The 65,071-nt window shown below is 43.4% G+C and overlaps 1 protein-coding gene across 1 annotated transcript; it reads right to left on the bottom strand.

Moving 5' to 3' along the window:
* Positions 1 to 10,350: 10,350 nt before the first annotated feature.
* LOC311105794 (olfactory receptor 8I2-like) lies at positions 10,351 to 40,044 on the bottom strand (the record flags this gene model as incomplete). The annotated part of the gene is made up of 2 exons (XM_084147994.1): positions 10,351 to 10,989; positions 39,751 to 40,044. 2 exons carry the CDS (start codon positions 40,042 to 40,044, stop codon positions 10,351 to 10,353), a joined length of 933 nt encoding a protein of 310 aa, XP_084004120.1.
* Positions 40,045 to 65,071: the final 25,027 nt, after the last annotated feature.

Here is a 65,071-nt window from a genome sequence, read left to right on the forward strand (position 1 = left end):
CTGAGGGTGCACCCCACTTTCCATGTGTCTAAGATTAAGCCCATCCATGAGAGTCCGCTGGTCCCTGCTGCGCCTGGTCCTCCTCCTCCACGGCTCGTCGATGGTGGTCTGGTTTACACCGTCCGCCGCCTGCTTCGGTCCAGACGGAGGGGTAGGGGTCTCCAGTACCTCATTGACTGGGAGGGCTATGGACCTGAGGAAAGGACCTGGGTGCCAGCTAGTCGGATTGTGGATAGGACTCTCATCACCGCTTTCCACCAACGGCATCCTGATCAACCTGCAATCCGTAGGGGCCGCCCCAGAGGGGTCCCTAACCGTCCGGCCCGCTCGGCTTCCTGTCCTGTGCCTGATCCTGTCTCGGGACCTGTCCCATCTCCCGACCACGGCCCTCCGGCTTCCTCCGAGGATGAGGACGTTCACTCGGACCGTTCGGAGGAGTTCTAGCCCTCCTCCGGCTCCCCTCCTCCCGCCCGGCGTGGTGTTGCTCTTGGGACTTCTGGGGCCGTCCCTTGGGGGGGGGGTTCTGTCATGGGCCTCTCACTCCACCGGGTTACCACCTTAATTTTCTTCCACTCTGCTCACCACTCTCTCTACTCAGCCTAACTAGCTCCACCTGTCCCTGCTCTGCTCTGCTCTAATTACTCTGCCAGCTGCGCTGCATTACCCACTACCTCTCCCAGTATTTAAGGCCCTGTCTTTCAGCTCTCCGGTGTCAGATCGTCTGCAAAGCTCACACCCGGAACCTGTTTGCTCGCGCTTCTGGCTCACCCTGGTTTTGTGACCCCGGACCTGCCTGTTTTTTGGATACTCTTCTGCCTCAGGAGATCCAGACCTGCTTCTGCCATTACGACTCCTGACTACTCTTCAATCCCGGTAACTCTGACCAGCCTTCTGCCTTGCTACTACGTATTTTGGATTTCCCTTGAACTGTACTGCTGCCTGGTTTCATTCCGCCCTGTTGTGTCTGTGTCTCCCCCCCCCAGGACTTCTGGACCACCCACCACCGGCTTCATAGGACGCATCGCTGCCACTGGGGGGGGCACAGACCCAGCGCATTGGACGGGATCCCTGTTACCCCTGGAGCCTTCATTCACTCCCTACTTCCCTTTTCCCTTAAGTTTAATAAACTTTCTGGTGTGACGCAATTGTGGTCCTCTGGTCGTCTGTCTGAACCGTGACAGCGGGGGCACCGACTAGTTGAGGTAGTTGAAGTAATATGTACATGTGGGTAGAGTTAAAGTGACTATGCATAAATAATTAACAGAGTAGCAGCAGCGTAAAAAGATGGGGTGGGGGAGCAGTGCAAATAGTCCGGGTAGCCATGATTAGCTGTTCAGGAATCTTATGGCTTGGGGGTAGAAGCTGTTGAGAAGTCTTTTGGACCTAGACTTGGCACTCCGGTACCGCTTGCCGTGCGGTAGCAGAGAGAACAGTCTATGACTAGGGTGGCTGGAGTCTTTGACAATTTTGAGGGCCTTCCTCTGACACCGTCTGGTATAGAGGTCCTGGATGGCAGGAAGCTTGGCCCCAGTGATGTATTGGGCCGTACGCACTACCCTCTGTAGTGCCTTGCGGTCGGAGGCCAAGCAATTGCCATACCAGGCGGTGATGCAAGCAGTCAGTATGCTCTCGACGGTGCAGCTGTATAACTTTTTGAGGATCTGAGGACCCATGCCAAATCTTTTCAATCTCCTGAGGGGGAATAGGCTTTGTTGTGCCCTCTTCACGACTGTCTTGGTGTGTTTGGACCATGATAGTTCGTTGGGGATGTGGACACCAAGGAACTTGAAGCTCTCAACCTGTTCCAATACAGCCCCGTCGATGAGAATGGCGGCGTGCTCAGTCCTCTTTTTTTTTTCCTGTAGTCCACAATCATCTCCTTTGTCTTGGTCACGTTGAGGGAGAGGTTGTTATCCTGGCACCACACGGCCAGGTCTCTGACCTCCTCCCTATAGGCTGTCTCATCGTTGTCGGTGATCAGGCCTACCACTGTTGTGTCGTCGGCAAACTTAATGATGGTGTTGGAGTCGTGTCTGGCCATGCAGTCATGGGTGAACAGGGAGTACAGGAGGGGACTGAGCACGCACCCCTGAGGGGCCCCCGTGTTGAGGATCAGTGTGGCAGATGTATTGTTATCTACCCTTACCACCTGGGGGCGGCCCGTCAGGAAGTCCAGGATACAGTTGCAGAGGGAGGTGTTTAGTCCCAGGGTCCTTAGCTTAGTGATGAGCTTTGAGGGCACTATGGTGTTGAATGCTGAGCTGTAGTCAATGAATAGCATTCTCACGTAGGTGTTCCTCTTGTCCAGGTGGGAAAGGGCAGTGTGGAGTGCATTCTGGGATAATGGTGTTGATGTGAGCCATGACCATTCTTTCAAAGCACTTCATGGCTACAGACGTCAGTGCTACGGGTCGGTAGTCATTTAGGCAGGTTATCTTAGAGTCCTTGGGAACGGGGACTATGGTGGTCTGCTTGAAACATGTTGGTATTACAGACTCAGTCAGGGACATGTTGAAAATGTCAGTGAAGACACTTGCCAGTTGGTCAGCACATGCTCGGAGTACACGTCCTGGTAATCCGTCTGGCCCTGCGGCCTTGTGAATGTTGACCTGCTTAAAAGTCTTACTCACATCGGCTACGGAGAGCGTGATCACATAGTCATCCGGAACAGCTGGTGCTATCATGCATGATTTTTCATCCACAGACTATGCTCTTTGCACTATCATCCCAGAACTGCATATTGCGCTTTGCACGCTGCACATCTCTTACATGCATAATTCTGCATATAACGTTTCTTTGCTTACAGTTCTATATGTACTGTTTAAGACATTTTTCTTTTTTATCTGTGACAATGTTGTTCTGCTCGCTCAAAGTCACACTTGCAAGCTCTCAAGTTTAATTTGCACTCTCGAATGGCACTCGTGGGACCCACCCTCTGCTCACTCGACCACATTTCTTCTCACTCGACTCAGTGTTTGCTCGTGCAATTATGTTTCATTTTGCTCGCACGAGCCATCTCGTGCGCGTTCAACTTTTGAATCGGATTTGACACCATAGATGACCATTCTTCATATTTTCAAGCATGGAGGTGGCTGCATTGTGTTATGAGTATGCTTGTCATCAGCAAGGACTAGGGTTTATTTAGGATGAAAATAAATGGAATAGAGCTAAGCACAGGCAAATTTCTGAACCTGGTTCAGTCTGCTTTCCAACAGAAACTGGGAAACAGATTCACCTTTCAGCAGGACAATAACCTAAAACACAAGGCCAAATATACACTGGAGTTGCTTACAAAGATTACATTAAATGTTCCTGAGTATCCTAGTTACAGTTTTTACTTAAATTGGCTTGAAAATCTATGGCAAAACTTGAAAATGGCTGTCTATCAATGATCAACAACGAACTAGACAGAATTTCAAAAACAATGTACAATCCAGGTGTGCAAAGCTCTTAGAGACTTACCCAGAAAGACTCACAGCTGTAATCGCTGCCAAAGGTGATTCTAACATGTATTGAATGCTTATGTAAATTAGATATTTATGTAGTTCATTTTCAATAATTTACATACATTTGAATTTTCAGAACATTAATATAGACCTTCCTTTTGTCAGAATATAAATATACACTGAGTATACAAAACATTAAGAACACCTGCTCTTTCCATTACATAGACTGACCAGGTCAATCCAGATGAAAGCTATGATCCCTCATTGATGTCACTTGTTAAATCCACTTCAAACAGTGTAGATGAAAGGGAGGAGACAGGTTAAAGAAGGAATTTTAAGCCTTGAGACAATTCAGAAATAGATTGTGTATGTGTGCAATTCAGACACAGCCTGCACTGGCACCCCTTATGCCATTATAAAGTAATGAAACAACATGACAATGAACTATTTATTACTAGAAACTGTGAAGTAATCCTGTCATATGTGGATGTGTTCCTTATCATGTTATTGGGTATGAATATGAAGATGATATGGCAAGAGGCATATAATAAATGTTAAATACAAACTGATCAACTTGAATGCAAAAGTTTAATAGTCTTTGAGCAACAGTGAAATTCCATTACCATTTGTACAGTCAGTGATTGCAACTATAAGTAAATAGCCACATAATTCAATAGCACAATTAAACAATCAGAGATTAACTTATATTTTAGGGTATAGACCTAGTATTTACAAGCCAGTCTTATTTTGGTCATCCTCACTCCATCTATAATTGGATTGAAAAGTGGCTGGAATATTAGAAAATAGTGAAGCATAGGTGGTACAGATGCAGAATCTTAATTTGACCTATATTGTCACAGTAAAATAATCCTGCAGTAATAGGATTTGAACTTTTAGTCCATAATGTTGCTTGATCGGTGATTAGGCTATTAGCTTGCCAAAAGTACAGGTTGACGTTTATTGTCATGAATCTTGCCCTGGAGGCAGAACTGAGTGTTTTCCGCTACATGAGTCAGCTGCAAAGTCAAAAGTGCCTATATCGTAAAAATTCATGAAAACAAACATTTGCTTTTTGGTCTTCATTTATGGTTACGGTTAGCAGTGTGGTTTAGGTTAGGGTTACGGTTACAGTTAAAATCAGATTTTATGACTTTGTGGCTGTGCCAGCTAGTGACCACTCTGAAGAGCTGCCTCCAGAGCAAGACTCATTACAATAAATGCTAACCTGCACCAAAGGTAGGCTACATGAAAAGTGCAATACAGTTAATATAACTGTGTGTTAGGGTGGGTTCTCAGTGAATTTATATAAATGACAAAGCTCATCTGCATTTCCTGCAGAGCAACAAAAGAGTGAACAAATTAAGATCCTATACAGCGGGGGGGGGGGGGGGGGGGGGGGGGTGTTTAGTCAGCCACCAATTGTGCAAGTTCTCCCACTTAAAAAGATGAGAGAGGCCTGTAATTTTCATCATAGGTACACGTCAACTATGACAGACAAAATTAGAAAAAAAATTCCAGAAAATCACATTGTAGGATTTTTTATGAATTTATTTGCAAATTATGGTGGAAAATAAGTATTTGGTCAATAACAAATGTTTCTCAATACTTTTGTAACACCCTGGCTCTGGGACTCTATATGTTGAGCCAGGGTGTGTTCTTTCTATGTGTTATATTTCTATGTTGGGAGTTCTAGTTGTGTTTATTTCTATTGTTGGCTAGAGTGACTCCCAATCAGAGGCAACGAGTGTCAGCTGGGGCTGGTTGTCTCTGATTGGGAGCCATATTTAAACTGTCTGTTTTCCCTTTGTGGTTGTGGGTTCTTGTTCCGTGTTGGTCTCTGTTACCTAGGACGTTACGAGTCGTTTGTTGTTTTGTTCATTGTCAGTATTTATCACTATAGATAAATAAACATGTTCGTTCATCACGCTGTGCCTTGGTCCTCCTCTCTTAACGACGATCGTGACAGAAGAACCCACCATACAAGGACCAAGCAGCGTGTCCAGGAGCAGGCAGACTGGACATGGGAGGAAGCGCCGGGAAAGGAGATGGAGAGGCTGGCGATGGCCTAGGTGGGCAAATCGTGGTCCTGGGAGGACATGCTCGGGGGCAAAGGGCCATGGGCTAGGATTAAGGCCCTGGCGAGAGAGGAGCAGCGGCGTCAGCAGTGTCATCGTCGGACGGACGAGATGCAACCCAAAAAATTTTTTAGGGGGGGGCACACGGCATGGGCGGCTGGGCAGCAGGAGGCTGCCACAGGGCGATTTGGAGAGGAGGCCACCGGGTTTTGGGGGCCAGAAGGCAGGTTGGCGGAGCCTGGATGGAGAGCAGAGCCAACTCCCCGTACTCAGGCATGGCAGCATGAGACTGGGCAGGTTCCGCGGTATGCGGAGCTGCGCACTGTGCCACGAGTGGTCCGGCATAGTCCGGTACGTCCTGTGCGAGCACCCCGCACGTGTTGTGCGAAGGTGGGCATGCAGCCAGGACGGAGTGTGCCGGCTCAGCGCTAGTGGCCTCCAGTGCCTCTCCTCGGTCCCGGATATCCTGCGCCAGTGTCACGTGCTGTTATGCCAGTACGGGTACACAGCCCTGTACGTCCTGTGCTGATGCATCACACAGAGTGTGTGAAGGTAGGCATTCAGCCAGGACGGGTTGTGGCAGCTCTTCACTCCAGGTCTCCTATCCGTCTCCACAGCCCGGTCCGGCCTGTCCCTGCTCCACGCACCAAGCCTACGGTGTGCGTCGCCAGCCCGGTCCGGCCTGTCCCTGCTCCTCGCACCAAGCCTACGGTGTGCGTCGCCAGCCCGGTCCGGCCTGTCCCTGCTCCTCGCACCAAGCCTACGGTGTGCGTCGCCAGCCCGGTCCGGCCTGTCCCTGCTCCTCGCACCAAGCCTACGGTGTGCGTCGCCAGCCCGGTCCGGCCTGTCCCTGCTCCTCGCACCAAGCCTACGGTGTGCGTCGCCAGCCCGGTCCGGCCTGTCCCTGCTCCTCGCACCAAGCCTACGGTGTGCGTCGCCAGCCCGGTCCGGCCTGTCCCTGCTCCTCGCACCAAGCCTACGGTGTGCGTCGCCAGTCCGGTCCGGCCTGTCCCTGCTCCACGCACCAGGCCAGGGGTGCGCATCGTCAGCCCGGTCCGGCCCGTTGCTGCTCCACGCACCAAGCCAGGGGTGCGCATCGTCAGCCCGGTCCGGCCCGTTCCTACTCCACGCACCAAGCCAGGGGTGCGCATCGTCAGCCCGGTCCGGCCCGTTCCTACTCCACGCACCAAGCCAGGGGTGCGCATCGTCAGCCCGGTCCGGCCCGTTCCTACTCCACGCACCAAGCCAGGGGTGCGCATCGTCAGCCCAGTCCGGCCCGTTCCTACACCACGCACCAAGCCAGGGGTGCGCGTCGTCAGTCCCGCACAACCCGTGCCTGGGTCACCGGTGCCTGGTAAGGTACCGATCAACTGCTCCACTATGGAGCTGAAGCTAACCGCTCCTGCTAAGTCCAGTTCAGCTCCAGCCAGCGGGGCCAGACCGGACCAGGGGCGCTATGGGGGGTTTATTGGAGGGTGGTGGGCAAGACCGGAGCCAGAACCGCCGCCGAGGAGGAATGCCCACCCAGCCCTCCCCTGTTTTGCTCTAGTTGAGGCGCGGTCGCAGTCCGCGCCTTTAGGGGGGGGTACTGTAACACCCTGGCTCTGGGACTCTATATGTTGAGCCAGGGTGTGTTCTTTCTATGTGTTATATTTCTATGTTGGGAGTTCTAGTTGTGTTTATTTCTATGTTGGCTAGAGTGACTCCCAATCAGAGGCAACGAGTGTCAGCTGGGGCTGGTTGTCTCTGATTGGGAGCCATATTTAAACTGTGTTTTCCCTTTGTGGTTGTGGGTTCTTGTTCCGTGTTGGTCTCTGTTACCTAGGACGTTACGAGTCGTTTGTTGTTTTGTTCATTGTCAGTATTTATCACTATAGATAAATAAACATGTTCGTTCATCACGCTGCGCCTTGGTCCTCCTCTCTTAACGACGATCGTGACAACTTTGTTATATACCCTTTGTTGGCAATGACACAGGTCAAACGTTTTCTGTAAGTCTTCACAAGGTTTACACACACTGTTGCTGGTATTTTGGCCCATTCCTCCATGCAGATCTCCTCTAGAGCAGTGATGTTTTGGGGCTGTCGCTGGGCAACACAGACTTTCAACTCCCTCCAAAGATTTTCTATGGGGTTGAGATCTGGAGACTGGCTAGGCCACTCCAGGACCTTGAAATGCTGCAAGCCAGGGGTGCGCATCGTCAGCCCGGTCCGGCCCGTTCCTACTCCACGCGTTGCCTGGGCGGTGTGTTTGGGATCATTGTCATGCTGAAAGACCCAGCCACGTTTCATCTTCAATGCCCTTGCTGATGGAAGGAGGTTTTCACTCAAAATGTCACGATACATGGCCCCATTCATTCTTTCCTTTACACAGATCAGTCGTCCTGGTCCCTTTGCAGAAAAACAGCCCCAAAGCATGATGTTTCCACCCCCATGCTTCACAGTAGGTATGGTGTTCTTTGGATGCAACTCAGCATTCTTTGTCCTCCAAACACGACGAGTTGAGATTTTACCAAAAAGTTATATTTTGGTTTCATCTGACCATAAGACATTCTCCCAATCCTCTTCTGGATCATCCAAATGCACTCTAGCAAACTTCAGACGGGCCTGGACATGTACTGGCTTAAGCAGGGGGACATGTCTGGCACTGCAGGATTTGAGTCCCTGGCGGCGTAGTGTGTTACTGATGGTAGGCTTTGTTACTTTGGTCCCAGCTCTCTGCAGGTCATTCACTAGGTCCCCCCGTGTGGTTCTGGGATTTTTGCTCACCGTTCTTGTGATCATTTTGATCTTGCATGGAGCCCCAGATCGAGGGAGATTATCAGTGGTCTTGTATGTCTTCCATTTCCTAATAATTGCTCCCACAGTTGATTTCTTCAAACCAAGCTGCTTACCTATTGCAGATTCAGTCTTCCCAGCCTGGTGCAGGTCTACAATTGTGTTTCTGGTGTCCTTTGACAGCTCTTTGGTCTTGGCCATAGTGGAGTTTGGAGTGTGACTGTTTGAGGTTGTGGACAGGTGTCTTTTATACTGATAACAAGTTCAAACAGGTGCCATTAATACAGGTAACGAGTGGAGGACAGAGGAGCCTCTTAAAGAAGAAGGTACAGGTCTGTGAGAGCCAGAAATCTTGCTTGTTTGTAGGTGACCAAATACTTATTTTCCACCATAATTTGCAAATAAATTCATTAAAAATCCTACAATGTGATTTTCTGGAATCTTTTTTCTCAATTTGTCTGTCATAGTTGACGTGGACCTATGATGAAAATTACAGGCCTCTCTCATCTTTTGAAGTGGGAAAACTTGCACAATTGGTGGCTGACTAAATACTTTTTCCCCCACTGTATCTATCATTAGTGCAAACAGGGAGGAGGACAAAGGATAGCTGTTTTTTTTTTTTGGGGGGGGGGGGATGATTAAGGACTAGATTCAATCAGATCAAGCGTTAAACGGTGGTAGCCGAAACCCACATAGCTTATGTTTTGGCAGTGTCGAAGGTGTAAGTGCTTTGGAGCTGTCAAATTGGTTAGCAGCTGCTCTTGATCATTGTCAAGAAGCCACACCCGTCCCACTAGCATTAGAAGTTTACAACGAGAAAGTGTTGGCTATATAGAAATAATGACACTCAAATTGAAAATCATTAAAGCTGAAATATGTAACTTTTTGGGGCGACTCAACCAAATTCACATAGAAATGTGAGTTATAGATCTGTCATTCTCATTGAAAGCAAGTCTAAGAAGCGGTAGATCTGTTCTATGCGCGCTATTTATATGCTTCCCTTTCTTAAGTTTTGTTTTTGCGTCTTTTACTAACTTTTTTTTGTACACCAGCTTCAAACAGCTGAAAACACAATATTTTTGGTTATGGAAAATATATTTCACAGCGGTTTAGATGGTACAATGATTCTCTACACTATACCTGCTTGTTTTGTCACATAAACTGAAACTATTAGAATTTTTGCAACCAGGAAATGGCAGAGCGATTTCTGCATAGTGTACCTTTAAAATAAATAATTAGGATTTCTATCAGCCTAATCGAGGTGTAGATTACATCTCACATTCCAGTCTTCGAACTTGTAAACAAGGCTGCATGAGATTTCTGTTAATGCGACTTCATGCAGCCAATGGCAATGTCCGGTTTAGGTATAATGCCAGAAGTCGCTTGTTGATTTGACAGCTCTAACGCAGTTCCAACTCCGACACCGCCAAAACAACCACTATGTGGATGTCGGCTAAAGCGGATCTGATTGAATAGAGCCCTAACGTGAATCAGTAGTAGGCCTAAGATAACAATTCACCACAGGAGTGGAAATGGCTTCTTAAGTCAAAGGGTTCTTCAGCTGTCCCCATAGGAGAACCCCTTTTGGTTCCAGGTAGAACTCTTTTGAGTTCCATGTAGAACCTTCTGTGGAAAGGGTTCATGCAGACTGTGGAATGGTTCTTTAAAGGGTTATTTCACGGGGAGAGCCGAAGAACCCTTTTAGGTTCTAGATAGCAACTTTTTTTCTAAAAGTGTAAGGGCAGGATATATAAAGCAGGCTATATACAGTTATTTTCAGTTAGTTGGTCAGGGTAACAAGATGACTCCATGAAGCCAAACACTTGAATCTCAGTCATTGACAACAAATAAAAGGGGAAAAGTTATTCCACATGACGTCCATGAAAAAGTACCAAGATTTTAAATGTGAGCGAGAGTTGCACCTATTCCTTCCTAATGTCCATGAAAAAGAACACATGAAAAGTGTCAATCTAGCTTTATGTAAAACATATTACACCTTTAGATCAACAAGAAAGTTATGCTGATACACACAAGTGCATCACCACAATACATTTAGCTTAGGGCAGCAACTTTCCGGTTGAACATCTGTAAAACTCTATTCCGAATCTGAGTGAGTTTCATCCCGTATATCATAGGGTTCACGAGAGGAGGCACAACTAGGAACTCCACCGCCATGATATTCCTCAGGGCCAGCAGGCTGGTGTTGCTGCCATAGCGAGCGTACATCACATCGAAGGTGAGGGATATGGTGAAGTTAGTCAGGGTGATCAGATGAGGCAGACAGGTCTGCATGAACTTCTTCCTCTCCATCCGGGAACGCAAAGATGCTTTGATGATGTTCATGTAGGAAATCAGGATGAGTATCGTTTGAGAAAAATGAGAAAACGTGAGAATGAAGCCATAGAGGTTGTTCAGAGTGGTGTCAACGCATGAGAGCTTCACGACGGCCCAGTTTGAGCAGTAGAGTTTATCGATGTCGAGGCCACAGAGGGGTAACCTAGCTGTTAGTCCCATCCCAATGCTACTTTCTAGCCATGAGAAAAGCCACATAAGAAGAAGCAGTGTCCACACTTTTCGAGTAGTCATGATAGAGTGGTATTGTAAAGGCTTGCAGATGGCAACATACCTGCCATATGCCATCACTGTCAAGCTGGTGAATTCACAGAAAACATAGGAGTAGATGGCTAATATCTGGGTCATGCACCCTATGCATGTTATCACATGAGATTCAAATAAAAGGTCATAAAGTATCTTTGGGTAGAAAGCTGAAGCGCCATAGATACCATTAATACACAGATTCCAGAGGAATAAATACATAGGGTCATGCAACATTTTCTCCAGAAAAATGGTAACGATCAGTGTCAGATTCACAAAAATAGAGAACGTTCAGTTTGTCCAAGTTTTGTTGGTTGGTCTATTTAAAAACAATTTGATGACACTTTAACATTAACTGCCAACCATATACAGTGGGGAAAAAAAGTATTTAGTCAGCCACCAATTGTGCAAGTTCTCCCACTTAAAAAGATGAGAGAGTCCTGTAATTTTCATCATAGGTACACGTCAACTATGACAGACAAAATGAGGAAAGAAATCCAGAAAATCACATTGTAGGATTTTTTATGAATTTATTTGCAAATTATGGTGGAAAATAAGTATTTGGTCAATAACAAAAGTTTCTCAATACTTTGTTATATACTCTTTCTTGGCAATGACACAGGTCAAATGTTTTCTGTAAGTCTTCACAAGGTTTTCACACACTGTTGCTGGTATTTTGGCCCATTCCTCCATGCAGATCTCCTCTAGAGCAGTGATATTTTTGGGCTGTCGCTGGGCAACACGGATTTCAACTCCCTCCAAAGATTTTCTATGGGGTTGAGATCTGGAGACTGGCTAGGCCACTCCAGGACCTTGAAATGCTTCTTACGAAGCCACTCCTTCGTTGCCCGGGCGGTGTGTTTGGGATCATTGTCATGCTGAAAGACCCAGCCATGTTTCATCTTCAATGCCCTTGCAGATGGAAGGAGGTTTTCACTTAAAATCTCACGATACATGGCACCATTCATTCCTTCCTTTACACGGATCAGTCGTCCTGGTCCCTTTGCAGAAAAACAGCCCCAAAGCATGATGTTTCCACCCCCATGCTTCACAGTAGGTATGGTGTTCTTTGGATGCAACTCAGCATTCTTTGTCCTCCAAACACGACGAGTTGAGTTTTTACCAAAAAGTTATATTTTGGTTTCATCTGACCATATGACATTCTCCCAATCCTCTTCTGGATCATCCAAATGCACTCTAGCAAACTTCAGACGGGACTGGACATGTACTGGCTTAAGCAGGGGGACACGTCTGGCACTGCAGGATTTTAGTCCCTGGCGGCGTAGTGTGTTACTGATGGTAGGCTTTGTTACTTTGGTCCCAGCTCTCTGCAGGTCATTCACTAGGTCCCCCCGTGTGGTTCTGGGATTTTTGCTCACCGTTCTTGTGATCATTTTGACCCCACGGGGTGAGATCTTGCGTGGAGCCCCAGATCGAGGGAGATTATCAGTGGACTTGTATGTCTTCCATTTCCTAATAATTGCTCCCACAGTTGATTTCTTCAAACCAAGCTGCTTACCTATTGCAGATTCAGTCTTCCCAGCCTGGTGCAGGTCTACAATTTTGTTTCTGGTGTCCTTTGACAGCTCTTTGGTCTTGGCCATAGTGGAGTTTGGAGTGTGACTGTTTGAGGTTGTGGACAGGTGTCTTTTATACTGATAACAAGTTCAAACAGGTGCCATTAACACAGGTAACGAGTGGAGGACAGAGAAACCTCTTAAAGAAGAAGTTACAGGTCTGTGAGAGCCAAAAATCTTGCTTGTTTGTAGGTGACCAAATACTTATTTTCCGCCATAATTTGCAAATAAATTCATTAAAAATCCTACAATGTGATTTTCTGGATTTTTTTTCCTCAATTCGACTGTCATAATTGATGTGTACCTATGATGAAAACTACAGGCCTCTCTCATCTTTTTAAGTGGGAGAACTTGCACAATTGGTAGCTGACTAAATACTTTTTTTCCCCACTGTAGCAGTCTGTCAGCCTCTCAACAATGATAGCTCTCCTTCAGGGTCGTTGGTATTCAGATGTCAAACATTATTTTGATTGCAGGACAAGTCAACCCAAAACCACCCAGCTTCAGCAGCCACCTACAGTACAATACAGTGAGCACACAGACCAGAATTTTAAAAAAAAGTTAGTAATTTCAAAGTTCTCCTTGAAGATGATCATTCGTACGTTCTGTGTATTTGTATGGTCTCTGTATCTCTGTACTGAAGGCCAGAGCAGTCCACCTCCACCTGCGCAGACCAGATCATACCTAGGTCTGACACTTCATCATTCTCCGCACCACTCCTTTATGGGGCAGTATCTGAGTGTCTCAACTGCCATAGCAACGTGTGAGATGTATGGAGTGACAGACAGATGAACCCCTCAGATACACACTGCTCACGCTGGAGGTTACCTTCCTAATGAGACCATGTCAATAAGACCGATTAGGAGATGTGATATGAGATAGATAGAACAAGATTTGGTTTATGTAGCAAGGTAATATTGTTGAAGTTCATATTCACGCTTTCCACAAAATACAAAGATCTCAGCAAAGTTTAGTTCACTTCTGTGCAATCTTTATATTTTCAAGTAATGTTGTTCAAGTTCAAGTTTTTTTGACACCTTGCTACATTTTGAACAGAACTTGTTTAAAGCATTGCCAAATTCCTAATTGGTATTTGGACCACAAGGGTACATTTTTCTTTGTCTCTAAAGACTTTCCACAAAATGTACAGATCTCAGTAAAGTTTATTTCACATCTGTGGAAATCTTTTTTTAACCCTGTTCATCTCCAGGAAGTGAATCAGAGGAGGGCTAGACTTTGGTAGTAGCTAGTTTCTGCAGGAATTAATGATACAAATGTATGTAATGAAAAAAACATCCTGCGCAAAATGCACTGTAAAATATTGTCTGAGCGTATAAAAACTTTGTACAAAGTCCTATAACCTTCATAAAGTTGATATTGAAGTAGTCCGTATCATCGATCTACTCCCAGCGGACTGTTCACAGGCGTCATGGCAGGGGCGGCAGACGGCTTAGTGGTTAAGAGCGTTGTGCCAGTAACCGAAAGGTCGCAGGTTCTAATCCCCGAGCTGACTAGGTGAAAAATAAATCTGTCAATGTGTCCGTGAGCAAGGCACTTAACCCTAATTGCTCCTGTAAGTCGCTCTGGATAAGAGCGTCTGCTAAATGACTAACAAGTAAAATGGCAGTTTAATTTTATTAATTTTTTTACCTTTATTTAACCAGGCAAGCCAGTTGAGAACAAGTTCTCATTTACAACTGCGACCTGGCCAAGATAAAGCAAAGCAGTGCGATAAAAACAACAACACAGAGTTACATATGGGGTAAACAAAACATAAAGTCAAAAATACAACAGAAAATATATATACAGTGTACAGAATGTAGTAAATTATGGAGGTAAGGCAATAAATAGGCCATAGTGCAAAATAGTTACAATTTCGTATTAACACTGGAATGATAGATGTGCAAAAGATGATGTGCAAATAGAGATACTGGGGTGCATATTAGCAAAATAAATAACAATATGGGGATGAGGTAGTTGGATGGGCTAATTACAGATGGGCTGTGTACAGGTGCAGTGATCGGTAAGCTGCTCTGACAACTGACGCTTAAAGTTAGTGAGGGAGATAAGAGTCTCCAGCTTCAGAGATTTTTGCAGTTCGTTCCAGTCATTGGCAGCAGAGAACTGGAAGGAATGGCGGCCAAAGGAGGTGTTGGCTTTGGGGATGACCAGTGAGATATACCTGCTGGAGCGCAGACTACGGGTGTGTGTTGCTATGGTGACCAGTGAGCTAAGATAAGACAGGGATTTGCCTAGAAGTGATTTATAGATGACCTGAAGCCAGTGGGTTTGGCGACGAATATGTAGTGAGGGCCAGCCAACAAGAGCGTACAGGTCCATATACTACCCACTATATGGGGCTTTGGTGACAAAACGGATGGCACTGTGATAGACTATATCCAATTTGCTGAGTAGAGTGTTGGAGGCTATTTTGTAAATGACATCGCCGAAGTCAAGGATCGTTAGGATAGTCAGTTTTACGAGGGCATGTTTGGCAGCATGAGTGAAGGAGGCTTTGTTGCGAAATAGGAAGCCAATTCTAGATCTAACTTTTGATTGGACATGCTTAATGTGAGTCTGGAAGGAGAGTTTACAGTCTAACCAGACACCTAGGTATTTGTAGTTGTCCACATACTCTAGGTCAGACCTACCGAGAGTAGTGATTCTAGTCGGGTGGGCGGGTGCAAGCAGCGTTCGGTTGAAAAGCATGCATTTAGTTTTACTAGTGTTTAAGAGCAGATGGAGGCTATGGAAGGAGTGTTGTATGGCGTTGAAGCTCGTTTGGAGGTTTGTTAACACAGTGTCCAATGAAGGGCCTGATGTATACAAAATGGTGTTGTCCGCATAGAGGTGGATCTGAGCATCACCAGCAGCAAGAGCAACATCATTGATATACACAGAGAATAGAGTCGGCCCGAGAATTGAACCCTGTGGCACCCCCATAGAGACTGCCAGAGGTCCAGACAACAGGACTTCCGATTTGACACATTGAACTCTATCTGAGAAGTAGTTGGTGAACCAGGCGAGGCAGTCATTTGAGAAACCAAGGCTATTTAGTCTGCCAATAAGAATGCAGTGGTTGACAGAGTCGAAAGCCTTGGCTAGGTCGATGAAGACGGCTGCGCAGTACTGTCTTTTATCGATCGCAGTTATAATAACGTTTAGGACCTTGAGCGTGGCTGAGGTGCACCCATGACCAGCTTGGAAACCAGATTGCATAGCGGAGAAGGTACGGTGGGATTCGAAATGGTCGGTGATCTGTTTGTTAACTTGGCTTTCAAAAACTTTCGAAAGGCAGGGCAGGATGGATATAGGTCTGTAACAGTTTGGATCTAGAGTGTCACCCCCTTTGAAGAGGGGGATGACCGCGGCAGCTTTCCAATCTCTGGGGATCTCAGACGTTACGAAAGAGAGGTTGAACAGGCTAGTAATAGGGGTTGCGACAATTTCGGCGGCTAATTTTAGAAAGGGTCCAGATTGTGTAGCCCAGCTGATTTGTAGGGGTCCAGATTTTTCAGCTCTTTCAGAACATCAGCTGTCTTAATTTGTGTAAAGGAGAAGCGGGGGGGGGCATGGGCAAGTTGCAGCGGAGGGTGCAGAGCTGGTGGCCGGGGTAGTGGTAGCCAGGTGGAAAGCATGGCCAGCCGTAGCAAAATGCTTGTTGAAATTCTCGATTATTGTAGATTTATCAGTGGTGACAGTGTTTCCTAGCCTCAGTGCAGTGGGCAGTTGGGAGGAGGTGCTCTTATTCTCCATGGACTTTACAGTGTCCCAATACTTTTTTGCTACAGGATGCAAATTTCTGTTTGAAAGCCTTTGCTTTCCTAACTGCTTGTGTATATTGGTTCCTAACGTCCCTGAAAAGTTGCATATCGCGGGGGCTGTTCGATGCTAATGCAGTACGCCACAGGATGTTTTTGTGCTGGTCAAGGGCAGTCAAGTCTGAGGAGAACCAGGTGCTATATCTGTTCTTAGTTCTGAATTTTTTGAATGGGGCATGCTTATTTAAGATTGAGAGGAAAGCATTTTTAAAGAACAACCAGGCATCCTCTACTGACGAAATGAGGTCAATATCCATCCAGGACACACGGGCCAGGTCAATTAGAAAGGCCTGCTCGCTAAAGTGTTTTAGGGAGCGTTTGACAGTGATGAGGGGTGGTCGTTTGACCACGGACCCATTACGGACGCAGTGATCGCTGAGATCCTGGTTGAAGAGAGCGGAGGTGTATTTAGAGGGTAAATTTGTCAGGATGATATCTATGATGGTGCCCATGTTTACAGATTTTGGGTTGTACCTGGTAGGTTCGTTGATAATTTGTGTGAGATTGAGGAAATCTAGTTTAGATTGTAGGTTGGCCGGGGTGTTAAGCATATCCCAGTTTAGGTCACCAAGCAATACGAACTCTGAGGATAGATGGGGGGCGATCAGTTCACATATGGTGTCCAGGGCACAGCTCAGGGCTGAAGGGGGTCTGTAGCAAGCGACAACAGTGAGAGACTTATTTCTGGAAAGGTGGATTTTTAGAAGTAGAAGCTCAAACTGTTTGGGCACAGACCTGGATAGTATGATATAGCTCTGCAGGCTATCTCTACAGTAGATTGCAACCCCACCTCCTTTGGCAGTTCTATCGAGACTGAAAATGTTGTAGTTGGGGATGGACATTTCTGAATTTTTGGTGGCCTTCCTAAGCCAGGATTCAGACACTGCTAAAACATCAGGGTTGGCGGAGTGTGCTAATGCAGTGAATAACTCAAACTTAGGGAGGAGGCTTCGGATGTTAACGTGCAACAAACCAAGGCTTTTACAGTTACAGAAGTCAACAAATGATAACGCCTGGGGAGTAGGAGTGATACTGGGGGCTACAGGGCCTGGGTTAACCTCTACATCACCAGAGGAACAGAGGAGGAGTAGAATAAGGATACAGCTAAAGGCTTTAAGGACTGGTCTTCTAGTGCGTTGGGTACAGAGAAAAAAAGGGGGCAGATTTCCGGGCGTTTTAGAATAGATTCATGGCATTATGTACAGACAAGGATATGGAAGGATATGAGTACAATGGAGGTAAACCTAAGCGTTGGGTAACGATGAAAGAGATAGCATCACTGGAGGCACCGATTGAGTCGGTCTCCTCGTGTATGGGGGGTGGAACAAAGGAGCTGTCTAAGGCAGGTTGAGCTGGGCTGGGGGCTATACAGTGAAATAGTACATTTACATTTACATTTACGTCATTTAGCAGACGCTCTTATCCAGAGCGACTTAAAAATTGGTGCATTCACCTTATGATAGCCAGTGGGACAACCACTTTACAATTTATTTTTTAATAATTTCAAATGTTTTAATTCTTAATTTTTTGAGTATATTTATAATTTTCCTTTGTTTTATATATATATTTTTTGTATTTTTTGTATTATTTTTCATTAATTTATTATTTATCTTGTACTCAGAAATTGCAGCCCAAATAAATGCTTCAAAGAGTTCAAGTCACAGACTCATCTCAACGTCAACTGTTTAGAGGGAACTGTGTGTATCAGGCCTTCACGGTTGAATTACTGCAAAGAAACCACTACTAAAGGACACCAATAATAAGAAGAGACCTGCTTTGGCCAAGGAACACGAACATTGGACATTAGACCGGTGGAAATTTGTCAGCATATGTGGGAACTCCTTCAAAACTGTTGGAAAAGCATTCCAGGTGAAGCAGGTAGCTTAGTGGTTAAGAGTGTTGTGCCAGTAACCGAGAGGTCGCTGGTTCTAATCCCCGAACCGACTAGGTGAAAAATCTGTCGCTGTGCCCTTGAGCAAGACACTTAACTCTAATTGCTCCTGTAAGTCGCTCTGGACTAAAATGTAAATGTTAACTGGTTAAGAGAATGCCAAGAGTGTGGAAAGCTGTCATCATGACAAAGGGTGGCTATTTAAAGAATCTGAAATATAATTTGATTAACAATTTTTTGGTTACTAAATTATTCCGTATGTGTTCTTTCATATTTTTAATTGTAAAAATAAAGAAAAACCCTTGAATGGGTAGGTGTATCCAAACTTTTGACTGGTACTGTACATGCAACGACTTGTTCTACAAATCTTTGTATATTTATTGAGGCTACAAGACAGCTCTTTTCATTATTTTGTCTACAACATATTTTTATTAGCTTATATAATTGTAAAATATGGACCTTGTAGCTGTCATAAGGGCATGAAATCAGCTGAAGGCAAGGCACCGCAGCCATTGCTAGCTAGCCAACGCTACCAGCTAGCAGTACTGTAGCAACTAAATACAATATAATATTAGCCAGCTACATTCGTTCGCAGCGACGCCGTTTTTCAAACAAAGTCAACACCGCAGCGATTGCTAGCTAGCCAACGCTACCAGCTAGCAGTACTGTAGCAACTAATTACAATATAATTTTAGCCAGCTACATTCGTTCGCAGCGACGCCGTTTTTCAAACAAAGTCAACACAGCAGCCATTGCTAGCTAGCCAACACTACCAGCTAGCAGTACTGTAGCAACTAAATACAATATCATTTTAGCCAGCTACATTCGTTCGCAGCGACGCCGTTTTTCAAACAAAGTCAACACCACAGCCATTGCTAGCTAGCCAACACTACCAGCTAGCAGTACTGTAGCAGCTAAATACAATATAATTTTAGTCAATGAGAATTTTGCAACATAAAGCTTCCCTTTCTGAACATTCGAGATGTGTAGTCCACTTGTGTAGCTAGCATGACTGACTTTGTGCTAGCTAGCCAACGTTTAATTATTGCTGCGTTATGAAAGGAACTAGACACGGACACGAATTATCTGTTTAGTGTGTTAACACACTATTGGTAGTTTGTTGTAACCAAGTATTGGTGCTAAACCGTGTGTTTTTGGATGCTAGCATGCTAGTTAGATATGGCGTCAAAGGATACGGTGCCCTGGGTGGTTTTCATGGAAGAATACTGTACCAAGTTAGCTAGCTGAATAAAGTAAGTTAGAGTCTATTCCTAGAAACATTGAACCGCTGTAGTTTACAACAATTATAATTTCTAAAGTGGAAGTTGGGAGAGTTATATTCGGGTGTTTCAGTGAAACAATTATAGTTTCTGAGGTGGAAGTTGGGAGAGTTATATTTGGGAGTTGTGGTGAGGGAGCCCCCGCTCTCTCCTTTCCCAGATGTTTAGTTCATTTCATTCCGATCTCCTCTGCATTATTGTAGCCATTTGCTGCAGCCTGTCAACTTTGCCTCTGCCTATCCCTGTTCTCTCCTCTCCGCACAGGCTACACAAACGCCTCACACCGCGTGGCTGCTGCCTCTCTAACCTGGTGGTCCCTGCACGCACCACCCACCTGGAGTTCCAGGTCTCGGGCAGCCTCTGAACTGCCGTTCTGCTGCCAACAAGGCAGAGTTCATCCCAGCCTATGCTACCCTCCAGTCCCTCGACTTCTTGGCGCTGACGGAAACATGGATTACCACTGAAAACACTGCTACTCCTACTGCTCTCTCCTCGTCTGACCATGTGTTCTCGCATACCCCGAGAGCATCTGGTCAGCGGGGTGGTGGCACAGGAATCCTCATCTCTCCCAAGTGGACATTCTCAATTTTTCCCCTAACCCATCTGTCTATCTCCTCATTTGAATTCCATGCTGTCACAGTCACTAGCCCATTTAAGCTTAATATCCTTGTCATCTATCGCCCTCCAGGTTCCCTTGGAGAGTTCATCAATGAGCTTGACGCCTTGATAAGTTCCTTTCCTGAGGATGGCTCACCCCTCACAGTTCTGGGGGATTTCAACCTCCCTACGTCTACATTTGACTAATTTCTCTCTGCCTCCTTCTTTCCACTCCTCTCCTCTTTTGACCTCACCCTCTCACCGTCCCCCCCTACTCACAAGGCAGGCAATACGCTTGACCTCATCTTTACTAGTTGCTGTTCTTCTACTAATCTCACTGCAACTCCCCTCCATGTCTCCGACCACTACTTTGTATCCTTTTCTCTCTCGCTCTCCTCCAACACTACTCACTCTGCCCCTACACAGATGGTAATGCGTCGCCGCAACCTTCGCTCTCTCTCTCCCGCTACTCTCTCCTCTTCCATCCTATCATCTGTTCCCTCTGCTCAATCCTTCTCCCTCCAATCTCCTGATTCTGCCTCCTCAACCCTCCTCTCCTCCCTTTCTGCATCCTTTGACTCTCTATGTCCCCTATCCTTCCGGCCGGCTCGGTCCTCCCCTCTAGCTCCGTGGCTTGATGACTCATTGCGAGCTCACAGAACAGAGCTCCGGGCAGCTGAGCGGAAATGGAAGAAAACTAGACTCCCTGCGGACCTGGCATCTTTTCACTCCCTCCTCTCTACATTTTCTTCATCTGTTTCTGCTGCTAAGGCCACTTTCTACCACTCTAAATTCCAAGCATCTGCCTCTAACCCTAGGAAGCTCTTTGCAACATTCTCCTCCCTGCTGAATCCCCCCCCCCCCCCCCCCCCCCTCCTCCTTCTCTGTGGATGACTTTGTCAACCACTTTGAAAAGAAGGTTGACGACATCCGATCCTCGTTTGTTAAGTCAAATGACACTGCTGGTCCTGCTCACACTGCCCTACCCTATGCTTTAACTTCTTTCTCCCCTCTCTCTCCAGATAAAATCTTGCGACTTGTGACTGCAGGCCGCCCAACAACCTGCCCGCTTGACCCTATCCCCTCCTCTCTTCTCTAGACCATCTCCGGTGACCTTCTCCCCTACCTCACCTCGCTGATCAACTCATCCTTGACCGCTGGCTATGTCCCTTCCGTCTTCAAGAGAGCGAGAGTTGCACCCCTTCTCAAAAAACCAACACTCGATCCCTCTGATGTCAACAACTACAGACCAGTATCCCTTCTTTCTTTTCTTTCCAAAACTATTGAGAGTGCCGTCTTTAGCCAACTCTCTTGCTATCTCTCTCAGAATGACCTTCTTGATCCAAACAAGTCAGGTTTCAAGACTGGTCATTCAACTGAGACTGCTCTTCTCTGTATCACGGAGGCTCTCCGCACTGCTAAAGCTAACTCTCTCTCCTCTGCTCTTGTCCTTCTAGACCTGTCTGCTGCCTTTGATACTGTGAACCATCAGATCCTCCTCTCCACCCTCTCCGAGCTGGGCATCTCCGGCGCGGCTCACTCTTGGATTGCGTCCTACCTGACCGGTCGCTCCTACCAAGTGGCGTGGCGAGAAGCTGTCTCCGCACCACGTGCTCTCACCACTGGTGTTCCCCAGGGCTCAGTTCTAGGCCCTCTCCTATTCTCGCTATACACCAAGTCACTTGGCTCTGTCATATCCTCACATGGCCTCTCCTATCATTGCTATGCTGACGATACACAACTAATCTTCTCCTTTCCCCCTTCTGATAACCAGGTGGCGAATCGCATCTCTGCATGTCTGGCAGACATATCAGTATGGATGACGGATCACCACCTCAAGCTGAACCTTGGCAAAACGGAGCTGCTCTTCCTCCCGGGGAAGGACTGCCCGTTCCATGATCTCGCCATCACGGTTGACAACTCCGTTGTGTCCTCCTCCCAGAGTGCGAAGAGCCTTGGCGTGACCCTGGACAACACCCTGTCGTTCTCCGCTAACATCAAGGCGGTGACCCGATCCTGTAGGTTCATACTCTACAACATTCGGAGAGTACGACCCTGCCTTACACAGGAAGCGGCACAGGTCCTAATCCAGGCACTTGTCATCTCCCGTCTGGATTACTGCAACTCGCTGTTGGCTGGGCTCCCTGCCTGTGCCATTAAACCCCTACAACTCATCCAGAATGCCGCAGCCCGTCTGGTGTTCAACCTTCCCAAGTCTCTCACGTCACCCCGCTCCTCCGCTCACTCCACTGGCTTCCAGTTGAAGCTTACATCTGTTACAAGACCATGGTGCTTGCCTATGGAGCTGTGAGGGGAACGGCACCTCCATACCTTCAGGCTCTGATCAGTCCCTACACCCAAACGAGGGCATTGCGTTCATCCACCTCTGGCCTGCTGGCTCCCCTTCCTCTGCGGAAGCATAGTTCCCGCTCAGCCCAGTCAAAACTGTTCGCTGCTCTGGCACCCCAATGGTGGAACAAGCTCCCTCACGACGCCGGACAGCGGAGTCACTCACCACCTTCCGGAGACATTTGAAACCCCACCTCTTTAAGGAATACCTGGGATAGGATAAAGTAATCCTTCTACCCCCCCAAAATTTTTTTTTTAAATTGTAAAGTGGTTATCCCACTGGCTATAAGGTGAATGCACCACTTTGTAAGTCGCTCTGGATAAGAGCGTCTGCTAAATGACGTAAATGTAAATGTAAATGTAAGTTGAAGTCTTCAGAGAGTAGATTTATTTACAGGTCTTGGTGACCCAATGATGAAAGCGTCATATCATACAGAATATACAAGTAGTTTCATCAAATATACAGGGGTAATAGCCCAAAGAAAATAGCCTCAGTATCATGTTTAACCTGTCCTATCTGAATGGACACCGGTAGATGGCAAGACTGTACACACTCCCCTTGAGAAACCAAATCGAATCTGTCTAACAATTGGCAATTACGTCCAATAAACTGGTTCTACAATGTAAAATACAATTTCCACATCCATTGTTACATTGGTACATTCGTCTTAATCAGATTTAATGATTATTAATGATATTTCAACACCATACATACATGGAACAATCATTTTCTCTTATTCAACATTCTTCTGACTCCAAAGCGTGGAGCGCAGGTCACATAGCCTATTTCTAGGCTACGTGACTCTCCACTGGCGGGAGTTTGGAGAGTGCAAGTGAAGAGCCTCGCTTATGGTGCATTTTTCAAATGCAAGCTTCATAAGGTGTGCACGCTCCTATTACGCACAACAAAAATGACAGAGACTAGGACACAGACAAATGGAACTTCGACATAACTCGGAAAATATGAACAAAGGAAACCATACATTGAATTAAATAAACCTACCTCATGAGTCTTGCGAATGTTCATCTGCACTATAAACATCACGCCCACTCAGAGAAGGGTAAGAAAAGGTTGGTTATAAAATGTAAATGGATTGTAGGCCTATCAAACATGAAACAGAAATGTCTATGTGTTGCAGTAAACGGTACGGAGATGGAATGATGAAATGCTAGCAATTATTGTAGTATTAGATGCAGGGGCGCAACTTTCACTCGGGACGGGGGGGACACATCCCCCTCACATTCTGAAATTGCATTTTTATCCCCCCCCCCCCAGTTTTATCATTGGAATGTGATACAAAACGAGATTACGGTGTGCTTTAGGACCATGCGGACGCCTCCGAGCGGTCGGGTAGGCTGTTTGGAGTGTTTATCAGACTCAATAAAATAATATATTAAAAAAATAAGTGTTGTTTAGTGTTGTGTTGTGTAGTGGCTTTGCTGGCATGCATCCAAAAAAGTGGTTGAGTTTGCCCTACCAAGATTTGCATGCTAAAATCGTCACTGGGTGTTTCCTTTGTGAATATTTGTGGTACATTTTGTCAAATATAATTGCAGCAAATGCTAGCTGGTTATTCAGTGTGTCTGGGGGTGTGTTATGTATTTTGTACAGCACCTCCCTTACCACAAAAGATTGCCATTTTGAAACTGCAGTAAAGGTGCAGTAACTGCAGTCGATTGGTATTTTGGGCGCAGTAATTGCAGAATAACTGCAGTGTAGCTCAGTTGGTAGAGCATGGCGCTTGCAATGCCAGGGTTGTGGGTTCGATTCCCAAGGGGGGCCAGTATGAAAAAAACAAAAAAAAAACATGTATGCACTCACTAACTGTAAGTCGCTCTGGATAAGAGCGTCTGCTAAATGACAAAAATGTAAACTGCAGTTATACTGCACTCTAACTGCAGTTACACTGCAAAATTACTGCAGTAAAAAAAACTGTTACTTTGGATGCAGTATTTGCCACATACTGCACTCTGACTGCAATTTAAGTTGCAGATGTTCACGAGAGGCTGGACAAGTATAGGAGGGAGCGAAGGTACTCACACTCATCTAAGTTGGACCCAGCCATCACAACATTGAAGCGAGAGGTTAGTGCTTTCACACCTCCCACCATGCCTGCTGTTAGACCCGTCACTGTACCGCCTTCCCCAGCCCAGGCTACTCAGGGCTCCGCTGAGGCGATGGACCGTATCATTGCAATGCTAGTGTGTGCTGGAGCAGAGGCCACAACAGTCTAACAGTCAGTTCCAAAAAGGGAATAGGAACAAAGTGAGGTCTTATGGGCCATGTGAAGTGTGTGGGAATACTGGACACAATACTCACTTTCACTGCAGGGCCAATCACCTCTGCTTTCTCTGTCATGCAGCTGGCCATGCACGCTCTCAGTGCCCCAAGGCCGCAGCTCTGAGCCCAGCTGGTGGAGTACCCAAAGTAACCAAGCTCATAGCTGAGTACCAGTCCATCTTTTCCAGGCATTAGTTGGATTGTGGAAAAGCTACTGGCTGTTTTCATCGCATCCGACTCAGTGACGAGAAACCCTTTTGGATGCCATACCGACACCTTTCACCTAATCAGTATGAGAAGCTCAAGCAAGCATTGAATTAGATGGAAGAACGTGAAATCATAAGGAAGTCTATTAGTGAGTTCGCCTCACCCCTTTTCCTTGTCTGGAAGAAGTCTGGAGACCTGAGACTCTGTACTGACTTTCATTGGCTCAATGTTCGTACCATCAAAGACGCTCACCCACTCACTCACCAGGCTGACGCGCTGGCTACTTTAGGTGGAAATGCCTTTTTCTCCACGATGGACCTTATCTCTGGCTACTACAATGTGGAAATACATCAGGATGACCAGAGATTCACAGCCTTTACATCGACATTTGGATTGTATGAATACAACCGTATGCCACAGGGGTTATCTAATAGTTATGCAACATTCATGAGGATGATGCTAAATATCTTCGGGGATCAGAACTTTCTTAGCCTGCTGTGTTACCTTGATGATGTCTTCGTCTATGCGCCCACTGAAGACCTGGCTTTGCAGTGACTAGAAATGGTCTTTGAATGTCTGATATTACGTATTTTATACAGGATTAGTTAATGTTTGATAATTGAGAGCTGCATAAGGATTTGGAGGATGAGGACATTCCATGTATTTATTTCTGTCACTGGTGGGTGCCAGAAGGTATGCGGACCAAGATAGCTGGGGGGCCACTGGTGCTAATCTTAGAATGAGTATGTGATGGAATATCCTGACTAGGGTGCAACACGATTTCATATAGGGTGATCCTCTATATGTGGCGAGGAGTGACACTCAATAATGGTTGGCAACTGTTGGATAGAATTAGCTTGCAAACAAGTATATAAGCTAAGAGATTTCCTTTGTTCAGTTAGTTCATATAGCAGTGGGCCACCCACGGGCCGTTTGCTATGTGAACCCGGTACCGCAATATTAAACACTTTGAATCAACTCTCCATGTACAGTTGAAGTCGGAAGTTTACATACACCTAAGCCAAATACATTTAAACTCAGTTTTTCACAATTCCTGACATTTAATCCTAGTAAAATGTCCCTGTCTTAGGTCAGTTAGGATCACCACTTTAATTTAAGAATGTGAAATGTCAGAATAATAGTAGAGAGAATGATTTATTTCAGCTTTTATTTCTTTCATCACATTCCCAGTGGGTCAGAAGTTTACATACCCTCAAATAGTATTTGGTAGCATTGCCTTTCAATTGTCTAACTTCGGTCAAACGTTTTGGGTAGCCTTCCACAAGCTTCCCACAATAAGTTGGGTGAATTCTGGCCCATTTCTCCTGACAGAGCTGGTATAACTGAGTCAGGTTTGTAGGCCTCCTTGCTCGCACACGCTTTTTCAGTTCTGCCCACACATTTTATATAGGATTGAGGTCAGGGCTTTTTGATGGCCACTCCAATACCTTTTGCGACCAAGCTTTAACTTCTTGACTGATGTCTTGAGATGTTGCTTCAATATATCCACATAATTTTCCTTCCTCATGATGCCATCTGTTTTGAGAAGTGCACCAGTCCCTCCTGCAGCAAAGCACCCCCACAGCATGATGCTGCCACCTCCGTGCTTCACGGTTGGGATGGTGTTCTTCGGCTTGCAAGCAACCCCCATTTTCCTCCAAACATAACGATGGTCATTATGGCCAAACAGTTATATTTTTGTTTCATCAGACCAGAGGACATTTCTCCAAAAAGTACAATCTTTTCCCCATGTGCAGTTGCAAACCGTAGTCTGGCTTTTTATGACGGTTTTGGAGCAATGGCTTCTTCCTTGCTGAGTGGCCTTTCAGGTTATGTCGATATAGGACTTGTTTTACTGTGGATATACAGTGGGGAAAAAAGTATTTAGTCAGCCACAAATTGTGCAAGTTCTCCCACTTAAAAAGATGAGAGAGGCCTGTAATTTTCATCATAGGTACACGTCAACTATGACAGACAAATTGAGAAAAAAGAATCCAGAAAATCACATTGTAGGATTTTTAATGAATTTATTTGCAAATTATGGTGGAAAAAAAGTATTTGGTCAATAACAAAAGTTTCTCAATACTTTGTTATATACCCTTTGTTGGCAATGACACAGGTCAAACGTTTTCTGTAAGTCTTCACAAGGTTTTCACACACTGTTGCTGGTATTTTGGCCCATTCCTCCATGCAGATCTCCTCTAGAGCAGTGATGTTTTGGGGCTGTCACTGGGCAACACGGACTTTCAACTCCCTCCAAAGATTTTCTATGGGGTTGAGATCTGGAGACTGGCTAGGCCACTCCAGGACCTTGAAATGCTTCTGACGAAGCCACTCCTTCGTTGCCCGGGCGGTGTGTTTGGGATCATTGTCATGCTGAAAGACCCAGCCACGTTTCATCTTCAATGCCCTTGCTGATGGAAGGAGGTTTTCACTCAAAATCTCACGATACATGGCCCCATTCATTCTTTCCTTTACACGGATCAGTCGTCCTGGTCCCTTTGCAGAAAAACAGCCCCAAAGCATGATGTTTCCATCCCCATGCTTCACAGTAGGTATGGTGTTCTCTGGATGCAACTCAGCATTCTTTGTCCTCCAAACACGACGAGTTGAGTTTTTACCAAAAAGTTCTATTTTGGTTTCATCTGACCATATGACATTCTCCCAATCCTCTTCTGGATCATCCAAATGCACTCTAGCAAACTTCAGATGGGCCTGGACATGTACTGGCTTAAGCAGGGGGACACGTCTTGCACTGCAGGATTTGACTCCCTGGCGGCGTAGTGTGTTACTGATGGTAGGCTTTGTTACTTTGGTCCCAGCTCTCTGCAGGTCATTCACTAGGTCCCCCCGTGTGGTTCTGGGATTTTTGCTCACCGTTCTTGTGATCATTTTGACCCCACGGGGTGAGATCTTGTGTGGAGCCCCAGATCGAGGGAGATTATCAGTGGTCTTGTATGTCTTCCATTTCCTAATAATTGCTCCCACAGTTGATTTCTTCAAACCAAGCTGCTTACCTATTGCAGATTCAGTCTTCCCAGCCTGGTGCAGGTCTACAATTTTGTTTCTGGTGTCCTTTGACAGCTCTTTGGTCTTGGCCATAGTGGAGTTTGGAGTGTGACTGTTTGAGGTTGTGGACAGGTGTCTTTTATACTGATAACAAGTTCAAACAGGTGCCATTAATACAGGTAACGAGTGGAGGACAGAGGAGCCTCTTAAAGAAGAAGTTACAGGTCTGTGAGAGCCAGAAATCTTGCTTGTTTGTAGGTGACCAAATACTTATTTTCCACCATAATTTGCAAATAAATTCATTAAAAATCCTACAATGTGATTTTCGGGATTTTTTTTCTCAATTTGTCTGTCATAGTTGATGTGTACCTATGATGAAAATTACAGGCCTCTCTCATCTTTTTAAGTGGGAAAACTTGCACAATTGGTGGCTGACTAAATACTTTTTTTCCCCACTGTAGATACTTTGCTGCTGTTCTGGGATTGATTTGCACTTTTCGCACCAAAGTACGTTCATCTCTAGGAGACAGAACGCGTCTCCTTCTTGAGCGGTATGACGGCTGCGTCGTCCCATGGTGTTTATACTTGTGTACTATTGTTTGTACAGATGAACGTGGTACCTTCAGGTGTTTGGAGGTCTACAATTTTTTTTCTGAGGTCTTGGCTGATTTCTTTTGATTTTCGCATGATGTCAAGCAAAGAGGCACTGAGTTTGAAGGTAGGCCTTGAAATACATCCACAGGTACACCTCCAATTGACTCAAATGATGTCATTAAGCCTATCAGAAGCTTCTAAAGCCATGACATTATTTTCTGGAATTTTCCAAGCTGTTTAAAGGCACAGTCAACTTAGTGTATGTAAACTTCTGACCCACTGGAATTGTGATACAGTGCATTATAAGTGAAATAATCTGTCTGTAAACAATTGTTGGAAAAATGACTTGTGTCATGCACAAAGTAGATGTCCTAACCGACTTGCCAAAACTATAGTTTGTTAACAAGAAATGTGTGGAGTGGTTGAAAAACTAGTTTTAAGTGTATGTAAACTTCCGACTTCAACTGTAAGTGTTTTAACTATTCTCTTGCATCCTGAACTCCTCGATACCAGAAAACTCATCATAACAATGTCTCAAGGCTCACAACCTGAAGTTGGCCCCAGAAAAAGTGTCACTTTTTCACAGAGGTATGTGATGTTCTTGGGGCATATCATCAGTGCGGATGGCTAGCTACAGATCCTGAGAAAGTGAAGGCCATTGCAGGCGTGACGGAAGCTGACCTGATGGAAGACGGTACTGACATCCCCTCTCAGAAGAAATTGGAGTCATTCCTCTGGATGGAGGTGTATTACCAACAGTTAATTGAAGGCTGCTCGACCATCGCAAAGCCTCTCTTTGGGTTGACAACTGGGCACAAGGCTCCACTCTGCAAGATGAAGAAGCGACACTCACCTGTCAGGAAGCTGATAGCAGCTGACTGTGCTATCCCAGGTACAAAAAGGGGGATCTACAGCGAGACCAATAGCCTTCGTGAGCAAGTCACTCAGTTATGCGCAGTCGAGGTATCCTGCACAAAAGCTTGAGTTCTTTGCCATGAAATGGGCTATCTGCGATAAGTTCCACCATTGGCTACGGGGGCAGCAATTCACCGTATGGACAGATAACAATCCCTTGACATACATTCGGACAAAAGCAAAGCTTGATGCTTGTGAGCAGAGATGGGTTGCCAAGCTGGCACCGTACAAGTTTGACATCAAGTACATCCCTGGTCCCAAAAACTTTGTTGCAGATGCCCTGAGCAGAGAGAGTACTTCATACGACCCAGTTCCGTACGAGACATTACTAACCGAAGCTAATGCTGTGCGCACAGACCAAGTGCAAGATGTGTTTCGCTGGTCCACCCATCCCTTTGACAAAGCCTTTAACACCAACGAGGTAGTCATTAACTGCCAGACTGCTGTTGACACCCCATCTGGTGCTTTATCAAGACAGGAAGTTGCTGCTGTTCTTCACTCACACAGGCGCTGGGTGGAGGATGTGAGTTCCCGTGCACTGCTGTTGCCACAGCTTCCACAGGCTGTGATGCCATCAGAGCAGTCCGATGTCGATGTGCTGCCACAAGACCAACTGTTGAGTAAGCAGCGTGATGACGACGTGATGAGCAGAGTGATCTTCTTTGTGGAGCGGGGATGAAGACTGTCACGGAGAGAACGTCCTCACGTGTCTGTCGAGGTTCTGCGTCTTCTCAGAAGTTGGAATAAGTTGACCATAAAGATGGGTGTATTGTATCGCGTTTCGAAGAACGTGGTTACAAAGAGGAAAGCTTACCTGTATGTGGTCCTAGTCTCCATGAGAGCCATGGTGTTGAAGGGTGTCCATGATGAAGCTGGCCACCAGAGACAACAGAGGACTATGTACCTGACAAGACAGAGGTTCTTCTGGCATGGTCTGGAGAGGGATGTTAAGGAGTATGTGCGGTGCTGCAGGAGATGCGTCGTGAACAAGACTCCTGATCCGGAGGCCAGAGCTCCGCTGGAGAGTATAATCACAACTGAGCCTCTCAACCTAGTGTGCATTAACTTTTGGTCTGCAGAAGATTCCACAAACAAGTCCCTGGATGTGCTCGTTGTTACTGACCACTTCACCAAATTGGCTCATGCCTTCTTGTGTCCGAACCAGTCTGCTAAGTCTGTGGCTCATCAGTTATGGAACAACTACTTCTGTGTCTACGGGTTACCTCACGGTATACACTCAGATCACGGAGCCAACTTGGAGAGTACTCTAATCGCAGAGCTCTTGAGCGTTGCAGGCGTCCAGAAGTCCCACACCATGCCATACCATCTGATGGGCAATGGGTCCTGTGAAAGGCTGAATAGGACATTGGGAAACATGACCTGGGCTCTGCCGGCGAGAGCAAAGCACAGATGGCCTCAGGCTCTGAAGTCTCTCACGTATGCATACAACTGTACAATCCATGAGACCACAGGCTTTGCCGATTTCCTGCAGTGGATGATGATGATGATAGTGATGCTGAGTACAGAACAAAGGTGTGGGTGTCGGAGCTGCCCTCAGAAGGAACAGGTGACACGAGCCTGGAGGATGATGTGTGATCCTTGGATGCTCAGGACATTTCACATCTTGATTCTGTTCCAGATGTATCGTGTTACGGAGGGGGTCGCAGTTCCGGAGCGACCCACTAGGTGTCCTCCTCCGACAATCTTAGGCACCTCCTCACTCACAGTCTGGACTAATCATGATCCTATTGGTGTCACCTGTGTCTACCTGTTCACCTGTGTATTTATGCCCTCACTTCCCTGTGTTCCCTTGCTCAGTTTTCTCTGCTAGTTTCTCGATGCCAAGCAGTACGAATCAGTGTCTGATCACGAGGCGTATGTACAGATACTTGAGAAGTGTTCTCCCTGTTTCATTGTTGTTTCAGTCGTAGTTAGTATTTCGTATTTTTGCTGTCAGCCTGTTTTTGGAGACCAATTTGCTCCTCATTTATTTTATCGCGAAAAGTCCGTTATTTTGTATCCTGGATTTGGGACCACCAGTAAAGATCCTTGTTTCACCATCTCTGCCTACTGCCTACTGTCTATCCTGCACCGCACCTGGGTCACACCTCACACCAACCCTTACAGTATCGTAGCCTGAGGTCCTGCCTCAATCAGAGTCCTCGAGACTCTGGCTCAGAACTTAACAGTGTAGTGAGTGAGCACACTGACCAGTCTCCTTCTGACCATCCCCATACTGACCTACCAAACTCTGACCATTCCTTACCTGACCAGTTACACACTGACTGTGTTGACGCACCCACCATCACCACAGCACACGACACTGTCACCCCTTGTGTAGTTGAAGGTTCTCTGGGTCGTATTAGGTTAAGGGCAGGAAGACTACTTCAACCAGTGTCGAGATTTATTGAGATTAGTAATCAGCAGAGAGTTAGAGATTGAAAGGTTTTCATACCTATGTGAAGGTGAAGTCATCGGGTGAAGTTGTGTCTCTCTCTGGCGGGAGGTAAGCTTGGCTTATATGGCTTATATGGTGTCGAGTAAAGCTTAAACCATGTATTTAGATTGTAGTTAGGTATTGTAGGTAGTCATCGTAGGTTATTGTAGTTATCGTAGGTTATTGTATGTAATTATTCTAGGTAAGTATTGTATTCGGCTGAGCCCGGTGAAGCACGAGGCTAGCTAACCCACTACCTGGACTAGCTAGCGGGTAGCTACTGGTAACTATTAGCAACTGTGTATAGTTGATTCACGCTTGAGAGTACCTGTAATTACGCCAGCTAGCTGCCTACCATTCAGCTGTTTTTCTAACCTCATTGTCTGAAGCGTTAACGTTAGGTAGTTAGTAGCTACTGTGCTCGAAATGTAGCTAGCTTGTTGCTACCTGGATAGCTAACTAAACAATAGCTGGAACGACCTAGCGAATAGATGCAAACTGGCTGAGTCGATTCAGTGGCTAGCTTTGCCCTTGGCTAGCTAACAGTAGCTGCTAGGGGTAAGTAACCTACATTTGTGTTTTGTTTTTACATACTGGTAACCAGAGTCGTTCAAGGGAATTCGGGACATGGGTGACTAGTTAACGTTAGCTTGGCTCTCTCTGTGTGTTCGTTCCGTGGGAGGAGGTTTTTTTTCGTTGGCAGAAAGCAATGGCTAGCTAGTATGCTAACTATTCTAGCTAACTAACTGGCTGAATAAGTTGACGTCGGACTCGCTCAAGCTGTCGGGACTAACCCAGAACATTACACAACGATAGACATGGACACGAATGATCTGCTTGGCTTGTTGACACACTGGTGGTTTGTTGTGGCCGAGTATTGGTGCTAATCCATGTTGTTGGAGGCTGGCATGCTAGTTGGCTGTGGCATCATAGGATTCGATGCCCTGGACGGTTTTCACGGAAGAATACTGTACCAAGTTAGCTAGCTGAATAAACTAAGCTAGTCTATTCCTAGAAAACATTGAACCGCTGTAGTTTACAACAATTATAGTTTCTGAGGTGGAAGTTGGGAGAGTCATATTTGGGTGTTTCAGTGTAACGTAAGTGAGGGAGGCCCCGCTCTCTCGCTTTCCCAGATGTTTAGTTCATTTCATTCCGATCTCCTTTGCATTATTGTAGCCATTTTCTGTAGCCTGTCAACTATGCGTCTGTCTATCCCGGTTCTCTCCTCTCCGCACAGGCTATACAAACGCCTCACACCGCATGGCTGCTGCCACTCTAACCTGGTGGTCCCTGCACGCATGACCCACGTGGAGTTCCAGGTCTCCGGCAGCCTCTGGAACTGCCGTTCTGCAGCCAACAAGGCAGAGTTCATCTCAGCCTATGCTACCCTCCAGTCCCTCGACTTCTTGGCGCTGACGGAAACATGGATTACCACTGAAAACACTGCTACTCCTACTGCTCTCTACTCGTCTGACCATGTGTTCTCGCATACCCCGAGAGCATCTGGTCAGCGGGGTGGTGGCACAGGAATCCTCATCTCTCCCAAGTGGACATTCTCTCTTTTTCCCCTGACCCATCTGTCTATCTCCTCATTTGAATTCCATGCTGTCACAGTCGCTAACCCATTCAAGCTTAACATCCTTATCATCTATCGCCCTCCAGGTTCCCTTGGAGAGTTCATCAATGAGCTTGACGCCTTGATAAGTTCCTTTCCTGAGGATGGCTCACCCCTCACAGTTCTGGGTGACTTTAACCTCCCTACGTCTACCTTTGACTCATTTCTCTCTGCCTCCTTCTTTCCACTCCTCTCCTCTTTTGACCTCACCCTCTCACCGTTCCCCCCTACTCACAAGGCAGGCAATACGCTTGACCTCATCATTACTAGATGCTGTTCTTCTAATAATCTCACTGTAACTCCCCTCCAAGTTTCCGACCACTACTTTGTATCCTTTTCTCTCTCGCTCTCCTCCAACACTACTCACTCTGCCCCTACTCAGATGGTAATGCGCCGTCGCAACCTTTGCTCTCTCTCTCCCGCTACTCTCTCATCTTCTATCCTATCATCTCTTCCCTCTGCTCAATCCTTCTCCCTCCAATCTCCTGATTCTGCCTCCTCAACCCTCCTCTTCTCCCTTTCTGCATCCTTTGACTCTCTATGTCCCCTATCCTCCCAGCCGGCTCGGTCCTCCCCTCCTGCTCCGTGGCTTGACGACTCATTGCGAGCTCACAGAACAGGGCTCCGGGCAGCCGAGCGGAAATGGAGGAAAACTAGACTCCCTGCGGACCTGGCATCTTTTCACTCCCTCCTCTCTACATTTTCTTCCTCTGTTTCTGCTGCTAAAGCCACTTTCTACCACTCTAAATTCCAAGCATCTGCCTCTAACCCTAGGAAGCTCTTTGTCACCTTCTCCTCCCTGCTGAATCCTCCTCCCCCCCCCCCTCCTCCCTCTCTGTAGATGACTTCATCAACCATTTTGAAAAGAAGGTTGACGACATTCGATCCTCATTTGTTAAGTCAAATGACACTGCTGGTCCTGCTCACACTGCCCTACCCTATGCTTTGACTTCTTTCTCCCCTCTCTCTCCAGATGAAATCTTGCGACTTGTCACAGCCGGCCGCCCAACAACCTGCCCGCTTGACCCTATCCCCTCCTCTCTTCTCCAGACCATTTCCGGAGACCTTCTCCCTTACCTCACCTCGCTCATCAACTCATCCTTGACCGCTGGCTATGTCCCTTCCGTCTTCAAGAGAGCAGGAGTTGCACCCCTTCTCAAAAAACCTACACTCGATCCCTCCGATGTCAACAACTACAGACCAGTATCCCTTCTTTATTTTCTCTCCAAAACTCTTGAGCGTGCCGTCTTTAGCCAACTCTCTTGCTATCTCTCTCAGAATGACCTTCTTGATCCAAACCAGTCAGGTTTCAAGACTGGTCATTCAACTGAGACTGCTCTTCTCTGTGTCACAGAGGCTCTCCGCACTGCTAAAGCTAACTCTCTCTCCTCTGCTCTTGTCCTTCTAGACCTGTCTGCTGCCTTTGATACTGTGAACCATCAGATCACCCTCTCCACCCTCTCCGAGTTGGGCATCTCCCGCGCGGCTCACTCTTGGATTGCGTCCTACCTGACAGGTCGCTCCTACCAAGTGGTGTGGCGAGAATCTGTCTCCGCACCACGTGCTCTCATCACTGGTGTCCCCCAGGGCTCAGTTCTAGGCCCTCTCCTATTCTCGCTATACACCAAGTCACTTGGCTCTGTCATATCCTCACATGGCCTCTCCTATCATTGCTACGCAGACGACACACAACTAATCTTCTCCTTTCCCCCTTCTGATAACCAGGTGGCGAATCGCATCTCTGCATGTCTGGCAGACATATCAGTGTGGATGATGGATCACCACCTCAAGCTGAACCTCGGCAAGACGGAGCTGCTCTTCCTCCCGGGGAAGGACTGCCCGTTCCATGATCTCGCCATCACGGTTGACAACTCCGTTGTGTCCTCCTCCCAGAGTGCAAAGAGCCTTGGTGTGACCCTGGACAACACCCTGTCGTTCTCAGCTAACATCAAGGCGGTGACCCGATCCTGTAGGTTCATTACATTTTTACATTTTAGTCATTTAGCAGACGCTCTTATCCAGAGTGACTTACAGTTAGTGAGTGCATACATAATTTTGTTTGAGTATATTTTTTTGTTGTTTTTTGTTTTTCATACCCCCCCTTGGGAATCGAACCCACAACCCTGGCGTTGCAAACACCATGATCTACCAACTGAGCTACATCCCTGCCGGCCATTCCCTCCCCTACCCTGGACGACGCTGGGCCAATTGTGCGGCACCCCATAGGTCTCCCGGTCAGGGCCGGCTACGACAGAGCCTGGATTCGAACAAGGATCTCTAGTGGCACAGCTAGCACTGCGATGCAGTGTCTTAGACCACTGCGCCACTCGGGAGACCTATGGGGCGGCGCACAATTGGCCCAGCGTCGTCCAGGGTAGGGGAGGGAATGGCCGGCAGGGATGTAGCTCAGTTGGTAGAGCATGGTGTTTGCAACGCCAGGGTTGTGGGTTCGATTCCCAAGGGGGGTATGAAAAAAAAATGCTCTACAACATTCGGAGAGTACGACCCTGCCTTACACAGGAAGCGGCACAGGTCCTAATCCAGGCACTTGTCATCTCCCGTCTGGATTACTGCAACTCGCTGTTGGCTGGGCTCCCTGCCTGTGCCATTTAACCCCTACAACTCATCCAGAATGCCGAAGCCCGTCTGGTGTTCAACCTTCACAAGTTCTCTCACGTCACGCCGCTCCTCCGCACACTCCACTGGCTTCCAGTTGAAGCTCGCATCTGCTACAAGACCATGGTGCTTGCCTACGGAGCTGTGAGGGGAACGGCACCTCCGTACCTTCAGGCTCTGATCAGTCCCTACACCCAAACGAGGGCATTGCGTTCATCCACCTCTGGCCTGCTGGCCCCCCTACCTCTGCGGAAGCACAGTTCCCGCTCAGCCCAGTCAAAACTGTTCGCTGCTCTGGCACCCCAATGGTGGAACAAGCTCCCTCACGACGCCAGGACAGCGGAGTCACTCACCACCTTCCGGAGACACTTGAAACCCCACCTCTTTAAGGAATACCTGGGATAGGATAAAGTAATCCTTCTACACCCCCTTACCCCACACCCCCAAAAAAAAATTAAAAACATATTGTAAAGTGGTTATCCCACTGGCTATAAGGTGAATGCACCAATTTGTAAGTCGCTCTGGATAAGAGCGTCTGCTAAATGACGTAAATGTAAATGTGAGGTATCTCTCTTATGAGTATTTTGTTTTGTTAAAGGCTAATATGTGAATACAGAGGGTCAAAGGTATTTACATATTTTATTTGTTGTTGTTTTTTTACAACCCTGTGGACATGGTTAGATGTCAAAGAATGAGAGGAGGATCTAATAAGTCCCTTATTGTGGTTTTCTTTTTTATTTGAGGTCCTTTCAAGTCACTGAGTATAATTAACATGTGACAGGCATGTTTACCTATGAGGGCTAAGGGGACTGGTCAACCTCTTTTCACTCTAATTCTCGTGGAGAATAGTCTGACGACTGGAATATTTAGTGACTGTTTTAGAAGTAGGGTCTGCATCCTCAATACACATCTCTACCTTTTTATTTTCTCTTCTAAGTTGTAAAGAAAATTATTCTGCATCATTTTCTACATACAGTGTGTTGAGTGTTCCTGTACCTGGTATGTTTGCATAGTGCAGTTGTGTATTTTCTGTTTAGTTTGCAAGTGGAATTCAGTAGGGGGGAGTGTAACAGGGTTATTATTGGTGATTCCCGTAGCCACTCTATTGTAAGCCAATTCGTTTTTTGGTTTTCGTTTTGGTATTGCCTTCACCAAATCAACATGGAATCTTACTAGCTGGTTTGCATTGCTTGCTTACGAAGGGTGGTGTTTGAGTTAGAATAATCCCAGTCAACAAGCGCCAAACCAGCGGTAAATTAACTGTTGCAAAGCACTGTACATCAAAAGTGATTTTTATACTCATAAGTGCAGATCGGAATGTACAAGTTATATACATTTGTTTGTAAACATTGCTGGAAATTGTAAATGAGATATGGTGTTTTGTTTTTGAATACTTGTGGTACATTTTGTTGAATATAATTTCAGTAAATGCAAGCTGGTTATTCACGGTGTCTGGGGGTGTTTTATGTATTTTGTACAGCGCGCATGCAGAGAGTAGAATGATCTGTGGTGGCTGCATTGCATTATGTACTATCCGTGCTGTTTTTCTATCAGATAATAAATCCATGACTGGTGCTACATGCTGGAGTCCTTGTCGATTATTGTTTACCACGCAAGAAGAGTACTGTTACACTTGCATATTGATAATATCCCCATAATCTAAAATAGACATAAACATGGCCTGGCCAATTTCCTTCCTATTAACAAAAGTCAGACATGCTTTCTTTCTGTAAAATATGCTTTCTTTCTGTAAAATAAACCAACCTTGAACTTCAACTTCTTCACCAGCTCAGTGACATGTTTTTTAAATGACAGTTTGTCATCAAGCCAGATACCAAAAAATGTGTTGGAAGGAAGGAACTCAATTTCTGTACCATTCAAATGAGTTATTACAAAATAATTAAAATCTGGCTTATGGGACCGAGAAAAAAGCATGCATTTTGCTTTGTTTGCATTTCGCACAAATTTTTGATCCAATAGTGACCTCTGTATAGTAGGCTATTTTTCGTCCTGTTATCCCAATAGAAAAAATCATAACATTACCACTACCTAATCAGAAAGGGAAGGTCCAGCAACGCTACAATCAATGGTTGGCTAGTCAATATGTCAATCCAACTCAAGATGCAAGGTTTGTCAAATGACGAGTGTAAATCGTTTGATTTACTGCCTGAAGCTATACATAGCCTACTTGGTGTCATTGCTAAAACAATCATTCATACCACCATAAGACAGTGAAAATACATCATCCTTTTTTCAGCGTATAAATATAAAATATGCAGTATGTTCAACTTGGATAAAAATTAAAATGTAGTGATTAAATTCAATGGAAATTCAGAATGTGATATTTCTGTTCAGTATTTCTTGTATCTTGTTTAAGCAATTTATATCACTCCAAATGTGTAGCCTACATTCAACCATACTTTCTAGTTACATGCATATTGTTATTGCACCAATGAAACAATGAATTGCCTTCTAAAGCGGTCGTAAATATCCTTTATTTTGAGAGATGCATTGAGGAAGCGGCCTTGCTATAAGCACATAGATGCGTTATCATAACTCAATAACCTACAAAAATAACTATTTTACAGTACTGTAACTACAAGCGTTATTGACATAATTTGGTGGGGGGACTGTATTAACAATAAAGCACCCGGTGGGGAAAATATATATTTAAGAATAACTTCTTTAGAAAGTTCTTAACTGCATAAGGAGTAACATATTTATGCTATCAATTATACCCTATTCCTTTTATAGTGCACTACTTTGGCTCTGGTCAAAGGTACTGCACTATATAGGGAATAGGGTGCCATTTGGGACATATTCAGGCATTATTCTGCTCAGGAAGTGTGCTACAATTACTCTATTCTTGGAATATTTGTAAATCACTTTCTCAGAATAGGGCGATAGATATATCAAGGAATGAGGGCCCATTCAACCTTGCAACACTTTTGGCAGATTTTACCTTTATTTTTGTTGACTTCTGATATCAGGAAGTCTCCCTGTTGTGTAACATCATGTAACTAACGTCTCATATCAAGGATTTTATGTATATTACACTTTCTAAAAACTGCCCTTCTAATTTTCTGGAGGTTAAGTCCATATATGACAGGGTTTAATACAGGTGGTATAACAAGGAATTGTACAGCCATTGCATTACGCATATTTAGAGTAACATTAACATTACTATTCCACCCTTGCAAAATGTCAAACAGGGTCACTGTGATGAAAATAACCATTGTCAATAAATGTGGCACACATGTCTGTGTGAACTTCATCCTTCCCTCAGCTGACTTTACACAAGTCCTTACAACCTGACAGTAAGAAAAGGCAATGAAAAGTACCTGTAAAAGTTGAACCACTATTGTAAAAATGCTCCAAATCCGATTGATGGTAATGGGTAAACATGAATGCTTCAGTATAGACGGATTGTCACAGAAGATTTTATCAATGCGAGATCCACACAAAGGAAGTCTGACTGTTAAACTAAGTGTAATGAGTGCTATAAACAAAGGATAACACCAAGAAAATAAGAGTAACTTTCTAACAGTTAAAGATGTCACAATGGTATGATATAGTAATGGTCTGCATATTGCCACATACCTGTCATAAGACATCACTGTTAGAATAGTAATTTCACAGAGGACAGATGTGTATATTACATAGGCTTGAATCAAACATCCAACATAAGATATCACCTGAACATCTGACTGAAGGTCCAGTAAGAACTTGGGGTAGAAACCAGCGGTTCCGTACAATCCATTGACACATAGACTACACAGAAAGATATACATGGGCTCATGGAGGCCTTTCTCCTGAATGATTGTTTTGATCAGAGTCAGATTCACAGTGATGATGAGAAGGTATGTGATAAGAGACAATATAAAATATAATGATTTGTTGTTAAATGTCTCTTGTAAGCCAAATAGGTAAAAGAACTTGACTTGCGTTGAGTTCTCCATTGTTCATTTTCTTTCTCTGGTCAATGCAGCAATTCTTAGTCCTTACAAGGCTTGAGTGTGTATGGATGTGAATGAATGCAAGTCTGAATTTTTTTGATTCTGTGTAGGCTCAATCTAAACACAATCGTTTTAACAAAACAAATTCACATCCTCCATCAAACTATTATTCTTAAAAATAAAAAAAGATCCAGATAATATCTGTACATTATCAGACTTCTGAGGTGTGAAAGAAATAAAGAAACTTGTGTCCATGAAATGTCTTCTTGCTTGACAGAGGGATACTGCTCCAATAACTTGTCCTGTTAGCCTCTAAATATATCATAGTGTATGCTCACATGGGATTGTAGTTTCAGTGTCAACATGTAACCACTCCATAGAGATGGAACTATATTGAGTTTATGGCATGCAACTAATTTGATTCTATTTACTCAGTCTCTTTATGTACAGTGCATTCGGAAAGTAATCAGACCCCATGACTTTTTCTGCATTTTGTTACATTACAGCCTTATTCTAAAATTGATTAAATTGTTTTTTCCCCCCTTATCAATCTACACACAATACTGAGGAGTGGCTTCTGTCTGCCCACTTTACCATAAAGGCCTGATTGGTGGAGTGCTGCAGAGATGTTATCCTTCTGGAAGGCTCTCCCATCTCCACATAGGAACTCTGGAGCTCTGTCAGAGTGACCATCGGGTTCTTGGTCACCTCCCTGACCAAGGCCCTTCTCCCCCGATTGCTCAGTTTGGCCGGGCGGCCAGCTCTAGGAAGAGTCTGGGTGGTTCCAAACGTCTTCCATTTAAGAATGATGGCCACTGTGTTCTTGGAGACCTTCCCCAGATCTGTGCCTTGCCCCCAATCCTGTCTCGGAGCTCTACGGACAATTCCTTTGACCTCATGGCTTGATATTTGCTGTGACATGCACTGTCAACTGTGGGACCTTATATAGACAGGTGTGTGCCTTTCCAAATCATGTCCAATCAATTGAATTTACCACAGGTGGACTCCAATCAAGTTGTAGAAACATCTCAAGGATAATCAATTGAAACAGGATGCACCTGAGCTCAAATTCGAGTCTCATAGCAAAGGGGCTGAATACTTATGTAAATAAGGTATATTTTATTTATATATTTTATACATTTGAAAAAATATCTAAAAACCTGTTTTCGCTTTGTCATTATGGGGTATTGTGTGTAGATTGATGAGGACTTTTTATTTATTTAATCCACTTTAGAATAAGGCTGTAACGGAACAAAATGTGGAAAAGGGAAAGGGTCTGAATACTTTCCGAATGCACTGTATTAACCAATCCAAACGTTTGCCAGCCGAATATAATTTTTCACCCAAATACTGAAAACTGTAGAAATCCAGAACAGTCCTAGAACAGAACACTGGGAACACCATTTTTATTTGGTGAATTATAAAAACCAGGTACCTAAAATGAAATAAAACATTCTCAGTGACAATACATGATACATTTGATGCAATTTTTTAAATAATCTTTTGGATACTGAGAAATTATGCCAAAATGGCACATATTTGTAGTCAATTATAGCAACTAGAATTAACAAAACACACAATTCAGTATTACAAAAACAAATCTGGTTTTGTTTAAAACCTGCCTGATTTAACCATCCTAACACCATACATAATAAGATTAAAAAGTGGTGGACATATTGGAAAATAAACTATAAAATAGTGCAAAGTATAGGTGGAAGATGTGCAGTATCATATCTGCCTTGTAGAATCACAAAACAACTGTCAGAGGAGACGTTCAGCAAAGACGCTACTGTATGTGTAAAAAAGAAAGAAAAAAAAATACATATATATATATTTCCTGAGCTTTCTTATATCTCCTAGATATAGGACAGACACTTCAAAACCTTATTCCTTATGAGTTATTTTCTAAATAGTAATTTTTTTGATACCTAAAGATGTTCTACAATTCAAAATCAAATATCTAAATGATCCATGGTATGACCATCTTAAATCAATTCCATATGTCAGCTTATTGTGCATAGGACATTTGTCACGTAGAGAGGATGATGACCGGCTGCTGTCTATTGGTTAGAAAGATGGTTCTATACTGAATGTATGTGATAGTCATTGCTAAACAATATGAGTAGTGTAGGTAAAATATGAAGTGAAAACCTATTGGAGGATAGCTCTTCACAAGGTGGGTTAGGCATGAAATGAAAGCAGGCTGTTCAATACTGAGCCATGCTGATTGACAAGTGGCGTGTATTGGTACAGGGCAATTCCACGATAACAGAGGGATGCTGAGACTCAGATTTTTCACTTTAAAATATACTGAACAAAAATATAAACTCAACATGTAAAGTGTTGATCCCATGTTTCATGAGCTGAAATAAAAGCGTATTTATCTGAAATTTTCTTCACAAATTTGTTTACATCCCTGTTAGTGAGTATTTCTCCTTTGCCAATATAATCCATCCACCTGACAGGTGTGGCATATCAAGAAGCTGATTAAACAGCATGATCATTACACAGGTGCACCTTGTGCTGGGGACAATAAAAGGCCACTCTAAAATGTGCAGTGTTGTCACACAACACAATGCCACAGATGTCTCAAGTTTTGAAGGAATGTGTAATTACATTTACATTTACATTTACGTCATTTAGCAGACGCTCTTATCCAGAGCGACTTACAAATTGGTGCATTCACCCTATAGCCAGTGGGATAACCACTTTTATTTATTTATTTATTTTATTTAATTTTTATTTATTTTTTTGGGGGGGGGGGGGGTTGAAGGATTACTTTATCCTATCCCAGGTATTCCTTAAAGAGGTGGGGTTTCAAATGTCTCCGGAAGGTGGTGAGTGACTCCGCTGTCCTGGCGTCATGAGGGAGCTTGTTCCACCATTGGGGTGCCAGAGCAGCGAACAGTTTTGACTGGGCTGAGCGGGAACTATGCTTCCGCAGAGGAAGGGGAGCCAGCAGGCCAGAGGTGGATGAACGCAATTGGCATGCTGACAGCAGGAATGTCCACCAGAGAATGTTCATTTCTCTACCATTAGCTGCCTCCAACGTTGTTTTAGAGAATTTGGCAGTACGTCCAACCAACCTCACAACCGCAGACCACGTGTAACCATGCCAGCCCAGGACCTCCACATCTGGCTTCTTCACCTGCGGGATTGTCTGAGACCAGCCACCCGGACAGCTGATGAAACTGTGGGTTTGCACAACCATCTCAGGGAAGCTCATCTGCATGCTCGTCGTCCTCACCAGGGTCTTGACCTGACTGCAGTTCGGCGTCGTAACCGACTTTAGTGGGCAATTGCTCACCTTCGATGGCCACTGGCACGCTGGAGAAGTGTGCTCTTCACAGATTAATCCCAGTTTCAACTGTACCAGGTAGATGGCAGACAGCATGTATGGCGTCGTGTGGGCGAGTGGTTTGCTGATGTCAACGTTTGTGACTAGAGTGGCGCCGGAGAAGATGGCTGCCGTTTTACAGCCCTCTAACCAATTGTACTATTATGTGTGTTTTTTGATATTATTTGTAATTCATTCTGTACCTAATGTTTCTGCCACCGTCTCTTATGACCAAAAAGAGCTTCTGGATATCAGGACAGCGATTACTCACCTCGTATTGGACGAAAATGTTTTCTTCAACGAGTCCGACGCGAAGGATATCCTACAGACACCCGACATGGCCCAAATCCCTGCCATTCACATGAGAAAGAGACAGAGATATCGGGGACGTAGGTCGGGGTACCTTGTAAGGAACCGACGGCGAGTGAGTAAACTGCCTCTTCCATCAATCCTATTAGCCAATGTTCAATCATTTGAAAACAAATTGGATGACCTAAGATTAAGGTTATCCTACCAATGGGACATTAAAAACTGTAATATCTTATGTTTCACCAAGTCGTGGCTGAAAAACGACATGGATAACATACAGCTGGCGGGATATACGCTACATCGGCAGGATAGAACGGCTGACTCCGGTGAGACAAGGGGTGGCTGTCTGTGTATATTTGTGAGCAACAGCTGGTGCATAAAATCTAATACTAAGGAATTTTTAAGGTTTTGCTCGCCGGAGGTAGAGTATCTCATGATAATCTGTAGACCACACTATTTACCAAGAAAGTTTTCATCTATATTTTTCGTAGCTGTCTATCTACCACCACAAACAGATGCTGGCACTAAGATTGCACTCAATGAACTGTATAAGGCCATAAGTAAACAGGAAAATGCTCATCCAGAGGCAGCACTCCTAGTGGCCGGGGACTTTAATGCAGGGAAACTTAAATCTGTTCTACCTAATTTCTACCAGCATGTTAAATGTTTAACCAGAGGGGAAAAAAACTCTAGACCACCTTTACTCCACACACAGAGACGCATACAAAGCTCTCCCTCGCCCTCCATTTGGCAAATCTGACCATAACTCTATCCTCCTGATTCCTGCTTATAAGCAAAAACTAAAGCAGGAAGCACCAGTGACTCGGTTAATAAAAAAGTGGTCAAATGACGCAGATGCTAAGCTACAGGACTGTTTTGCTAGCACAGACTGAAATATGTTCCGGGAATCTTCCGATAGCATTGAGTACACCACATCAGTCACTGGCTTCATCAAAAAGTGCATCGATGACGTCGTCCACACGGTGACCGTACGTACATACCCCAACCAGAATCCATGGATTACAGGCAACATCCGCACTGAGCTAAAGGGTATAGCTGCTGCTTTCAAGGAGCGGGACTCTAACCTGGACGCTTGTAAGAAATCCCGCTATGCCCTCCGACGATCCATCAAACAGGCAAAGAGCCAATACAGGACTAAGATTGAATCGTACTACACCGGCTCTGATGCTCGTTGAAAACTATTACAGACTACAAAGGGAAGCACAGCCGCGAGCTGCCCAGTGACACAAGCCTACCAGACGAGCTAAATCACATCTATGCTCTTTTCGAGGCAAGCAACACTGAATCATGCATGAGAGCATCAGCTGACTATCTGATCACGCTCTCCGTAGCCGAAGTGAGTAAGACTTTTAAGCAGTTCAACATTCACAAGGCCGCAGGGCCAGACAGTTTACCAGGACGTGTACTCCGAGCATGCGCTGACCAACTGGCAAGTGTCTTCACTGACATTTTCAACATGTCCCTGACTGAGTCTGTAATACCAACATGTTTCAAGCAGACTACGGGTCGGTAGTCATTTAGGCAGGTTATCTTAGAGTCCTTGGGCACGGGGACTATGGTGGTCTGCTTGAAACATGTTGGTATTACAGACTCAGTCAGGGACATGTTGAAAATGTCAGTGAAGACACTTGCCAGTTGGTCAGCGCATGTTCGGAGTACACGTCCTGGTAAACTGTCTGGCCCTGCGGCCTTGTGAATGTTGACCTGCTTAAAAGTCTTACTCACATCGGCTACGGAGAGCGTGATCACATAGTCATCCGGAACAGCTGGTGCTATCATGCATGCTTCAGGGTTGCTTGCCTCGAAGCGAGCATAGAAGTGGTTTAGCTCGTCTGGAAGTCTTGTGTCACTGGGTAGCTCGCGGCTGTGCTTCCCTCTATGCAAAGAAGATGTGTTGCGCTGCATGAGGCAAATGGTGGTCACACCAGATACTGACTGTTTTTTTGATCCACACCATTACCTTTTAAAAAAAGGAATCTGTGACCAACAGATGCGTATCTGTATTCCCAGTCATGTGAAATCCATGGATTAGGGTCTAATGAATTTATTTAAATTGACTGATTTCCTTATATATCAGTAAAATCTTTTAAATTGTTGCATGTTGTGCTTATATATTTTTTCAGTGTATATGTAAAACAAACCAATGATTGCAAATTGTTAAAAGTAGTCCTTGTGCATGTTGCATTGTATGCACAGTATGTATTGTTGAGTTGTATGGTTTGTTTCACTTTGAAATAATTGTTTTTTGTTTGACATACATTTTAAAGTGAAAAATCTGTGTCAGCATCACTCTGTACCGAGGAATTGCTCTACAGCTCGGCTCAGTCCAGTCCCAAATCGTGTGTTATCACTTATTTGACTAAATTATTATCCATAGTTGCCTCTTTTGATACAGCCACAGCAGTCTTATCATGGACTGTTACCTTGAATGCGACATTAAGATGTTAAAACATTTAAACTCCAATTGAACTCTGTGACATTTTCTGACATCTTATTTTCCTCTCTCTCTCTCACTCCAGTTGTTCTCAGGAGACAGGTCAGTGTTTGTAGAGAGAACATGTTTGACCAGGTGGAGGTAGGCTTCTACTTCATCGCCCTGGACGAGTACACCAACGAGGCAGAGGATGGACCAGCCGGTCACCAACTCATCCTATGCCTTACACAACTCAGCACATCATACAAAAACTCCAGTGCCCTACTTTTGTTTACCTTTTTACCAATGTCTATGGATTGTAGAAGGATTTTAAGTTGGGACTTGGACTCCATACTAAATCTAATTCCATCTCCTGTACTGTTCTGCCCTCTCTATACTGTAGATTATGCTGATGCCCCAATGTAAGAACCTGGAGATCTTCACTGGTTCTAAGGGAGGTTACGTGGCCATAAACAGTGCCTGGAACAGCCAGAGGGTGGTCAAGACATCTGCTGCAACTTCATCTTTACTGTGTCAGCTCTGATGCACCTGGGAGCTAAAGGAATGGCATCACACTCCCAACAGTCATGTATGCTTAAACATACTTTGTATGCTCATTTATGTGTTTTTTAAAGTGGCAATCAGCAGTTGAAACGGTAACAAAGCATACTCCCCGCTCCTGTTTCATTAAAAAGCTGAGGGATGGGGCTGGAGAAATGTAAGCACTCTCAAATTCATAGAAAGAGCTATGGATGCGAGGACTGACCATCACGCCTCCTTCTAAATCTCCATTGGAGGAGACGACGCAAGGTTCCTCACCTCAGACCTCCAACGGGTTTTGAGAAAGATGTAAGTAGAGGAAGTGGGGAGTAGAGCATAGATTAATTAGGACAGAGCTCATGTCATTGTTTTAGGTGGAAACTTATATTGAATGATACATTCTGTTTGCACTTATATTTTGGTTCTACTTGTGCTCTTTCCACAGATGGCTTTGGCTTGCTGATAACATCTGATCTGATGAGACTCCCTATGCAATTTGACTGCTGTTTTACTGACTGTATTCAATAAACCTTCCAATGCCAAATTGAACAAATTTGAGATATTACTGACTGTATTCAATAAAACTTCCAATGACAAATTGAAATTGTGATTCTATAATTGATAGACAATGGTAGTTCCGAATCAGACAATTACTATAAAACAAATCTGTTTTCCTCAGTGCAATGTTTAGTGTTGTTTTGTCCTCAGACCTCCTTTGATTGCTGTGTGTATGGATTCAGTTCTAAACAACCATCATCGAGTCCATCCTCACCTCCTCCATCACTGTAACAGATTGTTACCTGCCCTCCATCGAGGTCCTGCATGACTCCAGGGCAAGAAAGCGTGCAGGAAAGATTATCACCGACCCGTTCTACCCACTCTTCCAAAGACTCCCCTCTGGCATTTGCACTCTCGAATGGCCTGCACACTCGTAGGACCCATCCTCTGCTCACTCGACCACATTTCTTCTCACTCGACTCAGTGTTTGCTCGCGCAATGATGTTTAATTTTGCTCGCATGAGCCATCTCGTGCGCGTTCAACTTTTGAATTGGATTTGACACCATAGATGACCATTCTTCATATTTTCAAGCCAATCAGGTCAATCACGACCAAAACCTCCCGCCACCTGAACAGTTTGTTCCCCTGTGCCGTGGCCCTCACCAACTGGCCACCTGGTCCACGATGATCCTTTCATCCACAGACTATGCTCTTTGCACTATCATCCCAGAACTGCATATTGCGCTTTGCACGCTGCACATCTCTTACATGCATAATTTATAATGTAGCTAATAGTGTTCATAGTGTACATACTGTATGTGGATCTGTGGAAATTCTGCATATAACGTTTCTTTGCTTACAGTTCTATATGTACTGTTTAAGACATTTTTCTTTTTGATCTGTGACAATGATGTTCTGCTCGCTCAAAGTCACACTTGCAAGCTCTCAAGTTTAATTTGCACTCTCGAATGGCCTGCGCACTCGTGGGACCCACCCTCTGCTCACTCGACCACATTTCTACTCACTCGACTCAGTGTTTGCTCGCGCAATTATGTTTCATTTTGATCGCACGAGCCATCTCGTGCGCGTTCAACTTTTGAATCGGATTTGACACCATAGATGACCATTCTTCATATTTTCAAGCATGGAGGTGGCTGCATTGTGTTATGGGTATGCTTGTCATCAGCAAGGACTAGGGAGTATTTAGGATGAAAATAAATGGAATAGAGCTAAGCACAGGCAAATTTCTGAACCTGGTTCAGTCTGCTTTCCAACAAAAACTGGGAAACAGATTCACCTTTCAGCAGGACAATAACCTAAAACACAAGGCCAAATATACACTGGAGTTGCTTACAAAGATTACATTAAATGTTCCTGAGTATCCTAGTTACATTTTTACTTAAATTGGCTTGAAAATCTATGGCAAAACTTGAAAATGGCTGTCTATGAATGATCAACAACGAACTAGACAGAATTTCAAAAAAAATTTACAATCCAGGTGTGCAAAGCTCTTAGAGACTTACCCAGAAAGACTCACAGCTGTAATCGCTGCCAAAGGTGATTCTAACATGTATTGAATACTTATGTAAATTAGATATTTATGTAATTCATTTTCAATAATTGACATACATTTGAATTTTCAGAACATTAATATAGACCTTCCTTTTGTCAGAATATAAATATACACTGAGTATACAAAACATTAAGAACACCTGCTCTTTCCATTACATAGACTGACCAGGTCAATCCAGATGAAAGCTATGATCCCTCATTGATGTCACTTGTTAAATCCACTTCACACAGTGTAGATGAAAGGGAGGAGACAGGTTAAAGAAGGAATTTTAAGCCTTGAGACAATTCAGAAATAGATTGTGTATGTGTGCAATTCAGACACAGCCTGCACTGGCACCCCTTATGCCATTATAAAGTAATGAAACAACATGACAATGAACTATTTATTACTAGAAACTGTGAAGTAATACTGTCATATGTGGATGTGTTCCTTATCATGTTACTGGGTATGAATATGAAGATGATATGGCAAGAGGCATATAATAAATGTTAAATACAAACTGATCAACTTGAATGCAAAAGTTTAATAGTCGTTGAGCAACAGTGAAATTCCATTGCCATTTGTACAGTCAGTGATTGCAACTATAAGTAAATAGCCACATAATTCAATAGCACAATCAAACAATCAGAAGAGTAACTTATATTTTAGGGTATAGACCTAGTATTTACAAGCCAGTCTTATTTTGGTCATCCTCACTCCATCTATAATTGGATTGAAAAGTGGCTGGAATATTAGAAAATAGTGAAGCATAGGTGGTACAGATACAGGATCTTAATTTGACCTATATTGTCACAGTAAAATAATCCTGCAGTAATAGGATTTGAACTTTTAGTCCATAATGTTGCTTGATCTGTGATTAGGCTATTAGCTGGCCAAAAGTACAGGTTGACGTTTATTGTCATGAATCTTGCCCTGGAGGCAGAACTGAGTGTTTTCCGCTAGATGAGTCAGCTGCAAAGTCAAAAGTGCCTATATCGTAAAAATTCATGAAAACAAACATTTGCTTTTTGGTCTTCATTTATGGTTACGGTTCGCAGTGTGGTTTAGGTTAGGGTTACGGTTACGGTTAAAATCAGATTTTATGACTTTGTGGCTGTGCCAGCTAGTGACCACTCTGAAGAGCTGCCTCCAGAGCAAGACTCATTACAATAAATGATAACCTGTACCAAAGGTAGGCTACATGAAAAGTGCAATACAGTTAATATAACTGTGTGTTAGGGTGGGTTCTCAGTGAATTTATGTAAATGACAAAGCTCATCTGCATTTCCTGCAGAGCAACAAAAGAGTGAACAAATTAAGATCCCATACAGTGGGGGAAAAAAGTATTTAGTCAGCCACCAATTGTGCAAGTTCTCCCACTTAAAAAGATGAGAGAGGCCTGTAATTTTCATCATAGGTACACGTCAACTATGACAGACAAAATTTGAAAAAAACTTCCAGAAAATCACATTGAAGGATTTTTTATGAATGTATTTGCAAATTATGGTGGAAAATAAGTATTTGGTCAATAAAAAAAGTTTCTCAATACTTTGTTATATACCCTTTGTTGGCAATGACACAGGTCAAACGTTTTCTGTAAGTCTTCACAAGGTTCACACACACTGTTGCTGGTATTTTGGCCCATTCCTCCATGCAGATCTCCTCTAGAGCAGTGATGTTTTGGGGCTGTCGCTGGGCAACACAGACTTTCAACTCCCTCCAAAGATGTTCTATGGGGTTGAGATCTGGAAACTGGCTAGGCCACTCCAGGACCTTGAAATGCTTCTTACGAAGCCACTCCTTCGTTGCCCGGGCGGTGTGTTTGGGATCATTGTCATGCTGAAAAAACCAGCCACGTTTCATCTTCAATGCCCTTGCTGATGGAAGGAGGTTTTCACTCAAAATATCACGATACATGGCCCCATTCATTCTTTCCTTTACACAGATCAGTCGTCCTGGTCCCTTTGCAGAAAAACAGCCCCAAAGCATGATGTTTCCACCCCCATGCTTCACAGTAGGTATGGTGTTCTTTGGATGCAACTCAGCATTCTTTGTCCTCCAAACACGACGAGTTGAGTTTTTACCAAAATGTTATATTTTGGTTTCATCTGACCATATGACATTCTCCCAATCCTCTTCTGGATCATCCAAATGCACTCTAGCAAACTTCAGACGGGCCTGGACATGTACTGGCTTAAGCAGGGGGACATGTCTGGCACTGCAGGATTTGAGTACCTGGCGGCGTAGTGTGTTACTGATGGTAGGCTTTGTTACTTTGGTCCCAGCTCTCTGCAGGGATTTTTGTGATCATTTTGATCTTGCGTGGAGCCCCAGATCGAGGGAGATTATCAGTGGTCTTGTATGTCTTCCATTTCCTAATAATTCCTCCCACAGTTGATTTCTTCAAACCAAGCTGCTTACCTATTGCAGATTCAGTCTTCCCAGCCTGGTGCAGGTCTACAATTGTGTTTCTGGTGTCCTTTGACAGCTTGTTGGTCTTGGCCATAGTGGAGTTTGGAGTGTGACTGTTTGAGGTTGTGGACAGGTGTCTTTTATACTGATAACAAGTTCAAACAGGTGCCATTAATACAGGTAACGAGTGGAGGACAGAGGAGCCTCTTAAAGAAGAAGTTACAGGTCTGTGAGAGCCAGAAATATTGCTTGTTTGTAGGTAACCAAATACTTATTTTCCACCATAATTTGCAAATAAATTCATTAAAAATCCTACAATGTGATTTTCTGGAATCTTTTTTCTCAATTTGTCTGTCATAGTTGACATGTACCTATGATGAAAATTACAGGCCTCTCTCATCTTTTTAAGTGGGAGAACTTGCACAATTGGTGGCTGACTAAATACTTTTTTCCCTCACTGTATCTATCATTAGTGCAAACAGGGAGGTGGACAAAGGATAGCTGTTTTTTTTTGGGGTGGGGGGGGATGGTTAAGGCCTAGATTTAATCAGATCAAGCGTTAAACGGTGGTAGCCGAAACCCACATAGCTTATGTTTTGGCAGTGTCGAAGGTGTAAGTGCTTTGGAGCTGTCAAATTGGTTAGCAGCTGCTCTTGATCATTGTCAAGAAGCCACACCCGTCCCACTAGCATTAGAAGTTTACAACGAGAAAGTGTTGGCTATATAGAAATAATGACACTCAAATTGAAAATCATTAAAGCTGAAATATGTAACTTTTTGGGGCGACTCAACCAAATTCACATAGAAATGTGAGTTATAGATCTGTCATTCTCATTGAAAGCAAGTCTAAGAAGCGGTAGATCTGTTCTATGCGCGCTATTTATATGCTTCCCTTTCTTAAGTTTTGTTTTTGCGTCTTTTACTAACTATTTTTTTGTACACCAGCTTCAAACAGCTGAAAACACAATATTTTTGGTTATGGAAAATATATTTCACAGCGGTTTAGATGGTACAGTGATTCTCTACACTATACCTGCTTGTTTTGTCACATAAACTGAAACTATTAGAATTTTTGCAACCAGGAAATGGCAGAGCGATTTCTGCATAGTGCACCTTTAAAATAAATAATTAGGATTTCTATCAGCCTAATCGAGGTGTAGATTACATCTCACATTCCAGTGTTCGAACTTGTAAACAAGGCTGCATGAGATTTCTGTTAATGCGACTTCATGCAGCCAATGGCAATGTCCGGTTTAGGTATAATGCCAGAAGTCGCTTGTTGATTTGACAGCTCTAACGCAGTTCCAACTCCGACACCGCCAAAACAACCACTATGTGGATGTCGGCTAAAGCGGATCTGATTGAATAGAGCCCTAACGTGAATCAGTAGTAGGCCTAAGATAACAATTCACCACAGGAGTGGAAATGGCTTCTTAAGTCAAAGGGTTCTTCAGCTGTCCCCATAGGAGAACCCCTTTTGGTTCCAGGTAGAACTCTTTTGGGTTCCATGTAGAACCCTCTGTGGAAAGGGTTCATGCAGACTGTGGAATGGTTCTTTAAAGGGTTATTTTACGGGGAGAGCCGAAGAACCCTTTTAGGTTCTAGATAGCAACTTTTTTTCTAAAAGTGTAAGGGCAGGATATATAAAGCAGGCTATATAAAGTTATTTTCAGTTAGTTGGTCAGGGTAACAAGATGACTCCATGAAGCCAAACACTTGAATCTCAGTCATTGACAACAAATAAAAGGGGAAAAGTTATTCCACATGACGTCCATGAAAAAGTACCAAGATTTTAATTGTGAGCGAGAGTTGCACCTATTCCTTCCTAATGTCCATGAAAAAGAACACATGAAAAGTGTCAATCTAGCTTTATGTAAAACATATTACACCTTTAGATCAACAAGAAAGTTATGCTGATACACACAAGTGCATCACCACAATACATTTAGCTTAGGGCAGCAACTTTCCGGTTGAACATCTGTAAAACTCTAGTCCGAATCTGAGTGAGTTTCATCCCGTATATCATAGGGTTCACGAGAGGAGGCACAACTCGGAACTCCACCGCCATGATATTCCTCAGGGCCAGCAGGCTGGTGTTGCTGCCATAGCGAGCGTACATCACATCGAAGGTGAGGGATATGGTGAAGTTAGTCAGGGTGATCAGATGAGGCAGACAGGTCTGCATGAACTTCTTCCTCTCCATCCGGGAACGCAAAGACGCTTTGATGATGTTCATGTAGGAAATCAGGATGAGTATCATTTTAGAAAAATTAGAAAACGTGAGAATGAAGCCATAGAGGTTGTTCAGAGTGGTGTCAACGCATCATTAGTGCAAACAGGGAGGAGGACAAAGGATAGCTGTTTTTTTTTTTGGGGGGGGGGGTGATTAAGGCCTAGATTCAATCAGATCAAGCGTTAAACGGTGATAACCGAAACTCACATAGCTTATGTTTTGGCAGTGTCGAAGGTGTAAGTGCTTTGGAGCTATCAAATTGGTTAGCAGCTGCTCTTGATAATTGTCAAGAAGCCACACCCGTCCCACTAGCGTTAGAAGTTTACAACGAGAAAGTGTTGGCTATATAGAAATAATGACACTCAAATTGAAAATCATTAAAGCTGAAATTGTCGTAGAAATATTTGACTCAAAATGTAGTCAACTTAAAAATATTTCTCAAGAGACTGGAACTTGTGAATTTAGACTTTTATTATTTGCATAACAAAGCCGAGCTTGCTCCATGGAGCAACAACTGTCTCTCTTTGGCTTAGAGCTCCCTTTTATACACACAAATGCATAATCATGTTACATAGCATATACAGTCCCTCCCCTTAGGGCAAATGATTAACTTATTTTAGTGCCACTCTACCCTTATCTTTCAACGTCCAAATGTCACCTGTAATTTACTCCAAAAGGTCATGGGCGCTTTTCCACAGGAAGCCTCTTCCCTAATCTCATTATGTTGGTAGCAGACCCTTTCCCTAATCTCATTATATGGTTGCAGACCCTTTCTTTACAAATAATACACGTACATACATTAAGGCATTTATCATTTACCATCCTCCCTGGCCCTTGAGGTTATGTGCATGTGGCCATGTGTCAGGTCATAGGGTCATAAGCAAAACAAATGATAACACTAGGTCCATTGTTACTCCAATCTCCACACAGCCATCACATGTCATTGACATACCCAGACCAGCTGCAGGGAGTTTATGAAAAACACATAAATGTCTCTGCTCTGTATTAACCCTTCAACTGGTTCTCAATCCATAAACATTTTAAGGCATATAGGTGTTTAATTCTACAACATATGTACTTGAAAATCATCCATATATTCCCCCCTTTGGGACATTCCAATAATGTCCCAATAATACAAAGATCATTTTTTTAAATGAATGCAAGCCTGTGCATTTACTTATTCTTAGCCTTGCCATATGTGGTTACTTTTCATATACATATATTTAAACCAATATATATTCCTAATTGTTTGACCTATCCTGATGAGGACCCAGAGCCCAGTCAGGTATTGGTTACAAGTCTTGAAGGTTTCCCTCTAAGCTAACCTCCAATTGTTGCTGTTGAGCTTTGTAACCATTGCTCCCCTTTTTGTTTTGTTGTAGCATTTCCAATATACGTGGTAGTATCCTATCACATCAACATATGCAACTTTGTCTTAACAATAATATCTAGGACATGTTTAAGAATGGTGTCAACATCTTTAGCTTACATAACCTTTTTTATCCATATCACAAGTATTATAACAATCAAAATAATCAATATCAATATCTAATCAATTAATTGCAATGTCAACATCATTAGTTATTAACCTTAATAACGTATTCAAATCAATCAGTCACCTTATAATTCATAGTCATTATCAGATGAATTACCCAAAACAAATTTAGAATGACAATTCTTAGTTATTCACTTTTGTTCCATCATTCAAAGTTAAATCTCTCACCTTGGCACATATTGACACTGGCAGAATGTATATGTATACTATCATAATTCTAGCATTAACTTCCTCATAACAAGAATTACAACAGATCATTATCTTAATACATTCCTAGTCTAAATTACTATAAATTTAGCAGTGTATAATACCTCCTTAATCAACATACTACCTTAACTAACACTCCCTCACTCTACCGGCACTCAATCTTCTGGCGTCTTCATTATGTTCTTCAGATAGCTTCATAGTTCATCTTGGATTGCCCATGGCAATGTCCCAATTCCAATGTCACACCTGAGCCGCCCCACCTCCACCATTATTCTGTTTTGTCAATTTGCAAACCAGTATACCCTATGAAGAACGTTGCATTTGCATAGACCTCTCACTTCCTGCTCATTCCACATGGACTCCTGTCACATTCCTGAGAGAAAAGGCACAAAAGAGAAGGCAATTGATTGCCTTGATTTGATGCTGGATTCAGGTCTCCTGTCAGAGGTGGTGTCGGACAGGAACGTCTTCAACGCCTTTGTTGTTCCCCTTCAGCCGGGTAGAGGGTTTTTGGTTTTTATTGAGGTTCACACCGCTCTGGACCGAATTATTTCTACTATGCATTACAACACCATCTGTAATAACATCTTGAATGTCTGGAATCTCTCGGTGGTCTGGAATCTCTCGGCGGTCTGGAAGGTCTTGGAAGTCTCGGTGGTCTCCTAGTCATCAGTTCCCTCACTCTGGTACAATGGTTTAGATGACACCCGATCACGCTCCCCTCTATCCGTACCACTGTTGGTGTAACTGGGACGACGATGTATGGTCACTTTAGCTGTTAACCTTCCTCCATCACTAGGGTCTCCGGATCAGCCAGAGTCCCTCTCAATCTATCGACATCGGTCTGCGATGAGTGTCCTTCTATCAGCCTACCCATAGGGAAGCTCGGAGTTACTGCTGCAAAGACACAAGCACAGACACACACAAAAGACAACAATGCTACCCAATGGCTGAGGTTGGAACACTCCTATAGTGGGAAACATGGATCTAAGCATCTGTCTCCACCACTTTTACCATCATTAAGGTAGCCAACAACACCTGGTACAGGCCCCTCCACATAGGGTCTTTCCAGCTCTTTCTTCTGTAGTCTTTTGCCATCACATAGTCTCCAGGGCACAGAAAATACTCAGATTCTCCTACTCAGTTGGGCAGAGTTATCTTCACCCATGAAAATAAAATCTTAAGAACATTGTTAGGTTAGGTGAGACACAGTATGCTACTTATGTCCTCTCATCCGTCAAGAGAAGCCTTGAGATTATGAAGCACACCTGCTTCCAGCTTGTTGTAGTCCACTTATCTCCTAGACAGACCACCTCTACACCATGCCTCCTATCACAAAAACAAAAATGATTTAACCTAACCCATAACACATTATTACTACTGCTCATATCCTTAATACACCTTGCATATTTCCCCACAAAACCATAATAAAACATTAAAACCTCTGTAAGCCCAACTTCCCCCCTTGGACACATGCATCACATCGTGATTCATGTGTACAAAAAACAAAACAACAACAATATTGCCTATCAAACCAAAAATAATAACTAACCTTAAAATGACAACCCTTGAGCATATCTTTACTTAACTGTATCCCATAACACTATTCAAGGAATACCTCTCCTTCAGTACTAACTCTCTCACTTCATCCTTGTCCTGTTTGGACTAATATATATATATATATATATATATATATATATATATATATATATATTTAACCTCCTAGGGCTTAGTGGTCACATACATGGACAGCGCTTTTTAGCTCTTATGTCCACAATTGTGTAGAAGTTCTGTCATATTTCATGGCTTATTCTGATTTAGATATTTATAAAAGCCTTGTATATTTGTCATGACATGCAAATTTGAAAAAAAAAGTGTAAAACTAGCAACTTTGTAGGTCGCTAAACATGAAGTACACGTAAGTGTACTTATGGACTGAGGCTCCTCGAAACAGCTAATATGCTTGTAAACATGCACACACGTAAAATGGGAAAAAAGCTAGCTCTGATGCAGCTAAAAAGCTGTACATGGTCCCAATGAAATAAATAACAATTAAATCACTAAATACATACATACATACTTAAATTAGTTGTGTTGAAAATGTTAGCCTAATGCAATTCGGACCATGAATCCACATATGTGGACATCATTTTTCTCTAAAAGTACATCATATCAAAAGATGATACTTAGTTTTTATTCTAATTAGGTTCCAATAAGCCCAAATAGCAAAGAGAAATAAAAAATGCATGTAAAAAAACAGCTTGGGCCTTAAGAGGATATATACAGTGGGGAAAAAAGTATTTAGTCAGCCACCAATTGTGCAAGTTCTCCCACTTAAAAAGATGAGAGAGGCCTTTAATTTTTATCATAGGTACACGTCAACTATGACAGACAAAATGAGAAAAAAAAATCCAGAAAATCACATTGTAGGATTTTTTATGAATTTATTTGCAAATTATGGTGGAAAATAAGTATTTGGTCAATAACAAAAGTTTCTCAATACTTTGTTATATACCCTTTGTTGGCAATGACACAGGTCAAACGTTTTCTGTAAGTCTTCACAAGGTTTTCACACACTATTTTGGCCCATTCCTCCATGCAGAGCTCCTCTAGAGCAGTGATGTTTTGGGGCTGTCGCTGGGCAACACGGACTTTCAACTCCCTCAAAGATTTTCTATGGGGTTGAGATCTGGAGACTGGCTAGGCCACTCCAGGACCTTGAAATGCTTCTTACGAAGCCACTCCTTCGTTGCCTGGGCAGTGTGTTTGGGATCATTGTCATGCTGAAAGACCCAGCCACGTTTCATCTTCAATGCCCTTGCTGATGGAAGGAGGTTTTCACTCAAAATCTCACGATACATTGCCCCATTCATTCTTTCCTTTACACGGATCAGTCGTCCTGGTCCCTTTGCAGAAAAACAGCCCCAAAGCATGATGTTTACACCCCCATGCTTCACAGTAGGTATGGTGTTCTTTGGATGAAACTCAGCATTCTTTGTCCTCCAAACACGACGAGTTGAGTTTTTACCAAAAAGTTCTATTTTGGTTTCATCTGATCATATGACATTCTCCCAATCCTCTTCTGGATCATCCAAATGCACTCTAGCAAACTTCAGACGGGCCTGGACATGTACTGGCTTAAGCAGGGGGACACGTCTGGAACTGCAGGATTTGAGTCCCTGGCGGCGTAGTGTGTTACTGATGGTAGGCTTTGTTACTTTGGTCCCAGCTCTCTGCAGGTCATTCACTAGGTCCCCCTTTGTGGTTCTGGGATTTTTGCTCACCGTTCTTGTGATAATTTTGACCCCACGGGGTGAGATCTTGCGTGGAGCCCCAGATCGAGGGAGATTATCAGTGGACTTGTATGTCTTCCATTTCCTAATAATTGCTCCCACAGTTGATTTCTTCAAACCAAGCTGCTCACCTATTGCAGATTCAGTCTTCCCAGCCTGGTGCAGGTCTACAATTATGTTTCTGGTGTCCTTTGACAGCTCTTTGGTCTTGGCCATAGTGGAGTTTGGAGTGTGACTGTTTGAGGTTGTGGACAGGTGTCTTTTATACTGATAACAAGTTCAAACAGGTGCTATTAATACAGGTAACGAGTGGAGGACAGAGGAGCCTCTTAAAGAAGAAGTTACAGGTCTGTGAGAGCCAGAAATCTTGCTTGTTTGTAGGTGACCAAATACTTATTTTCCACCATAATTTGCAAATAAATTCATTAAAAATCCTACAGTGTGATTTTCTGGATTTTTTTTTCTTAATTTGTCTGTCATAGTTGACGTGAACCTATGATGAAAATTACAGGCCTCTCTCATCTTTTTAAGTGGGAGAACTTGCACAATTGGTGGCTGACTAAATACTTTTTTTCCCCACTGTATATATATATATATATATATATATATAGGATTTTGTCCAAATTATAAACTTCTTCACAATTATCCTTATTAAATCTAACCCCCTAATACAGCATGCCTCTAGAATTTATAGTGCGGGTGATCAGGTCACACTATCAAGCCAGGACAGATTTCAGAGGTCATTGAAATCATTCAATGAATTGTTTCATCTAATAGTATACTACTCCTAACAACCATCAAGACCTTTCATAAATGTTGTATCCTGAGTGTACAGTAAGTCCTTAGTACAGCTCTCTTCAAAATAAATCACACATATATACTTATCCCTCAGTAAATAAAACCAAAATTACATGTGTATGCCCCTTTAAGATATTTCACTTCCATCTCGTCACAAAACCCAAAATAGAAATAAAAATCCTATACCGAATAACATTTCATACTAAGTAGTTTGTTTGTGGTTATTTGAACACCATATAGTAAAACAATAAACAAACAAAAATTGGCCAGGCCTTATTTATTTTGGTAGCTCCCTATGACAACCTAAAAATAAAACTACTTAATTTTACTAACTAGTTCCACCCTAGCCTACAGACTTTTTTAACATCCCAATGAGATAAAGAAATCCCCATGTTCCTGGAAGAGAAAGTATACATGTCGTTAACATATAATCAACAATCCAAAGATAGTAATTACACACAAAACATCATACACATATCCCCAGTCCTATCTCATCAACAATCATTAACCCCAGCATCGATTTAAAATTGTTTGATACGTCGTGTCCTACTTTACCCCTAACATAATTTTATAGGAGACTCCCATCAATCCTTAAAAGAAAACTCCCACTTAGAAGACACTAGATAATAACACGTTTTATTAAGTTAACTACACCTTCCACTATAAACCTATAACCCCTTTTTAGTAATTTAAACGTCGCAAACTGTTGCATTGATGTTCTTTTTTTTTTTTGTTTATAGAAACGTATTGTTTCATAATCCAAAACCCATAAAAAGATGTCTCCTTAATCCATCAGGCCAACAGCAACAACTACCTCCCATCGTTCAACGTACTATAAACAAATTATCGTTATCTGAAGTAATAAACCATTGTCATAACTCACTGCTGTTTAAACAAGCTATATAATGTCATAATAAAATGATCAATTATCAAATATCGTTCCTTATTCAACTATCGTGACATGTTCTTCATTAGTAAATCGTCTCCACAAAGCAATACTACCTAATAACATATTCTCATTCTCCTAAATAGAAATAAGTATTTCTATTAAACAATCCCATTCAACATCAAGTCAACCTGTCTCATCACCCAATTAACTTATTTTTTAAACCCTCTACAATATCTAGCATACTCTACCGCTAATTTCCCTTATAACGGTACCTCAACAGATGACAAATTATTTATATTTATAGTAAAAACCAATAAAACATCCAATTCACCAATATGCAATTTTAATTACTATGTTATCCTATCCAACATGGATTGGTAGGACAACATCTTTCCTATAATGTTATCAATGAAACCAGTAATTCACATCAATAACATCAATGTAAAAGATTTGCTTTCTGTCCCTTACTGGATTCGAACCAGGGACCCTCTGCACACATCGACAACATTCACCATCGAAGCACCGTTACCCGTCGCTCCACCAATGCCACACAAAGCATCTACTTCCAGTTCATAGAGCAAGTGACGTCACCCAACGAAAACCGCACTAGCTCTCACCGCTAACTAGCTAGCAATTTCCTGCCAATAATATTCAACCTCCTACGACGTCCTACAACATACGCGATCCTTGTACACCTAACTTAACCCATAATGTCCCTCATAGCGCTATCACGTTTCAGCAAGCCCCAATGGTTAACACCCGCAGACAAAATGGAAATTCTTCAATTTTTACTAGCAGACTTAATAAACCACTTTCAAACATCGTTCTGCATTTACCTCTATCATAGGGTTTAAAAACGAACTTAACAACATTAACCATGCTAAATGTCCATATTAACGTCATGTTTGGTTCAGTTGATCTATTACCATATAAGACATTCCCTTCTCCATGCGTCGTAAACTATATCCTATTTCTCTTGTAATCTACTAAAATCATAGCCACGCAATTAAACCATCACCCCGCCATTACAGAATGAATGAGATCTAATAATCTATCCTTTCTAAGTAAGCTACAAGTAACACCAAACACTTGCTGTAGTTTACCATCATATATTGAAATCATCCATTTATCACAATCCAATTTATTTATAGACATATTCCACCATTGTCACTTGTTTAATCTAGCAACACCTTATTCAATGACTAAAAAATTACCACCACGTACTCTCCTCTCCATACCCGTTAACATTTTAGCAGATGCTCTTATTCCAAACGACATTATTATACTTATACTAGCCCCCCTTGGGAATCGAAAACCCAACCCTGGCGTTGCAAGCACCGTGCTCTACCAACTGAGCTACAGAGGACCACAGATGAGCGTATAGTGCCTTTTTCTGATAATGTTATAATTGTAGCCTATTGCATTACTTTAGTTTAAAATATAAGTTTGTTTATTCAACAAATCTAGAACCCACTATAAATTGGTGCTATTCACTCAGCATAATAGCCAAAGCTCCTTGCATCCCCTGGTTTACACAACGAAAATACATTATCATTCTACAATTCACCAACTACTCGCATACACCACTGGTGACGCAAACCATAGAATAAAGTAATAACAATTAGAATTTTGTCAAATAAATGTTTTCCATCCAACTATTCAAACTTGCTTTAAATATCTCTTTCAGCTCGATACAGTCAAGCAAGTATGACTCTCTTTTAACCGGAAACTAGTTCATGTCATTAGTAAAGTCTATTCACATCACAACAATAACTAATAATATATTTATATTCATATTATTAAAAGACCTTACTTTCATTCCAGTCTACCTAAACAATTCAAATTATGGCCAAATCTCTTATCCAAATTGCCAGTCCGCTATTCAAATGTAACTGTCCTTTCTGATTTAGACTATAGACACTCCTCCTTCTTTCCCGTTGAATAAGTGAGTCCTTCAGTCTGAAAAGACTCAGGCTGCTAAATCGTCCAGTCTTATCCTGACTGTTCCTTCAATCTAAACAACCCACAACTATAGCTAAACTATACTTAGAAAACCTAGACTCTGTTCAGCGATGCAGAATCTATGCTTTATTGAAAAGACAAGTTAATCCTCCTTTATTTCAATGATAATGGTCAGTAGTTTTAGTATCTGGCACATACCACACATTATCAGAAAATAGCTTTGAAGGACACAGATCTCACACGCTCAACGTAATCAACTTAGCAGTCAACAAGTCAAACCCCACATTCATTGATTTGGAAACAGATCTAACGACCTAACCAAATGAATTATATTTTCCCCTAATGTACAAAAATTCCTTGACTATCTTACCTCTGCTTCTGAAATAATAGATAGTTTATTATAATGCTTAATTCTACCACATGCCCTATGTACTCTCTCCCATTTCCACGTACGTCTACGTGTTTGGGCAAGTCAACACCTATAATTTTATCCAATCCCTCGTATTAAATCACACTCACATAAAATTCATTATATTCCAATATATTCATATCTACCAAACCATTCATGTTTCTAATTATTCTTTATTGCCACAAATCAGTTAATCACCATCTAGTCTCAGCGGAACAAAGAACAAATTACCCAAATCCTTTCCCTCAGTCATAGAATCCTCCTAGAATCATATATGCTGGTCACTATTCCCTGATCTTACAAAATTCTATGACAGGCATTGTTGTACGAAACTCCAAGATATAATTTATAAGAAAAGCTTATTATTCCAACATATATAATTATCAAACACACCTCTATATCTCATCATTCAAACTTCAGAGTGCGACTAATTTACACCATTATACCACTCTTATTCCATATGTATACAATGTTGTTCTCAAACGCCCTTAATTACTATTTGTATAACCTACAGGAATATTTTATTCTATCAAAGGGCCCAAATTTGGAATGTTAACCCTATCCTAGTTATTATTTTACTGTAGTCAATTTATCATAATACTACATCACCTCTAAAGTTTCTAAATATAATGTCAGAAACATACCCTAAAAGATTTATCAAAATACAATGCATAGACGTCATATGACCACACCGGTACACGTGACCTGTTCCTCCAACAGGATTTATTCTACGCCTCCTGGTAACGTGAATTTTCTACCCTCAGTTGGTCAATGAATATCCACGCACCATTCACTCTTCCTCTCTTGGTGTGAGACCGGGTGCGTCCTTCCTACCAAACACCGACACATCAAACGACCTCAAACACAGCTTCTCTCCTCAACACAGAAAATAAGCTGTTATCTGCAGGATTTCTTATTATTCTCATTCATACAGATGAGCAGCCACTTGTGCCCAAATGAATCAGACAGTTGAATGACTCACAGCCGCCCAAGCAAACCATTCACCCATACGAGATGAGCAGACCTGCTCTATTTAACACTTTCTCAATATTTTGAAGCCCTTGTAGCTATTTAACCCATTCACCTACTCAGGATGACCGGTGTAACTCCAATTTATGCTGTCACCTACGCTGGATGACCTAACTTTTTTACCTGATCGACCCTACCTAATTTTGGCATCACCACAACACAGGATGATGCCCTACCTACCCGAGCAGACCTCTAACAATGAATTCCTCATTAGAGCGGTACCGTAGGTCCCAAATTTAGCTAGCCACCTGCCCGTTCAGACCTCTGGAGTGCTAATTTTAGCTCTCCAAAGCGGTATCCACAGGATTTCTATTTATTTAGCTCAGGTGTTACACTTCCTCTACACACCTGGACTTCTACTACGCTTTCCTAAGCGACCTGTAAATTCGGCCCTCTTTCTCTGATACACTTTCACGACACAGAGAAAGAGCGTTATTGCACAGGATTTCGCCTACTTAAGCAGTCCTCAAGACGATTCACTTCCACTACACGTCTAGAGCGGTATCTGTAGGTCTTTTTAACATGTTATTGTCTGATCGCTCAACCAGCTGGACAGCCGCCCGTGTCGAAATGACCCAGACAGAGCGATCAGCAAGATGAATCAAATGAATCAAATGAATCAAATGAATCAAATCAATTGAACAGACGGTTCAGACAAACAACAGAGTGACATCGACATGTATTCTTAAATTCAAAAGCCCCTAGTCTCTAATTTTCTGGTTCTTAAATTTGGAGAGACCTTACTTGGTTTTTCTGCAGCTGATGCCGTGCGCTGGATCGGACCACACAAACGTTATACTATATAAGTAACAACTTGGCTTACCTTTTAAAAGCGGCCGCTTTTGTTTGTATGATCCGTCCAAGCCGTTTCACAACGTCAGATGTATACCGTCTCTGGTCCCTATTTTTCAACTCCTGGCAAGCTCGCCAATTATGTCGTAGAAATATTTGACTCAAAAAGTAGTCAACTTAAAAATATTTCTCAAGAGACTGGAACTTGTGAATTTAGACTTTTATTATTTGCATAACAAAGCCGAGCTTGCTCCATGGAGCAACAACTGTCTCTCTTTGGCTTAGAGCTCCCTTTTATACACACAAATGCATAATCATGTTACATAGCATATACAGTCCCTCCCCTTAGGGCAAATGATTAACTTATTTTAGTGCCACTCTACCCTTATCTTTCAACGTCCAAATGTCACCTGTAATTTACTGCAAAAGGTCATGGGCGCTTTTCCACAGGAAGCCTCTTCCCTAATCTCATTATGTTGGTAGCAGACCCTTTCCCTAATCTCATTATATGGTTGCAGACCCTTTCTTTACAAATAATACACGTACATACATTAAGGCATTTATCATTTACCATCCTCCCTGGCCCTTGAGGTTATGTGCATGTGGCCATGTGTCAGGTCATAGGGTCATAAGCAAAACAAATGATAACACTAGGTCCATTGTTACTCCAATCTCCACACAGCCATCACATGTCATTGACATACCCAGACCAGCTGCAGGGAGTTTATGAAAAACACATAAATGTCTCTGCTCTGTATTAACCCTTCAACTGGTTCTCAA

The sequence above is a fragment of the Coregonus lavaretus genome (assembly GCF_964263955.1).
Source record: "Coregonus lavaretus genome assembly, chromosome: 30".
Taxonomy (NCBI): domain Eukaryota; kingdom Metazoa; phylum Chordata; class Actinopteri; order Salmoniformes; family Salmonidae; genus Coregonus; species Coregonus lavaretus.